General features: G+C 41.4%; 4 protein-coding genes across 11 annotated transcripts in view; 1 reads left to right on the forward strand and 3 right to left on the reverse strand.

Moving 5' to 3' along the window:
• Positions 1-8,172, forward strand: part of LOC121300813 (long-chain-fatty-acid--CoA ligase ACSBG2-like) — a 25,195-nt gene extending 17,023 nt beyond the window's left edge. For all 3 annotated transcript variants that reach the window (XM_041229700.1, XM_041229698.1, XM_041229699.1), the window contains exons 6-15: positions 861-981; positions 1,153-1,233; positions 1,398-1,547; positions 2,116-2,292; positions 4,436-4,617; positions 5,500-5,733; positions 6,144-6,361; positions 6,646-6,785; positions 7,233-7,479; positions 7,904-8,172. In XM_041229700.1, the coding sequence (XP_041085634.1) occupies positions 861-981; positions 1,153-1,233; positions 1,398-1,547; positions 2,116-2,292; positions 4,436-4,617; positions 5,500-5,733; positions 6,144-6,361; positions 6,646-6,785; positions 7,233-7,479; positions 7,904-8,022 (1,669 nt within the window). In that variant the 3' untranslated portion in view covers positions 8,023-8,172. The remainder of the gene's footprint in view (positions 1-860; positions 982-1,152; positions 1,234-1,397; positions 1,548-2,115; positions 2,293-4,435; positions 4,618-5,499; positions 5,734-6,143; positions 6,362-6,645; positions 6,786-7,232; positions 7,480-7,903) is intronic.
• An 8,607-nt stretch (positions 8,173-16,779) lies between these two features.
• Positions 16,780-37,572, reverse strand: LOC121300839 (protein ENL-like). The gene is made up of 12 exons (XM_041229762.1): positions 37,466-37,572; positions 31,875-32,055; positions 29,716-29,798; positions 26,180-26,323; positions 25,540-25,665; positions 23,887-24,522; positions 23,384-23,471; positions 19,513-19,624; positions 18,845-18,944; positions 18,313-18,381; positions 18,085-18,156; positions 16,780-17,294 (listed from the first exon to the last, which is right to left on the reverse strand). Exons 1-12 carry the CDS (start codon positions 37,475-37,477, stop codon positions 17,166-17,168), a joined length of 1,752 nt encoding a protein of 583 aa, XP_041085696.1. The 5' UTR covers positions 37,478-37,572; the 3' UTR covers positions 16,780-17,165.
• Positions 37,573-42,816: 5,244 nt separating this feature from the next.
• LOC121300866 (alkaline ceramidase 1-like) lies at positions 42,817-51,696 on the reverse strand. Of its 4 annotated transcripts, XM_041229811.1 has the most exons (8): positions 50,768-51,696; positions 50,204-50,237; positions 49,741-49,853; positions 48,297-48,411; positions 47,934-48,072; positions 46,814-46,951; positions 44,734-44,871; positions 42,821-44,089 (listed from the first exon to the last, which is right to left on the reverse strand). In XM_041229811.1, exons 3-8 carry the CDS (start codon positions 49,831-49,833, stop codon positions 43,912-43,914), a joined length of 801 nt encoding a protein of 266 aa, XP_041085745.1. In that variant the 5' UTR covers positions 49,834-49,853; positions 50,204-50,237; positions 50,768-51,696; the 3' UTR covers positions 42,821-43,911. The 4 variants fall into 4 exon arrangements, with proteins under 4 accessions (XP_041085746.1, XP_041085747.1, XP_041085745.1 ...); XM_041229812.1 differs by lacking the exons at positions 50,204-50,237; positions 50,768-51,696 and adding an exon at positions 49,177-49,347 and having other exon boundaries at positions 42,817-44,089; positions 49,741-49,827; XM_041229810.1 differs by lacking the exon at positions 50,768-51,696 and having other exon boundaries at positions 50,204-50,761.
• An 85-nt stretch (positions 51,697-51,781) lies between these two features.
• Positions 51,782-58,597, reverse strand: LOC121300867 (acidic leucine-rich nuclear phosphoprotein 32 family member B-like). Of its 3 annotated transcripts, none has more exons than XM_041229815.1 (7): positions 58,371-58,597; positions 56,423-56,572; positions 55,468-55,590; positions 54,408-54,591; positions 52,934-53,016; positions 52,649-52,699; positions 51,782-52,468 (listed from the first exon to the last, which is right to left on the reverse strand). In XM_041229815.1, the coding sequence occupies exons 1-7, from the start codon at positions 58,422-58,424 to the stop codon at positions 52,433-52,435; spliced, it is 681 nt and encodes a 226-aa protein (XP_041085749.1). In that variant the 5' UTR covers positions 58,425-58,597; the 3' UTR covers positions 51,782-52,432. The 3 variants fall into 3 exon arrangements, with proteins under 3 accessions (XP_041085749.1, XP_041085748.1, XP_041085750.1); XM_041229814.1 differs by having other exon boundaries at positions 52,934-53,031; XM_041229816.1 differs by having other exon boundaries at positions 52,930-53,031.
• Positions 58,598-61,945: the final 3,348 nt, after the last annotated feature.

Genomic DNA, 61,945 nt, shown 5'->3' on the forward strand with positions numbered 1-61,945 from the left:
GTAGCTGCTGGTGTCTGTCTGGCATGTAAATACTGTTGTTTTGGGTGGGGCGTGTTTGGATGTGCAACAAACAGGAATTGGGTGTAAACATAAACATACAGAAAGATGTTATGTGTTTGTACAAGTTGTTTTGTAGCATGTATCCTGATCACCTTATCCTTCCTGAAGGGGTCTGCTTGTTTATTTTGGTAAACATCAACAGTCCAAAGCACCTTTGACCGTTGTTCCACAGTCCAATTTCTGTGTTCTTGTGCATATTTGAGCCTTTTAGTCTTTTTCCCCTTTCTTAACACAAGTATTCTTATTGCAACGCATCCTTTAAGTCCTGATTTCAAGAGTGACCTTCGTACCGTTGATTTGATGGACAACGAAACCTGTGCCTTCTGCCAGTTCTGTTGTCAATTCAACACTTGTCTTTTTTATATTCCTTAAGGCTATTGTCTTCAAGTACTGCTCATCCTTAGGGGTCTAACTAAATCGCGATTTCATGGAAATCGTGAAATTGAGGGGTCAATGTGAAATTCACTTCTTTTAGGGGCCAATTCATACTGGACGGAGATTAAAAAAAAGAAACCTTGTTTAAATGAACTACTGCACAATGCAAGCTACATGTCTTCCTTCTGTAGATAGCTCTTTTTTATTTCTTTGCCGTCCTGTGTGCATTGCACTTAAGCAAAAAACAAACAAACAAAAAATGTCCATAAATAACATTTACAAAAAAAAAAATCTCCAAAGCAGTTAACGCTGTTGTTTTATTATTCATATGACAACAAAAAAATAATATATAGATGTGTCTGCCACAAAAAGAGTTGTATTACATGGTTAAAAACATCTTATCTCTTATTTTGAAAATTTTCCAGAGGATTTGCAGTTGGCATCTACACTACAAACTCTCCTGAAGCTTGTCAGTACGTGGCAGAAAACTGTAAAGCTAATGTCCTGGTCGTTGAAAATCATAAACAGCTGCAGAAGATTCTTCAGGTAATTATTTGTGCTGCTGTGATCAAGTTTGATCAAGTTCTAGTTAATAAGCATTCCTTTGTGGAAATTGTTTACAAAAATGTACTGCAAAACTGCTGTCAAAGAAACATCAGGTTGCTTTAATGGATATTTCTGTAAGTATAGTAATGTTCGTGTGCTAAATATCTGCAGGTTCAAGACAAACTCCCACATGTGAAAGCCATTATTCAGTACAAAGATGCACTAAAAGAGAAGAAACCAAACCTCTACACGGTAAGGGATTTCTTTTCTGCATTATGTTTATGGAAGTGACCTGTGTTCAGCCTCATATTGAAGTTGCTCAGTAAAGTTTGTATTTGCTTGCATGGATTACATTGAAATAAACCCTAGCATAATAGAAAATAAAGGGCTTTTTCTTTTCTTTCTTTTATAAACAGTGGGCAGAGTTTATGGAGATGGGAACGGATGTCCCAGACTCTCAGCTGGATGAGATCATTGCCTCCCAGAAGCCCAATCAATGCTGCACTCTAATCTATACCTCAGGGACCACTGGCCAGCCCAAAGGAGTGATGCTCAGCCACGACAATGTAAGTACAAACACTGTTCCCCTTGACTGGCGAACCTAGTTTTCTGTCGTCCACTCTGCTCATTAGTGGAATGAGCTACTAGTACGTCCCTGAAGACATTTTCACCAAGTACTGAGGTGGGATCTTTAAACACGCCACTACACTGTTCCCTAGTGCCAAAGTGCCACAGCGAAACCCAGCCCTTTATCTTACTTGTAAACAGGCTTACAATACTCTGATAGAACTGCATACATGCAACACAAAGACCATGTGTATTGATTGGCCACCTGTGAAACCGCAATATAAAGACCCTCCTGAGTCGGGTCTCTTAAGCAGCCCTTACAATGATATTTTATGGGACCACTTTCTTACGAGTATTAAATGTATCCCCTTCCGTCACTGGTTGTATAATTGTACCATGTTATATATCCTATCTATGCTTCTAGTCACTTCTAGTAACCCAGAGAGTTCTCAAACAGTTTTCTAAAAATAGAAATATGTGGTACCTAATAATATAGCGCATATAGGAATCCTTGCAGCTTAGTTTTCCTAGCTGGGTTTTAAAATCCTTGTGTCCTCTCTATTGCAGATAACCTGGACAGCGTTTGCTACAGGAAAGACGGTGAAGCTGACAGACGCCTGCGAGGCCCAGGAGGTGATAGTCAGCTACCTTCCACTCAGCCATGTGGCAGCTCAGATGATTGACATATGGCTGCCCATCAAACACGGAGGGATCGTCTACTTTGCACAGCCTGATGCACTGAAGGTGAGGAAAGTTGTACACTTGACAAAGGGGTGCTTTCCAGTCATAAAGCAGCACAGTCTATTACAGGGGTGGCCAACCCTGGTCCAGATCTTCTGGTTTTCATCCCACTAAGTTCTCGGTTAAGCCCTGGACACGTTGCCCGATGCGATCGATAGCATCATGGCTTTTCAGGGCACTGCATTATGCCCTGCGATGCGATTTTACAGGATCGGCCAATCGATCGCAATGTTTAAATATGTTTAATATTCAGCGATGTGATTCCTTTGCATCTGACAGTGTGTTATACCCACTCACAAGTCTCAAAGTTAGCAACCAATGAGTGCACCGTGTATATATATATATATACACACACACACACACACACACACAAGCTATTCCATTGGTTTGTATATAATGTCGTGCCGATATCTTTTGAAAACAAGCCCTGACAGCCCCATAATCTTTTTTAAAAAGTACTGTTTAACTATAGACAAAATATTTACAGATTACAGTACTTAAAAACGGATGCTATAACTATGATTAATTTATTAGCTTTTTAATTAAATTATACTGAATAACATTTTTTATTTACAATGATGGGAAAACATAATACCGTACATGCCTTTGGGCAACACAGTATGGTTCCCTTCATTGTAAATAAAAACGTGATTAGGTATAATTTAATTAAAACGCTATTAATAATAAATGAATCCTGATTGTAGCAGCAGTTAAGTATTCTGTAAATATTTTGCTATAGTTAAAATGTAGAATGATTATGGGGCTGTCAGGGCTTGTGTTCTAAATATATTGGCACAGACATTATGTACAAATCAATGGAATACTTTGTATGTGTACACATGTGTGTTACTAGAGAGAGAGAGAGAGAATATATGCATGTCTCCAGTCATATGTGGTTTTCACGATCCTGCTGCCTTCTAGCGAAAATTGTAGATAGTACTGTCATAGCCTTATGTTTGTCCCATTGTCACTGTACTTAGTGCATCCAGGGCAGGTCAAACATCGGGGGAAAAGAAAAACCACAAATTGTGCGTCCCTCTCTGCGATTTCAGTCTGGCAGTGTGTGATGCACTGTTGCATGCTCGCAAAGATTTTTTGACCTACTCCATTGAGATGTGATGGTCGCATCGAGCAGTGTGTTCCAGGCTGTACTTGAGCCAGTTATTTTCTTAGTTTTGTCAAGACTAACATTTTTTGTAGGTTTTGTAGCTATTGATTATTTAAAGTTACCTAGAAATCCTGCAGGATTGTGGATGTCCAGCACCAGGGTTGGCCAGCCCTAGTCTATTGCAACATTCAGTAACTTTAAGAGGATTGGTACAAATCGGTTTAAACTTAGTAATATTGAGTGTTATTGAATGTGAGGATAATAGTTAATTCAGCAAGTTTCCAACAACTTAATGTATGACTAAATATTAATAAGTGGCCCAAAGTTACAAAAAGATAGTAGTTCAAGCAGTATGTCATTGCTGTAATACATTGGCTTCTATGAATACAGCCCATGGTGTGTATCTTCCCCAGATTTCAATTGCTGGAGCCCCCCTGTGGCTACTTAGTAGTATAGGAAGAAGCTGTCCTGTTGTTTTACAAATCACCTGCCACAGCACTTTCAGTTGATGTGATTTAAAGTTATTAACCAAGTCATCCAATTAAAAAATACTTACCTGAGTAACTTAATTCGATTTATGGAAGATAAAGCAACCTTTAAGTGGATAGCTTGATGGAGATACTTTATTAAGCAGATGCTTTAAGCAGCAGTGAAACTTTATAGATACCAAGCTTTAGAGATTACAGTTTCGCCCTGGTCTCTTACAGTGATAAGCCTTCTGCGTGTTAAGAGGATTGATCAAGTGGTTCCCAAGCCACATTATCGCTGTAGGTAGATCTAAGTGCCTATTGTAAACAGATTGCACTAGTTTTACAACTGCTTGAGGTTGTTAGTCAGCTTATCTTTATTGTACTTGCATTTAACTTTGCTTGAGGAAATATATTATAGTTATTCTGTGCATATATATGTAATGTCAATGCTTATTTTTGAAATCTGCTGATATGATCCTAGGTCCATGATCAGATGAAATGAGGAAAATATTTATCGGTTGTAAACCCAAATTTGTTTACCCTGATGCACGTTGGCATGTTTCCACAGGGCTCCCTGGTGAACACCCTCAAAGAGGTGAGACCCACAGCATTTATGGGTGTCCCTCGCGTCTGGGAGAAAATGCAGGAGAAAATGAAATTGGTCGGTGCCAAGTCTTCTACCATCCAGAGGAAGGTGGCATCCTGGGCTAAAGACGTAGGGCTTCAGACAAACCTGAACAAAATGCGCAGGTACGTCAGTGAAGACAATGTGCAGTCTTCATTATTATTATTATTATCCATCTATACATCCATCCATTATCATTCCGCTTCTCCTGGTGAGGGTCGCGGCTATTATTATTATTATTATTATTATTATTATTATTATTATTATTTATTATTATTATTACCTTTATCCAAGGCGACTTACAGGTATTACAGGACAGTACAGGGTTACAATGCAGGCTTAATATTTAAATGCAGTGTAGTTTCCAGTAAGTGCAAATAATACTACTAAAATACAATATGAACTAGGATGCAACAAGTTTGGATTACAACAAGTTATGTCCACAGTGACTTATTAGTAGTGCAGTAATGCAAGGATAGTGCAGCTGAGGATCCAGTAACGTGGTGCTTATGTAAGGCAAATCCAGTGCATAGTAGGAGTAAAATGATAAATACAGTCCTTCTAAATATCTTACAGCTTTACCTTCCTATCTTAACTTGGCAAAACATTGATACTATATTCCATATTCCAACTTCCTTAATACTGTATTCCAAACCTTCTCACTTTGAGTAGAGTTTTCTAATGCCATGTCAGTCCACAGTAATCGATAAGCACTGATTGTTTAGATCCCCTGGTGTGTTGAGCCTTGTATATGTTCAACAGAGCAAGGGAAATGTATTCACAACATTATAAAGTGTTTTCTTTTGTGGCCAGGTATTGAATGTGCTTGCACTTGACTTGTAACTTGTTGCCTTTTGCCTCTCCGGGACCTCAGTGAAAATGAGAGCGTGATCTCTGTCATGATACTGACTGTGTAAATGTGTTCTCTGTCGCCGTACTGACTGTATAAATGTGTTCTGCGATACTGACTGTATAGTGCGTTAAGTGCTTATCTTTTTTTCCCTTAGGAATTCCTCGCTCCCATTCAATTACCGCCTGGCAAAGAAACTGGTGTTTAAGAAGGTGCACAAGGCTTTGGGTCTGGACCGCTGTACCAAGTGCTACACTGGTGCAGCTCCCATTACTAAAGATACCCTGGAGTTCTTCCTGAGTCTTGACATTCCCGTGTATGAGCTGTACGGCATGAGCGAGAGCACAGGGCCGCACGCGATTTCTGTTCCCAGCGCTCACAAGCTCACCAGGTAGGGTTTCATCATATCATGGCCTCAGGCCTCATTTCTGTAGCACCGGCACAAGCATGTTATGTTCCAGTCATAGTGAGCTAAGACACATTACCCAGGGTTAGTAAACTCGCACACCATGTCTAGTAACTACCATTACGGGAGTACCATTATCTCTAAACAACTCGCACTTCTGCCTAGGACTATGTTGTTACCTTTAGACATTCAGTACCATTGTCATCACTATTCCCCTCTCTGTGCAGCTCCGGTTTAGATTACAAGAAAAATACTACAGCCAGTTCCATGCTGGATTCTTGTACCAGTTGTGAAAGGTTCACTTATGCAAGATCCTTGCTAAGAACTGCTTCAGGGCTCCTCAAGTAACCTGAAATTCAACATTCCTGACCTGAGTTTCATTCCATCCTCTGCAGTTGTGGGAAGGAGATCTCTGGGTGCAAGACCAAGATTTTCAGCCCAGACTGCGAAGGGATTGGGGAGATCTGTTTCTGGGGACGACACGTCTTCATGGGGTACCTAAACATGAAGGACAAGACAGAGGAGTCTCTGGACAGCGAAGGCTGGCTTCACTCTGGAGACCTGGGGAGGCACGATGAGGAGGGCTTCCTCTTCATCACCGGCAGAATTAAAGGTAAAACAAAAGATTTCACGTGAGTCAGGCAAGCAGGGCTATCTATACATATTGTAATGCGTCGTCATGGTACACATGCAATTGCTTCACAGTAAACCTGGTGTTACAGATTGTTACTGCAGATCATCTCATACCTTGGATCACATACCTTATAGGTGCTGTAGTTGTCAGCTAACTGTGTTATATCAAGCTCATATATCTGAATACCCTGTAGCAGTTGTGAATAGTATTGTTTTCTTGTGGTGACAAACACTAATTCTTTCTTTTTTGGGGGGGATTGATAGAGCTTATTATCACAGCCGGTGGTGAGAATATCCCTCCTGTCCCTACCGAGGATGCTTTGAAGGAGGTGCTGCCTGTCATTAGCAATGCCATGCTTATCGGAGACAAGAAGAAGTTCCTGTCCATGCTTTTGACACTTAAGGTATTTAACCAAACAGTGATGGAGCTCTCAGCTTCTTCGGTGGCTCAGTTCATCACTGGTGGATATTCTTCATAATGAATACACAGCAGTGACTTGAAAATACCACACTTGTTTTCAATTGATCATTCATTTTTTGAATGTATCTTAATATTAATAACACCACCAGATTGTGTCCCCTAACATCCAGGAATCTTGTAAATGTGGCACTGCCATCTGGTGGCACTGATGTGTAAGCCGACTAAGAATGATAATAATAATAGACAGGTGTTCCAAAGTCGTCCATGTACTCCCCCCCCCTACCCCCGGACAAAAACCAACATGTATTTCTATTAAAGTAGGCCTCTCTGATGAAGAGGTATCTGTGTAAATAGGAGCCATACAGCCATGTGTTCAGAACAGTGGTGGACTGGGCATCGTGTAACCTGATCTGTGTTTCTTTCATCACAGTGCAATGTGAATCCCGATTCTGGAGAGCCAGAGGATGAGCTCACCCCGGAAGCCATTGAGTTCTGTAAGAAGCTGGGCAGCAACGCCGTCAGGGTCTCAGACATCATTGGAGGCAAAGACCGAGCCGTGCACAACGCAATCCAAGAGGGGATCGACCGGGTGAACGAGCAGGCCAGCTCCAATGCACAGAAGATCCAGAAGTGGACCATTCTGGAGAAGGACTTCTCCATTCCAGGAGGAGAGTTAGGTAAAGGTTGCAGTTACTGACAGAAAGAGCAGCCTGTCCAGTTACTCCTGAAGTTCAGGATGAATGTGTCAGGAACAAAGAGAGGAAGCACAATGGTTCTGAGTGGCTAACGGAAACATAACGTGAGCGAGGGAAGATAGAAGCAGAGTCCCAAGTTGATTTTGTCTTTACACACAGGAATGCATGAGCCAGCTTGATAAGAACAGTGGTAAAATTATGGTAAATGCTTTGTATTTGCATGGGGAAACTGCAAAAATTACTGAGTGTACATTTACTAAAGTCATATTCAAAATAGGTATTCAATAGGGAATGATGTGTGTTTGTACTTTAAAAATGACATTCAAATTAGTGTTACCAATTTTTTTAAATGTATTTATTTATTTGTTGTGAGTGAGCCAACCCTCTTAAATGTGTATCTTTTCAGGGCCCACAATGAAACTGAAACGATCGGATGTCATGAAGATTTACAAGGACCAAATCGACAACTTCTATAAGGATGTTATTACTCCAACCACCCCAGAGAACCCCCTCCCAACAAAATAAATACTGTACCAGCAGCTAGTCTCCAGGTTATAACAGACACCATCAGCAAACACATTGTCTCTGTACAGCTCTTTATATTGTAACCCTGAGCGGTTTGTTTATAATTGAGTCATTTTATGTTGTAAAAAAAAAAAAAAAAAAAAAAAAAAAAAAAAACATTATTGATGAATTACAAATATATAGATTTGGCTGTCCAATTTTTTTTATTTTTTTTTTTTTAAGAAAATATTTATTAAAATACCAAAATTGTTTATAATTTAAACACAAAAATGAATAGGGTGGAAGAAACATTGTATTGTTTTTAGCTAGTTATTTATTTATGTATCTGCTCACATTACATGTAAAAATCTGTTTATTTGGACCAGTATGTTGCATTGGAAGCAAAGCCTAAGGGTTAATGATACATTATTTGTAGCTAGCCAAAGTTCAACAAGACATTTTATCACCAAGATATACAGTGTAATATATGGAAGACTGCAAAACATATCATTCCCTTTTATTTATTGCATTGTATTGTTTTGGTTCTGTTATTTGTAAATGTATTTTGTATAAATGTGATGAATGAAAGCTGTATAATATCTAGCTCTTGTTTTAATCACCTCTTGCTTTGGAGTTGTGCAATATTGCTTGATCTTGTTTAAGCCAAATGTTTTGAAGTTTTAATATGGAGATGTCGTCAATATTATTGTCTTTTATGCCACAAGCTTTACTTTTTTTGTTCTCTTCAGTGGCCATGCGCTTTCTTAATAGTGATGCCTTTAAAAAGTCTTTCGCTAAATGAAACTAAGCGTCTTGCTGCAAAAAAAAAAACAAGCCATACTTTCATTTGGAAATCAGGTCATATGGACCACAAATGAAATATTTTAACATTTATTTATTTAAATGTTTACATTTTTTTTTTTTTTTTTTGTACACCTTGGTTTAAATGAATTCTAGTTGAATTTGTCAGAAACATCATGATGTGGAACAGCCCACTCCGGCTGCTATCATCACAGATAATGTTGTGGAAGTGAAAATCCACCTCTTAAGTTGCACCAAAATCACACAGTATAATGCAAGTGCTGTAATTTAGTATTAAGAGCACACTATAGGCAATGCTTAAACATCATACATTAACCCCAAGATCACTGCATGCCCCAACTAGTAACTTATCGTTATAAGTATACACAACTACTATAACCCACATCTCTATTTATAATACCCAAATCACAAAAGCTTGGTCCAGTAGATCTAGATGTACCCCAGGTGGATGCACAGTACTTTTGCAGTTGGTGCCACCTAGTAAAAAGCCTTACCTTGTTTTTATGAAGGAAATGGAACTTGTGAAGGAATTGCCTCTATTAGTGGTTCAGGCACATTAGAGATGAAGCTATTAGTTGGCATGGGATTTAATTTAATGTAAAAAAAAAAAAAAAAAAAATAATGGTATAGAAATCTTTGAAGATCTCATTGCTGTTGGGTGTGATGGTGAAACCCAATGTAAATTAGTGCTTCTGTGATAAGGGTGCAGTAAAACCAGAGCGCTGTTTTTCCACAAGCAAATTATTAAGCTTGCATTTCATTTGTTCTCCAGTTGTAACCGTTACTGGAGTGCCAACAAGGGATACAGAAACTTGCATTTGGAGCAGCTATACAGATGCATTAATTTCTAGGAACTGCATGAAGACTGGTTTAGTTGATAAACTAATCTGAGTAAACATTGCTTTTGGAAAAACTGAAGTTTTTACTGCAGGGCAGCTAAACGGGCAGGACTGAGTTTGAATAACAGTTTCTTGAGTGTTCAGTGTGTTAAAAGTGAAGCATGAAAGGTATACTGCAATGTGTATCTCTTAATAACATTGTTAATTTATTATTTAAGAACGGACGAGAACTCATTCTAAATGGCTTTCTTTATTTAGTTTTGTCACAGAGGTGTGATACTGTGTACCAAAAAGAGTTTCCTCCAACGATGAAAGCAGGGTTTGGGTTCTCCGCAGTCTGGCTGTAGTGTAGTAGTCCCAGCTCTTCCTGATTTTCACACATCTGAAGATATGAAGGCATCTTTCATCCCTCTTTTAAAATTGTGCATTTTACACCTGTCTTCCTAAGTTTGATGTGCAAGAATCTTCTGCGTCTGTTCAATTATCAATGCAGAAAAGCAACTGTGAAGCTTTGAATGTGTGTGATTATTACAAATAAAATGCTTGTATACGTATATATTTTGTCTTTCCTTATTTTAATTTAGGTGGGGTGAAAGAATGCATTGAGTATGAAGTGAAAACTACAGTATGATGAAAATGATCAAACTGAAACATACCATTTTGTAACATCCTTGGTCCCTGTATACTATTGCTATGGAATAAAACATACCAACCAGCAAGGTTAAAAAAAAAAAAAATGAAGTGTGTTGTTGAACGGAGTAAAACAACTGCTTTTCAAAACTGGATCCAAGCAAGTAACAAACTTCAATAAACTGGATTTTTTTTCTCCTTTTCGAAGAATGAGTAAATGATTTGTGTCCCAATGTCTGGCTTCCTGGTGGTGCAGTTGAAGAGCCATTACAAGTTACCTGTGATTCTTTTAGACAGCTGCCTTTGAGATGTACTTCCCTTGTATTGTGTAACAGCTGTGAAAAGGACCGTTTACAAATCTACAATATATCCAGTTATCTCCAATCAATTAAGATCAATATATCAAACACACATTGGTTACTGCTGCCACCTCTGTGCTGCAGGAATCCAAGCTATAGCTATTTGTGTTTTTTGACATTTTTGCAAACTCTGGGTCAATTATTACATCCATATACCAGGGAAACAAATATCAACTGAGCATCACTTCCTTGGTGTTTTACAATATTGCGTTTTAATTTCACCCGTGCCCAAGCCAGAACTCACTAAATTAATTACGTAAATATTGTATTTGACTGCGGCATTAATGAACACAATTAACATAAAAGGGAAATACTAACGGCCAAATTGACACCCATTTTAAAACCATCCAATTCCTCTTGTAAACAGGACCAGCATGTCCGTGCTTGGCGCTGGGGCAGCACTGAGTTCTAGCTGAACGATCTCAACACAGTCCCACTGCCAAACATGGCTGATAATGAAAAGCTCATGAGGCTGTCAGGAGTGAGAGCAGGCCTGTACTAGCGAAGTCAAGACCTTTAGGAACCCCATATCAAGAAACTCTCAGAGCAGAGAAATATCACAGGCAACCTTGAGGAACCTCCACACAGAAACACCCAGGGAGACCCACACTCACAGACATGCCTGAGGAAGAGAGCTTGGCAAAGAGCAATGCAGCTTCTTATTTTACAGTCTGTTCACCTGCCTCTTTAGGACGCCTGCAACCATTCCCAGTGCTTCTTATAATTACACAAATACTGCTGTTATATATTATTTATGACAAGTCTGTTTTAAGGCACTTTTTGTTTGTGAGCTTCTGTTACCGGCCGTAGCTATACCGGCATGAAACACTGGCTTGATCAATGTCTTTAAAAAAAGTAAAAAACTGCCGGTAACTCGTGATCTGCTACTTTCCAGCCACACACTTCTATTCCCCGCAGTCTCCTTGTTGCTCTGCGACACAAACTCCACCCCGGCTTATTTATCAATGGACCAAGTATTGTTTAAAATGAAACAATCCAACACAAACATTACAGTAATCAACAAGTTTATTGTTAAAAAAAATAAAAAAAATAATAATAATAATAATAATAATAATAATAATAATAATAATAATAATAATAATTTCCCCTCCCCCCCCCCCCCCCCCCCCCCCCCCCCCCCCCCCCCCCAAAAAAAAATCCCTTTGACATCAAATTTGTAATGGCCACCGGTGGCACTATGTGCTATGCAAAAATCCCATCAGGGGTCAAATGTTAATATACAACATAGGGAATAAATATCAGCCATAAGGTCACTGTTTGTTTAGTTTTTTTGGCACATCCCTAAAACATTGCTTCCTCGCTTAATACCCCAACACTAGGGATTAAAACTGTACTGTGGCTTGGACAACAGTGACACAGGCTTGCATTTCTTTCACCCCATTGAAATCACAATGAAACAGCAGACATTGGTCTCACTCAAAATACTGAAAGGAGTTTTTTATAAAAAGGTAAAAAATAAAAAAAAAAGAATCATATATATATATATATATATATATATATATAGATATTTATTTCATAAAATACATTAAAAACAGAAATTTATGTTTGTCATTAAAGGAAACAGAAGGTAAATAAAAGGTATGTGTATAATATATATATATATATATAATATATATTTATATTAACTATATATATATAAAATATAACATATATTGTATATTATATTATTGCACATGTTTACTATATTTTATGAAGTAACTGACTTTATGAAGTATGGAATTGTTTTTCTAGTGTGTGTTTTAGTGGTCTGGGATAAATCCTTCGAAACACTGAATTCATCATGATGCCGTGGTTTTGTAATTGTGTTTCACAGACCGGGGGGAGGGGGGGTGGGAGCAATAATGTGTATCAGCTTACTGAAGAAACTTTCCAATTACAAATTGAAACTTAATTTAATGCAAATATTGTACACAATTATCAAAATACAGCTTAGGTAATTAAAACAAGTACTGGATTCATTACCACCAATAAGTGCAGAGGTATTCAAAGGAACTGAATATGAACTATTGGCAGATTATGATACTGTAGGTCTGCACCCCTCTCTGAGGCAGGTCTGCTTTTAGAAGCAGTGTCAGCGCTTGGGTATCTTACATAATAAACTGCATCTCACCATTACCTGCGTGGTCTCTTTCATCGTAGCAATTCTGCTATAGCAGTAATGCAAGAATTTATATGCATCGACTACAGGGCCAGGGTTTGTATTCTCAGAATACAGTTTCCCATCCAGATTTCCATCAAGGAAAATGGATCTGCAGATAATGGATAGCAGCCGTAGAAAATGAACAACCATTTTAAAATCAACCCCTTAAGTGAGAAGTGTTTTTTCTGAAAGGAAAAAATAAAAGGATTTTTTAAAAAAAAAAGCAAGCACCGACTTAAACAATTAAATTGCTCTTACGAAATTTCGTGCGTATAGTCTGATCGGCATTGTTTGTTTTTTTTCTTTCACCTTCAGGAAAAAAAATAATAAATAAATAAATAAATAACAGGGGCACGTAATGTTAACAGAGACAACAGTAAAACAAAGACAGCACGAGTAAATGTGGATCAAGGATTTCTTATATTAAGACCACACCGAGGGAACACCCAGGCACTAACCGGACACATGGAGAAAAACAACGAGGGTCGTTAGTGTTTACTAATGCGAAGGGCGGTCACTTTCACAGCTGGTATTTTTAAATGTCAAAGACTTTAAAAAGATTTTTAAAATGTCCAGGTGCTGCATTTTAATATTCCTTTTGGCTCCCAGCACTCGGATCAATGCGAGAGTCTCCACTGGAAGCACAGCGGCCGGACCGTGCACACTGATATTTGCCATGCTTGCCCTAGTGTTAGTCCACATGGCTGAATTCTGGACCGTTCAGCACTTTGCAGGAGAAAAGAAGTCATTCAAAAACACCTGGGTCCAACAGACAGAAAAACAAACTGTCAAAGTGAATTCCATTTAGAAGCACGGTGAACACTGCAAACATGATTAACTGTTACCACAGTGCAGGCTTTGGAAATGAACCCCTAACACACAGCAAACAACCCCAAAGACAGGGATCTGCAGGCTTTGCTACAGGCTTTCTCCGCAGAGACTTATTGCAAAGGAATATGTATCCCATTTGAAAGCTGTTGCCGGGCTGTGAATATCGCACCTACTGGCCACCTCAAAACACGCTTTGTGTATCTCTGTGGTTCTGCATTCGGGCCTCCTACACCCCCAACACAACTGGTTCTTAAACCCGAAATTCAAAAGCATCTACAGGATGGGAATTTTGCTTTCAGGACATTTTTTATAATGTTAAACAACATGCTGAACACGGTTTAAAAATGCTGCTAGCATTAAAAAAAGGGGATGCAGATTAGCGGGCCTGCATAGGAGTCGAAATGCATGGAAAAAACAAGGAATGTGACAAGAAGTTAATTTCTTCAGTGTACACCCTTCAGCAGTTTCATTAAAGCTGAAACAACTTCCACAGTTAATATGCTGAACAATGTCCATTATTTGCAATGTGTTAGAAAACCAGGCCTGTTGGGTATATTCTCAAAGACAGCGGAGTGGAACCTCAGGTTATAGCTTATTCTGATTGGTGTTTCCAGGTGCAGTAGACCTACTCTAACCTCAACCCCTACAGCTTCTCATTTTATCCTCACAGTTTTCAGACTAGAGGGAGTCCACTGTTGTGAGAAGACTCAGGGAACTGGTTTACATCCGGGCCACCAGCACAGCAGCACAGACCAGCCTGACTGAGCAGGTGTGATTTGCTGTCCAATCCCATTTGTAAAGGCTGACTCATACTTGGATACGATCACAATGTGACCAGCAACAGTAAAAATCAACCCTGGCGACCAGTCCTCCTCAGATCGGCAAACAGCCGCACCACTGAAGAATGAACCAGTCTGCACAAAGAACACCAGGCTTCCTGGTGCACTCGTTAATTATCGGGGTTCTCTTACTAAATGAGGTTCATTCTCCTTGAGTTGAAACACAAGCCCAAGAAATGGAACCCCCCCCCCCCAAACCCCACCCCACCACAACTGGAAGGTACCCCAAAACAACACCACAGGGAGTTGGGACAACAAAATTAGAAACACCTGCCATATCACTGTCAATCGGCTGCTGCGTCGCAACTGATTCAACGCAGGGGATGCAAGGCATTTATTGTTCTGGAAGGAGAAACGATCATTTCTTTGTGAATGAGAACAATTCCTTCCTATTGTTGCATCAGGAATATGTGCAAGCTTGAATGCAGAAGCACCCACCAACTAAGAGCCAGCGATCACAGTCTGTCAGTTGTCTTGCCCATCCTGATACAATGAATTGCAGGTGAGTGCTTTTAGATATGAATATGTAATACAGAGCTACATGTCAAAGGTGCTTCTCATTTTTTTGTCCAGCTCCTTAATACAGGATTTATTTATTCAAAGGTGTCATTCTACTGAAAGGTGACAATGGAAGATATTTAGATTCGGAGCCAGGAGGAAGTAGAGCTCAAAGTCCCTTCGTTACCCTGTTTTATACCTTTTGATTGGCTAGCACCTGCGTCCTTCAGCCAATGGGAACCTGTTATTCAAGTCACGCCCCTTTGCTCAGTCACAATCTTCAGGGTTTTTCAGGGTACACGGAATCATCTTTCGCTTCAGATAAAAGCCATTTTGTTTTCTCTCAAATGACAAAACTATACAAGTCTCATAACAAAAAAATAAGCACGTTTAGTTCAGTTTCTGTTTGGTGTCGACTTTGCACTGAAGCAAAAGCTCAGCAGCCTGGAAAACAGTTTTTTTTGGTGGCCACTGAATTTCTTTATGGGCTAATATTGGCCTAGATTCAAGTTGCCATTTAGAGTCTGTTAATAAAAAGCTAACATCCTCACACAAGGCGCGGGCAGAAACACTGGAAACGGTGAGTATTGTAAACATCTTATAAAATCCCTCAAAATACTTTCCTTTACCATTTAGAATGCTGCTCAACCGTTTTTCAAACTCGGTAAATAGGATTTGAATTCAAACTACCAGCATTTCAACAGCAATGAACCCATCTGACCACATAGGGGTGCTGTTGCTCTACAAAAAGAAAAAAATCCTCAGCGTCTACTATACAAACACCTCTGGGAAGTCACCAGCAAACTTGAGCCCTTGAGTGGACTTATTGCTTTGCCAGAAGATGTGGAAGCATTAAGGTGTAGAAAGTGTATGCTTGCTTCTGTAAATATATTACAATCTCAATGGGCACTCTGCAAATAAAACAAATAAATAAATAACCTGCGGATAAAAACAATAAACCAGACTCCCACATTTAAAATAAGCTACTCAAGGTTGTGCTTCCTTAGTCGCATTTGATCCCTATGAAATAATGCATGATGCTCTGAGTGATTCCGAGCTGCTACAATACTTAAAAAATAAATAAGGGGAATATGATTAAACTAAAAATCGCAACAGCAGCATTCAATGCTGACCTCAGAAAATCTATTGAAAGGGGATTTACTCTTAAAACTTAGTCAAATCTGGTGTTACAGGGGGAGGTCAAAATGGAGTTCCTAGGGCACAGAAAATAAAGTCCTCTTTAAACAGCAACTTGGTGCAGGTATGAAATATCAAGAGCTTTTTAAACGATATATTGTGGCCTCGCTATATCTCCCTGAATGTAACTTCACTGGTTCTACATGGCATGTCTTACTGCCTGGTGTCTTAGTGTTCCAAGGGGACAGGTTAATGGTTACACTCAGGAGCAGACGTACTTGGAGGTCAGGCGTGACTCAGAGCTGTACCAACGACAGGAGCTTTAAAACGCCACCAGAACGCGACGACTGAAACAGAAAGAGACCAAGTGAATTAAAGCAACACAAATCGGAACACTTGCATCCATACCGAGATACACTTTAAAAGATACGTCAGGCAAAGATATGTAAATTTCCTGGGGGCTGGAGCCCGACCCTGAATGCAGCTAAAACCATTCTGTTTAATGATGACATCATGATGCCAAAAACAGTGTGACCCGAACCCAGAAGGGACTTGCAGCTTCTCTTCTCTCCTGGCAACCTACCGAATCTCACCCAAAACTAATGCAGATGAAGAAACACTGGATTTGAGGAAGAAAACTTCTAAAAGAATAGGTCTGCGTGTCTCTGGAACCGTGACTCAGTCCAGCCATTGTGCATTTTATAAAATCGAGAGCAAGCGTGACCACAAAAAACCAGCCACGCTGTCGGCTACACGTATACACACACACACAGATATATATATATATATATATATATATATATATATATATATATATATATATATATATATATATAATATACAGTCTCTGAGTGTCTGTTCACTGTGACTGTGGCATATCTCTCTCTCTCCGGGGGGGGGGCAGTGGATTGGGGTGCACAACGATCACTCCCTTCTTGAAACCCCCCCCCCCCCCCCCCCACAGCTTCCTGTGTCGTTTGTTTGATTTTTGTTGTCCCACCCCGTGTTCTTAGGAAAGACAAAGCCCCGCCCTCTCCCGGACTTCCTGTCACGTGGCTGTGGCTTCCAGGTAGCTCTGTAGTTTACGGACAGTCGATTCGTCCAATGAGAAGAGGTCAAAGTCAAAGGTGGTGTTGGTGACGTTGAAATGGCCTGTCTCCTCGATGAGGTTCACAATCTGCAGGGGGGCAGGGGAGGGAGAGGACATGTTTTATCTCCTGTGTTATCATTTGAGTGTTTGCAGTTACGCATCTTGTTTGAACTTTCAAATTTCCCGTTCAGATAAATGATTCTGATATACCGTAGACTTCATTAGACCCCACAACAATCACTTTGATTTTCTCATGTACAGAATTTTATTTGCTTGCTAGCAATGCCCTTCAAGACAAGACGTGAGACCTCAATAGGTGTCATGCTGAATCACCCCCACATTGGCAGCTGGAGGTACCTGCCACTCCATGGAAATCTCAAAAGGGGTCTGGACCCTGAATCTCTCAGATTTCCATCATGATACTGTGGTAACACTGAGCGATGACAGCGTGTCACCTGTTCTGAGAAGTGTTACTGAAACGATGCCAGCAATCTGAACAACCAGGCTCTTGCCAAGTCATTACAGGACCAGAAATACATCTCGCCTGAATCTGCAGCTCTTCATTTGATCCCTTCATGGAGGCAGGAAGAGGTGCGTTTAACGTGGAACTGCTGGCACCTGATCATCACAGCAACACTTCTGAACAAGGTGCTCCTAATAATCAGGAACGGGTGCACAGAACAGCTCACATATCGAGCAGCATGGCTAAGCTTAATAAAAAAATATGTTTAAATCACGGTTTTATGAGCTGTTATTTAGACACACACAGTACCCCCAATTGTTGGAGGACACTATAACCAGCACAGCAGTGCAGAAACACAGCCTGCGAGACACACACTGCAGACAGGCAGACAGACAGGCAGACGGACAGGTTTACCTGCTGCAGGACGTTCCGTTCTCGAAGCGCCATCAGCCGCCGATGCAGATCCACAAGCTCGTCTGTGTACGCCTGAGGAGACAAACAGGGGCTCTTTAAACAGGTAACCAACAAAAGCACAGGGAAAACCTGGACTGGAGTCTTAATTCCTCCAGGAATCAATATGCTTTAGTTCATTTAGAGCTCTCGGAAGGGGAAGACTTTTACGCAGCGCAGACTTGTATTCACCTTGTCGTATCCCTTCTTCAACATCTTCTCAGGTCTGCTGCAGGGTTCTGGACTTTTCCTCACAGAGACCTGGAGCAAAAGGAAAGTTACACGGATCACATCAAGATGCATTTTCAAGATCATGCCATTTCTCCACCTTTTCTCTAGTTCTATGAACGAGATGACATCTGTACACAGGACAAGACGGACTAGAATTTTGGCAAATACTGTACTGTGATTGGTTGATTTCTGATATGTTATTTATAGTAACTATTAGATGTAATTTATTCACCGTTTCCCTAGATAAACAGTAGTATACACACTCCGGTCTACCAAAAAGCGGTACTGGTTTGCATATGCTAAGATTCAATCTCCCATTTGTATTTCCCAATAGTCTTATTTCTCCCTGTCCAATGTTCCTGGATATAAGCAGTTTTACTGAAAAAGGGCTGGTAAAAACCACGATCATTTGTTTAGCAGATTATACAGTGAGCCTGAGCAGGCTGTGAGCGTGGTGCAGTTCCCCAGCTGCTCCACTAGAGGGGGTGCTCACCTTGTTGTTTGCAGAGCTGTGCTTGAGAGGGGGGTGCGGAGGATCTCGACTGGGGGGGTGGGACCCTTCGCTGCTGTCACTCTCGCTGCCCAGACTCAACCTGCCCAGGAAACAGAATGAAAGGTGAAGTAAAGCCAACTGAAAAGTTCAGTATTGTCTTTATTAGGGAGAACAGAGAATGCAGCCTCTTAACTGCAGCTATGGTCAAAGTTTTTGCATCACCTATAATTTTAGGATTGAAAGATAATTAAAAAAAAAACAAAAAAACAAAAAAAAACAATGTGAACATAATTTAGATCTTTTATTTAACATTCTGTAAATCATAGAAACTACACAATGATATCGTAAGAGTCTACCGGAAGCCATAATAGTAGCACAGTATTTCATGTTAGATTTCGAAATGTCACATTATTCAGCAGATTTTATTTGACTTTATGAAGCAAAATCTGTTTATTGTACAAGGTGATGCAAAGCTTTGGCCATAGCTGTGTATGAATTGCAATGTTATGAAGGGGTGATGCTGCTCCAGTGCAGACTGAGGGGGTGACCGGCCCCAGGCTGAGGGGGTGACCGGCCCCCGGGCTGAGGGGGTGACCGGCCCCGGCGCTGAGGGGGTGACCGGCCCCGGGCTGAGGGGGTGACCGGCCCAGGCACACACACACACTGACCTCGTGTCTCTGTTGGGCGGGTTGGTTTTCACAGGCGTCTCCCCCTCAGTGCTGCTGTCATCATCGTCTGACTCCTCTGACTGCAGGTCCTCCACCATGGAGCGCAGGGGGCCTGGGAGGAGAGAGCAGAGCTCAGAGCAATACCAGCAGGGACACACTGCAATTCAAACACAGCTGTGCAGGGACACATTGCAATTCAAACACAGCTGTGCAGGGACACACTGCAATTCAAACACAGCTGTGCAGTGACACACTGCAATTCAAACACAGCTGTGCAGTGACACACTGCAATTCAAACACAGCTGTGCAGTGACACACTGCAATTCAAACACAGCTGTGCAGTGACACACTGCAATTCAAACACAGCTGTGCAGGGACACACTGCAATTCAAACACAGCTGTGCAGGGACACACTGCAATTCAAACACAGCTATGCAGGGACACACTGCAATTCAAACACAGCTGTGGCTAAACATCTTGCATCACCCTACAGAATGAACTCATTTAACTTCATAAAGTCAAATGAAACCTGCAGAATAATGTACCGTTAACTTGAACTGCTTTGTATACTGCTTTGTCGTTTTCCATATAAATGAAAAATGTGACATTTACTGTACTACCATAATGGTTTCCAATATACTTTTGCAATATCATTTTGTAGTTTCTTTGATTACATGATGTCAAAATAAAAAATAAAAAAATTATATATTTTTTCTTTTTCTCAATCCTAAAATTCTAGGTGATGCAAAACTTTTGGCCACAGCTGTATACTGAACCTAATTTAAGACACAAGGCTCGGGCATCATTACTCCTGCTCAAGACTAATATAATAAAGCTGTAGTCAATGATAGTTAACTCACAGAATTGGACTGGATTTAAGTGGTAACATTCGGAACGGATAAATGATCAACTGAGTCTTTGAAATCCACGCAGTGATTCAGACACTGAAGGCTGATCAACACCAACACGGTCATTATAGGCTCCATGACTCAGTCTGGACTTCAAGAGCCAACACAGCAAAAAAAGACAGTCCTTGTGTGTTTTTCCAACCGTATTCAGAGCTTTTTCTACAGTGTCGTTCTTTGCACTGAAACTATAGAAACATAATCTTGGGTGGAAACTTTTTGGTGGTTTTGGAAAAAACACCTTTTCTGGAAAATCCACACATATAGATCATACATACATCAGCAGGGGTCCTCAGAGTTGGTCAAAAGCAGAGGACGTCCAGGAACTTCCCAGACGGGGATTCGTTTTCATAAGGTCGGTAAATTCAAAATGAAATGCAATGTTGCAGCCAGAGAAGGTGCTTATGTGCAGGACTTGTAAACAATGGACCAGGGCGTCAGATATAAAAAGGTTCCATTTATTCACCTCGGGGCTGCTGCAAAACCAAAGCCAGCTGGGCTAAAGAAGCTGAACTTCGCCAACGTGTGTGTGTGTGTGTGAGTGAGTGTGAGAGTGGGGGAATGAGTGAGTGAGTGGGGGCGTGAGTGAGTGAGTGTGAGAGTGGGGGCATGAATGAGTGAGTGAGTGAGTGAGAGTCACTGGACTCACGTACTCTCACCCCCGTGACTTACTCCACTCACTCACTCACTCAGTGAGTGGGTGTACTCACCTCACTGTGAGTGTGAGTGAGTGAGTGAGTGAGTGTGAGAGTGGGGGCATGAGTGAGTGAGTGAGTGAGTGTGAGAGTGGGGGAATGAGTGAGCGAGTGAGTGTGAGAGTGGGGGAATGAGTGACCGAGTGTGTGAGTGAGAGAGCCAGAACCAGGCTTGGGTACCGAAGAGTGAGTAAGCAAGTCAAAACCGCCGACAGCTGGGCAAGTAGCCGGAGCTTGTTTATTATTGAACATAGAAGATTAGTTCAGAGATTGTAGATCCCACCAGAGCTTTCTACACTGTGTTGTATGTGTTCCGTGCTCTACCATTGTCATTAGCGTCACTTGAGCTGTTCAGTGTGTTGATATGTAATAAATCCTGTTCACCTGCAGGGCATATCAACTTCAACCTCCACCTTGCCTGTCACTCAGCAGCAAATGTACGCACCCACACGGCAGATATCTGCTACTCTGTCATGAGTATTAATACCCTGCATCTTTCTAAACAAGGGATTTAGGGGAGCTCCCTAATAAAATATGAATCTCAAAACAAAAGTTGTGTGAATACAGTCATTGTTACAGCTGGGTATAACGGTATTTAAAACAGGATTAATTTAGCTGACTTTACACATATCCACCCTGACTCTGGTCCCACCGCAGTCAGATACACGACAGGTTGCTGTATTATGATTTACTGTAAAGGCTGGTGTTGCTTTAAGGCGAATACCCCGGCAATGCTGCATCAGTTCTAACACAACACTGACATGGTCAATTCGAACAAGAGTAAAAAGACACAGGGCCCTGAGTTTTACATTTCACAGAAGGTGCCAATGTCCTGTAAAAAACAAACATAAAAAAAAAATCAGAGCACCTATGAGATAATTATCTGGGATAAAAAGAAATGGACGGTCTGCATGAGACTAAATTTCACGGATGTCATTAAAAATTCCCAAATCCCCTATTTATGTGGTGACTTTGAGTCCCGTGAGAATCGGGCCACATTTTGCACTTAATATGTATTTAACCAGGAGGCCTTGTTGAGATTTACAAAGCAAATCACAAACAGGTAAACCAAGAGCAGCCGAAACACAGGCATGTCTCTGCTGAGCACATCTGTTCTGTTTAAACTCCTTGAATTATTAAGGGATCGAGCACACCTGGAATCAATGACAATTGTAATTGTGCAATTCGTAAATGCAATTACAGTACAACTGTAACTGTAGGTAAGCCTTAGCACATCACTGTAATTATACCATGCGCCTGATCGATCACAGTTCAATACCGCATTGATCTGTCATGTGATCATTACTCTTGCATTTACAACCACTCCTGGTGACCCCATTTACTTAATAAGTTCTCTAGTATGTTTCTGTATTTGTACCAGTGATTACTGCTGGGTTATTTAGAAGAAAGAGTAAAGTGTAGCTGTTTGTGACTTTTCAGTGTAATTGTAGTCACTGCAGCAGAGTTGTTCCTGTAATTGTAATTGTAATTGTAATTGATCACAATACCAGTGTAACTAATTGCAATTTCAGAAAACCATTCTGCTCTGACAGTGATCAGAATTCTAACTGACCCCGGGGCTGCCACTAAGTTTCAATTCCTTTTGAAGTTTATTCTAAGATCGCAGCGCAGAAAAACTCAAATGTTCTTTTTCCAAACTCTCTGTTAGGAACCATAAAGAACAGTCAAAAGTTTACGAGAAGTCAGACAGGAAGATGGTGTCATGCCTCCCTTCTAAAAGCCTGTTTTAGGTTCTATATTGACAATGTGGGAAACACAGACACAACACAAGCTACAAATCCGCTGCTGGATCTCAGATAAAAAGATAACACATACAGACTGGGCTTTTAATCTCAGTCTGATCAAAGGCCCGCGCTTTCAGGCCCCCCCAGTCTCTGCTTCACGTATTCAATAATCGTTGGTTCCTAGTAATTTCCCTTTACTCTGTGCTACAGCCTGGCTCCCTTCCTCTTAGCAGTGTGCTGGCCAGACGCCTAGTCTCGATTCACCCCCCCACCCACAGTGTTCAGTGGAAGGACTCTTCAGCTTTAATGTTCCACACTGAAACAGAACCTCATTGTCTGACTCACCCTGCACACCACTCGGCTGCGCTTCTACCAGGGAGCCGTCAAGGTTATTTCTTTATCATTTTTATTAATCCAGGAAGTCCCAATTAATTCTCTCTTACAAAGGGGAACCTATTAGGCGCAAGCCCATGGCAGCCACTGATAAAAGCGTTAGGCAGAGCGTTGGGGATTGGGAGTGTGGTACCTTGAGTGTGGTTCTGCGAGGGCTCGAAGTCGGAATCAGAGCTGGAATCGGAGCTGGAACTGGAATTTGACGGACTTGACGGCACAGACTGGATAGGGAAAAGGTAAAAAGGTCAAGCGCACTGACAGCAGTGGATTTAGCTGCATCTCACAATTCACTATACTCTCAAATGTAGGGGTGCATTTAGCAACTTCCTACTGCGATATGAGACAAGTCATCAATATATTGAAGACTATTCAAAAGCAAGAAGCAAAAAGGTGATATCAGTAATACAATACATGCATTGATTACTATGAACATGAATTATGGTCATAAAAAGCAAGACACACCACATCATTCATTTCACTCGTGATTTGAGCCGGATTCAGAGCCAGGCCTCCACGGTGTGCTTTTAGAAGGAGTTGAAGGCTTTTGTCAGATATGTCTGGTTATTTTTGCTTCCTGCTTTTGAACACTCAGGTGATTGCAGTGTGCCGCTCTGGAGGGAGCTCATCGCGCCTCACCTCCGATTTCGATGAGGCCTCGTCCTCTGAATTGGAGTCATCCGTCTCCGCTGGCTTCTTCACCTCCTTCACTTCGGTGGTCTCGTTCTTCACCTTCTCCGGGCGTCCTCCGCCGCTGCTGCTCTTCTCTTTGGGGGGCTTCTTCTCGGGGCAGCTGGGGGGGGGCAGGGCAACGGTGGAGGAGGAGACGCGGGGGGAGGTGCTGGTAACGCCCTTCAAACTCTCCGAGCTGCCCTTCTTCTGTTTCTTAGTGCTGGGCTTGGGGGACTCCACATTGGCCGGCCTCTTACTGAATGCCTTGGGCTCTGGCTGGCCGCCTCCCCCACCCCCTCCACCTCCGCTCCCCCCACCCTTTGGGGACATGCCCTCCATTTTGGACTCCTTCAAGGTCAGTTTGGGCTCCTTGAATGCTGCTTTGGGGGGCGCCTTGACCTCCTCTTTGTTTCCCTTGCTGTCCAGTTTCCGTGCCGACGGGGTCTCCTTGGCAGGCTTGCCTGCCTCGCGCTCCCCCTCCCCCTTGCTGGAGCCCTTGCTCTCAGAGTCCTTGCGTGGCCGCTCGCCCCGGGGCTCCTTGGTCACTTTGTGAGGCTTGGACGTCTTGCTGCTGCTGCTGCTGCTGCTGTCTTTAATGGACTCCTGAGAGAGGTAGGCATGGAGGGTTTAGAGTAGAAGCGTTAGTTGAAAATCTGCATGTCAAATAAAAATGTTAGTGTTTACACAGCAGTGTGTGTGCAGCGCTATCACATTCAGCATTTGTTCAGAGTGTGCTTCTAGTAAAGCGTTAGTAGGCAGAATGAAAGAGCAAGTCTTTAGCTAAGTTTTTAGCTTGTTTTTCTGCCTCCTAACCTTTCCAGGATGTCCGTTAAGGTGCTTTGACCAGGAGTTAAGGAGCTGGGATTCAGCTCTAGCTGTCTGCTAGACACATGTAATACAGGACACATCGGCCAAAGTGTCTGAACCATTTTATGCACGTAACATTGAAAATAGCTAATAAATAATTGGTTTGGACACAAATATATTTTTGACTGAAAATGTTTTCCATTGTTTTCTATAGGGGGAAAAAAATGGCACCTGGCTCATATGAGGTCATCATGCATTTGCGTCTTCCATCCGTCCCCATATAAAGACTAGAAGAGTTTTTTTATGAGGTCATCATGCATTTGCGTCTTCCATCCGTCCCCATATAAAGACTAGAAGAGTTGTTTTATTCATCCTCAGATGAGGTCTCCATGCATGAAAGGGTTAATATAACTAGATGTATGTATCATATATATATATAATATATATATATATCCAGAGCACTTATATACATCCAGAGCAGAACTGAGAGCACTTGTGAATGCAGATGAAAGCCACTTAACAGATAAATATATACATTCAAATACAGTGTCTGAGCAATGGAGAATCACTCCGAACGATTGCCTAGATGTAAAGGGACAGTCAAATGATAAGAAAATCTCATTTAAAACTGCAGGTGGACAACCGTTTTGGCGAGTGGCTTCATCACCCTAATTAAGTGTTCGATGTTACGGATGGATTCTTTTATTTTAACCTACTGTACCTTGCACACAACCCACGAGAGAGCTCTGTCTACAAAACTGGAGCTTTTTATTCTGTCTGTTCATTAAACCAACACACTGGCATTAAACTGACCTTTGACCCGTGGGAAGGTTTGGTCTTCTTGGGGTCAGAGAACGCAGAGAGGGGGATTGTGGGTAACATAGGGTAGTCTGGACTTGGCCTGGTGACGGCCTCCGCTCCCTCGGGCATCACCATGACCTGGGAACGAGAGGGGGAGCAGAACGAGTTAACCACCTGTCTGTCTGTCTGTGTCTCTGTGTCCACAGGTCCAGGAGTGAGCTCATCCGCATCAGGAAAGCACAGACAGCAACGTTGGCAAACATCACAGAAAAGCAGATGGCACAGTTCATTATTTATTTTCCTACATTAAGATACAACGTCCAAAAACTTTCTTATTTACCACTGCAGGGTGAATCACTATTTTACCATCTTCACTGTCTTACCCTGTGACCTCTTTTGCATTCACTCAAATCCAATGACAGAATGGCAAGGTGAATCACACTGTTCCAAACGACACCGCTTTGCTCAGCAGAGTTTAGTTGGAAAGTACTTCCCCGAATTCAGTTGCTAAATTTAGTATCAGACATACTTTCTTGCTCATGCTTTGTAGTTATATTCTTGGTTATTAACCCCCCCCTCCTCCTCCTCCCAGCCCTGGCTCCTCTCCCTTCCTCATCGCCCCTACTCCTCTCCCTCTCCCTGCCTCACTCACCCCCCCTGCCTTGACCAGCTTGTGTCGGAACTCCCTGGTGGGGTTGTTGAAGGTGAGCTTCTCACAGCGCAGGTGATTGACAGGAGGGTTTCCTTCCAGGTTCAGGAACAAGTCGTAGGTGAAACACACTCTCTTAGGCTCCTCCTGCAAGAGAAACACAACCTGGTTTCTTCTTTGTATTTATTTATTTTTTTGGTGCTGGGTAAACGTGCGTGGTTTTCAGTAGGTAGTGACATCCAGCATTCAACTTCAAACCATGTTTTTCTAGGGGAGGGTTAAAGCTTCAGGGCACCAGGAAGGAAATTCCAGAAATTCAGGGCAGAGAATTGAAATGCATTGTAATATTAGCAATTTCATTCTGATCTCTTTGACCGCATGCAATCATGTGCTGCCAGCTCTGCGCACCCTTTAGACTGTGATAAACTAACTTGAGATGCAGAATATCGGAAGGACTTTTTTTCAAACACTCAGCCTCCACTGGCCCCCAGATTATGATACTGTCAGTAACATGCACTAAAAAAGCATGTTTCATCAAAAATCGGACCTTTGTATGGCGTTTGCAATCACTCGGAGTGGTGCTTATTGGACTCAAACACAGGTACAGGTTTCGGAGCTGCTCTTCAGTTCGCTGTTTGCCATGGATATGTGTAACAAGGTATAGATCATACAGTGTCTTAACAGAAGTAGACGGCAGAGTGATCTAGTGATTAGCTATGCATTCGGATAGCTTCCTTTTGCTTGTTTTTTTTAGCAAATTGCTAAAAGCTGAATCTGAAAACAATAATTGTGTGAATAGTCATTGTTACAGCTGTGTAGAATGGTATTTAAAACAGGATTCATTTATCCGTCTTTTTATATATCCACCCTGACTCTGGTCCCACTGTAGTCAGACACGCGACAGATTACTGCACTACAACACGTGTCTGTGGCAGACAACTAGACAACTCATAGTAAAGCACCTCAACAGAGACTTCTAAAAAATATTTGAATTGGATGCGTAAAACACCATAAAGCCAATGTAAGTAACAAACAAAAAATACAAAAAGTGTGACGCTTCTTGCTTTTAAAGTTTTCCAAACTGCCATTATGTTACCAAAAATAACCATTGTACTTACCATACCCCTTCCCACACAGACTGCCAGGACGTGTAGTTCAGGTGAGCTCCAGACCCTCTCTAGAGCTATATTTAAATTAACATAACCAACACCAATCAGATAAAGATGCTGAAACAAGCAGAAACTGGGATGGTTCACTATAGCCCCGGGAAACGCTCCCCACATTCCACACAATGTGGAGAAGCACCGTACCCTGGGGGGTGTTCTACCTTTCATTATCACTGTTTTTTTTAGAACATGTTTTGGAATTAACTTTACAACACAGTACAGGGATGTCACAGACACACTGTATGTCTGCTCTAGCAGGTCCTGACACACAGGCACTCCCAATACATATTGAAGTGCAGAGATCCCAAGATATAGCCTTCATCATCATTTGAAGTTGAATTAAAAACAAAACGTGAAATACTAAATACAAAGGTGGTGCCCATCACACACTGCTTCATTCTAACGCCTTTTGCATCTGTCACCCCCAGCTATGTTGCTAATTTAACAAAGGAATCTGCCGGTATTTACTGAGTTGTAACTCAGCTACAAAACCAGTTGTGTTACAGTCTGGGAGGGGTGAGAAACTAACAGCTTGTAGTACACCCCCTCTTCCCTAATCTTCTCTAATGTGTAACCAGGGCAGGTGCTGCAGCCTTGAGTAAATATTTATTATCTTGTGGAAAATGGGGACAGTTGTTGCACTGTTACAGTGTTCCCATCATCCCAATGAGCAGTATTTTAAGACAAGGGAAAACTCACAACACAGTTTCAACAAAAAGAGGTCTAGGGAGAATAACTCAAAGAAAGACAACAGGAAAAATAACTGCACTCAACATAGCTGACCAGTCTTGGGCACAGCATATCATTACTACAGGACTGACTTCCACAGAACATTAAAACTATGCAATTAGTTGTTTGAAGTTGAGAAATGGCACTGGTGTAACCCGTCCTCCCACATTTTAACCCCAACCCAAATCCTTGTATGCAGTGAAGCACAGTAAACCACGCCCGAGACCACGTTGCAATCCAGGCCAGTCCAGATTTGCGCCTATTGACAGAAATATGAAGTCACATCAACGCCTTCATTCAGTATTAAGAACACTATGTGCCATCCTAAACAGATCAGCTGTGCTAAATTACATACAAGACCAGCGTGTTGGCTAGGGCTCACTTGAAACTACTTTTCTCAAATTTGTATTGCAATAAAAGAAAACCGGCACATTTTTACCAGCAGTTCTCAATAACCCTGAAACTTTATCTTTACATCAGCAATGCTAAAGCATTAGCTGATACAGCAGACACACACATTTTAGGCTGCACCAAAGCACAAAGCAATATTGATTATCCCCCAGTGGATTTATACTACAGCTTTTAGTAAGAAGTTCTTTTTCATCTTTCAAACGGAAGCGTCGTTGTCAGCTGCATTTCAACATGATCAAAGTGTGGGCTGAGAGGCTGTGAAGGGAAGTTGTGGTGACCGAATGGGTTCTCTCTGCTTCAGAGCTCAAACCCACTCACAGAACACTGTGAGAACAATGCTCCAGGCTCCACTACTACCAGGAGGTATATTACTATAATAAACAGGAGTTTGAACAATCATGGAATGCCAAGCGCCTGCACTGTATCCATCACGACAGGAGCCTGCTTCCCTGCTGGTGGGGATTCATATCCGCAGTACAAGTGGCTCGAGCATCCCCAGCACTCAGCTACCTGTAGTTCCTAATGCCACGCGCTGCATTATTTGTCAAGGCCATTACCATAGACTCGGTCTGAAGGCAAACGGAAGCTCTCTCTAGCGCTTGCGCAGATGTATAATTTGGAGTGAGTCAACGCTCAAAACGATGTGCACATATCTCGACTGGAATGGGAGTCGAAATATGCTATTGTTTATTCGGGACTGTTTGCTTGTATTTTGCATTCGTATGCTAATTCTTTGTTTTCCCTTCAGTGGTGCAAACATTGCACTGGAGCAAATGCTATTTTGGTTTTGAATGAATGACCCTGCTTTGCTTAGTGTTTAAATACTGAGAAACCCCACCTTGCAGTACTGGAGCCCTGCTTCAGTGCAATGGATTGAAATACAATTCTTATCATATTTTATTTATTTTTGGGTAGATTGCTGTACATGCAATTATTATGACAGCCCCACAATAGTAGAGCAGTACAAATATATATTTTCGATTTTATCTTATTTTTACAGAGGGCATGGTCAGTATTTATCGTAAATCTGCAGTCAATTAAAAACAGTGTGGCACTTCACATACATTAGCGTTACTACCGCTAATGAGAAATTATGGTAATGAAATAAATGTATAAAAAAAGGATAATGTTTATTAAAAAATATGTATATATACATAGTTAAAACATGATGTATACTTTATTTATATAAATATGAACTCAAAAGATCGTTACACAATGACAGGCTGCACTCACCTTATTTTTGAAGTAGACCTCTATGGGCATAATGAAGCCAGCGTAGCCCGACTCCTCCACCTTGTAGGGGGGCTCCTTACACACTGTGGGGGAACGGGGGTGGGGGCACAGGCATTAGTGTGAGCATTGCACAGCTGGACTAACTGCTTTAACATGCAGAGCAACTTCGAAACATTCTGAAATAAGACAGACAACTAAAGACATCAGATATTATTGATACACTGGTTTCTTTGAGACCATAAACACTTGTTTCTAATACAAACAAATGTGTTCGTTTAAATATTCAAACATTTTTCTCGGCACTAAAATAGGTACATTTTTGATCAAACTGAACAGAATGCTACAGACCTTCTAAAGTTTCAGAAGCTTAGTGCACGGGAAAGCAAAGCACAGCTAAAAAGTTTTCTCTCTCAACTAACCCTGCTCATGATTACTTAAAATGATATTCCCAAAGCAAACAATAAAGCAGAAACATCAAGTCAACAACAGCGACACTATCTGCCTTTCCAGTTCCAGAAAAAATATCTCGTTCCAGCAAGCCAGGCTCACTCTTAGACTAATCACAGCTTGATACAGCTGAAGCATTGACTGTCTGCCCATTTCCTTTTCCACATTTCCAGCAAAAAACAAACCTCTAATGCACAATTTTGCATTTGTAAGAAGACTTCAGAGCATTACCAACAACGATTGTGATTCTCAATAATATATGCAGAGTTTAATTTACTGGCCACATTGCCACATAGCGAATTATCGAATGGTGAAGCATTGAGGGTGCTCTTTACATATGCTTATATTCCTACTGAAATGTAAGTTCTCTGTTTCTAAGCAAATGTGCCATGATTTGCATTGTTTCAGTTCTAGAGAATGTTATCAATGGAGATTTACTGAATGGAACTTACCAATATTGAAAGCAGCCACCTGGTTTCTAATACAGTGGTTCTCTCCTAATGAATGAGCCTGACTGTTAGGCTGTGCCTAAAAGTAGCTGAACAAATCCATGATAAGCACTGAGTCAACCCAACCTTGCTCCTCTGGTAGCCTGCTCCCCTGCACAGTGCCCTGCCATGAGGGTGGGTAATCAGCTGCCCACTAACACGCCAGAGCTGGAGGCCAGTGTGGTTTCCAAGGAGTGCGAGCTCTTGACTCTGCCTCTTACCCCCTGTGATCCCCCTCTCTCTCTCTCTTACCACAGAGTAGCCTTTCTTTACAGCATGGCTAATTAGCACCTGTTTACCACCGTCAGCCCAGCCCCTCCAAGCAGCTGGGCCGGGGTCAAAGTTCAGAACCATCCAATAGGCTGGCTGCTGCGGAGGTTTCAAGGCTTCAAGCATCCCTAGCCAATCAGAGCGCTATGTGACCTTCACCAGAATGAGGACTTGTATTTCATTCTTTAGATGCGGAAAAAAAACCACACAGTTTCTTAAGAACTGAGTTCCCAGGTTGAACCCATTATGCAGTGGACTTGTTCCTCACGGCTCGTTAGAAAGACCCACTCGACGTTAAGACCTCTGACTTTAAACATGTCTGAATATCTCACTCCATTAGTACAGCTCTCAATGAAGACCATACCAGGGATGGGAAAAAGACTCCTATTGTATTGCAGTATTACCCATTCCAGTTTTTACTATGAGCTTGATTAGCCCCATTGTATAGGTAACAAGCGCAGGTACAATATGGCGATTCCCACAGTCATAATTGTTGTGCAATTGTGTTTGTTATTTAAGAACTACACTAGGTTCAAGAACTCTCATTTTGGAAAGCATGCTTCCAACAGTTTTGCACACCTGGATGTTGAAATTGTCCCCACCTGTCATTAACCAACCAGCTGCTTCCCCTATTGCCTGACATGCTTTCCTCAGGTAACATGCGTTGACCCAGGAAGTAAAACTGATTTCACCTGAGTATGGAAAGTGAGTGTTTCTTCAAAACAGACCATCTGAGACGCAGCTAACTGAAATGCACGACAGGTAAGACTGGTGCAATTACTCTGCTGTCTACAAGCAATTATTAAAGTGTGAGGTTGAAACTGTTGGACTGTTTGGGGTAACAGAAGCCTGGGATTCAATCAAAGAAAGAAATCCTGACAATTTGGAATGTGCAGGTCCTGGAACACACTGGACCTCCCCTGTAATCCCACTCCTCTCCTCTTTCCAACTCACCTCGCTTGGGTTTTGGGAAGCTCTCGTGAAGCCTGAAGACCACCCTCTCGACAAAGTGCTGGATGTCACACTGCTCGGGGCCGCGCACGAACACCATCCAGTCGTGGGTGAACCCCTCCGTGGTGGGCTTCTTGCGGAGCTGAGCACGATGTCCCAACTCCAGCTTCACCTGCACCGTGCACTGCCGGGACAAGAGGGGACAGGGGATCAGCCAAGGGGAACCAGACCCTGCAGGGCACAGGGCTTTTCATCACTACATTATCAGTGACAGCTTCCATGAGAAACCACGGCACGCTCGCACGAAGACTGAAACCATCTAGAGAAAAGGCTTCAACCAGAATCTATTTCTAGCGGGATCAGGAACAGCCCAGGTCTTTTGCATTGTGTGTTCAGCCAGCAGAAGATGAATCTCCTAAGCTGCTCCCCAAGATATAGCCTTCATTATAATTTCTGTTCCTGGTTTTTGGTTTTAAACCAATAAAACCAGCACAAAAAAAATAACAGTACGTTAGTAATTTACATTATAAACACAGGTAAAATACCACAAAGGCTTAGTCTGGTGATCTTCAAACCAGAGTTCGTTGGCAATTTTAAAATTACTCACACAGGAGCTGCTCAGCTGTATAAAATTGTGTGTGACATTTGTTTAAGATGTGTTTTTATTTTATTTTTTTTACCAATACTGTAAAAGAGTGACTTACAATTGTAATATTTTATTTAGTTACATAATGTGTAAAACATTTTATTTTTATATGTAGTTTGTTTCCTCATATTTGGTGTGAATTGTACATAATCGATAAAGCCTGAATTTTGCCAAGACTGAAAATTGGTTAAAAATAAACACAGAAACATTACAAAAAAAAAAAAAAACACAACACACAAACACCGAAAACCAGAACCCCTAATTACAATACAGGACAAGACAGAAATCTTACAAAGGCGAGCGTTAAAAAAATTGCAATAATCTGACTCAAGCCAAAGTTTGCTCGTGTGACGCTAATGTTCTCAGCTTTCTGTTTCAGCTTTTTTTTTATGTCTACAAGTTTCATGACAATTTGATGAATAGTTCTAAAAACACATCACAGAACACACAAACAGACAATCTGCATTCACAGGATGCTCTTACATCAAAAACACATTCAACTTTTTTTTTTTTTTTTAAACTCAGGCAACCTGTTCTTATGATCCTGCAGCAGCCTTACAAATCACAAGAACACATGAGTAATTTAAAAGATACAGCACAATCCAAAAGATATCGAATCCGAGAGGTACAAACGCACATCTCCACAATACTGTACATCTCCGAAGGGATATTAACCAAGAGTTGAACAAAACTAAATTGACACTGGTGCAGAAGTTAGCTACTGCTGGACACCACAGGGGTGGGAATAAGACTCTTGTAGCACTGCAGTTTCATCCATTCTAGGTTTTACTACAAGCTTTATTAGCCACAGTGAACAGGTAACAAGCTCAGGTGTGTCTTATTCAACTCATTGGAAGAGCTGGTATGGATCACACTACTATGCAATGCAGTCCTATTTCTATCCCTGTAGCACAAAATAAATGCAGGATTTGTAATACGCAAAAAAAGGATGTACAACACATACAGAAACTGCTCCCTGCCCACACATTCCAAATACAGAAGTCGTCTTAAAAGTCAAACAAAAACATTACTACAACTACAAGTGACATCAGGGCATATGAATAATATGAATAACATATAATAACTAATTATATATATATATATATTAAATAATATATATGAATAACATCCCATGCAGTTTGGGTTCTGGCTGATTAAACTGCGAAATTCCATCTCATAGTAAGAGAGTGACGAAAATAAAACTCCCGTTGCATAGCAGTCTGATCCCTTTCCGGTTTTACGATGAGTTTATTAAGGCACACCTGAGCTCTTTACTTGTACACTGTGGCTAATCAAGCTTGTAATAAAAGCTGGAATGCGTGAAACTGCTATGCAATAGGACTCTTATTTCCATCACTCAGAAACCCCACACACAATGGATTACTTTGGTATAAAATCACAAAAACAGATCTTGTGCTTGTAACTATGCTCTATGCTCTTTATGTGCGATCTGTCCACAGGATAGTGGCACTTTGATAAATCCTTCCTTGGATTTCTCAATGTATAATCTGTAACAGAGATGGCAATAAGACTCCTATAAGTTTCACCCACCCCAGGATTTATAAGCTTGATTAGCCCCAGTGTGTAGGTTACAAGCTCACAGGTGTCTTATCAAACTCTGAGGAAAACCAGGAACATCTCAAATTGCTATGCAACAGGAGCCTTATTTCCATACCTGTGTAATATACAGGCGGTAAACAAAAAATGATACAATACAGCTACCTACAGTCAGTCCAGGAACTCTCTACTAGCTTCTGAACTCTGCACAACTTCAGCCTGAAATACCACAGCTGTCTTTCAGATACATTCGCTGTGCCTTGTGGAGCGCTAGATGCCAACACACTGGGTTTTATTTCAATTATTCAGATTCTTAAAAGTCATTGAAGACTCTGCCCAGTAAAGTCTGTTAGCACAACTGTGCAGTATATTAATGAATTGATAAATTAGCCAAAACCTTCGAAATGCCACCACTTGATGTGACTAATCCTGGTTGGAGCAATTGACTATTTCATTAAAAATATCTATCCCTGGTGTCAAACACTTCTGGAAAGGGTTTACATCACCAGTGATTTTCAGTTTGATTTCTGCTACATCTTTGCTTGTCATTTCTTGTCCAGCTTAGATTGTGATCTGTGCATGTAAACGACACCACGATCTGCGTCAGGGATGCCTGAAACCACACACTGAGTGAGTGAACTCCGATAGCACTCACCACTCCAGCTAGATTGCGAGGTGCCCAGTTGTTCTGGACAGTAGTTCTCTAAAATGCCCATGCCCCTGTAGCTGTGGAGCACCAGGATTCTTTAATCAGTCAACGCCTTCAAATAAACCCCTGAAACAACCAGATCACAACTTAATGCGAAAGTCGTTTAACAGCAGGGTATAGAGAAGGCTATGTTAGACATCCTGGAGTTCAGAAAGACTAGCATTTATCCACCAGAGCAGGGCTTGAAAGTCACACTAGCCCTGCACCCAGTCCAGTTCTGACCTCTTCTTCAGCTATATTGATATGATCAGGAGATTGAACATGCAGGCCGTGATAAATCTGCTCTGAACTGATCACAGCTGAGCAATTCTGTACGGTTACAAACAGCAGTTCATGCAGCTAGAAGGAACAGTTTATTCAACATTGAACTTCTGGCCCCTGATCATTTCAATAATACACTTAGTTAAAGCTAGTACTGAAACCCAGGTCTAGGTGCAGGGCTAGTGTGAGTTTCAAGCCACTAGAAAACCTTGGATCACATGTTTTTCAATACAAGTGAATAAGAGCAGTCACCGACTGATGTTAATCAGGCTGCGTTGTATTTATAGACGCACTCCTTGGCAAACACAACTGCGACACTTTTCTACTTGACAAGTCAATAGAGTACACCCCCTCCCTGCCTTCAATGATTTACAAAGGTTTCGCAACGACAACAGCACAGCACTGTCTGCAAATTAATATCCAGAAACAGGGTTTCTTCCACAGCTCAAAAGACAAGCAATCCAGAACAAATACTGTATCACTTGGCAGCATTTGCCAGCTAGAATAAAATAATCTGCATCTCCTGAAAGGTGTACATTTCCTACATGGTAATAACAGAAAAAAAGGAGTTAACTGCATGGTGTTTCAAAACGTCTCAATGAGCAGTCTACAGCATAACATGGCATTGGTAACTCTAAATGTCTTTGTGCATGTAAAACTTGTCATGCAGTGCTTCATTCAAGTTCACCTTTTCTTTCTGATAAGTTCTCTATACATCCACAACTCCTCAACAATGTCGGTCCAACTGAAATGTAGCGGCAGGCTGATTACGCAGAGGAGAGAGAGTAATTTGCATCTGACGAGTAAGACATGAAAACCATAAAACCCGCCCTCAGCTCTGAGACAGATTCAGATGTCTTGTGAGGCCAGAGTTTCACGGTTTGGTCCTCGCTCGGCTCGACAAACAGCCAGTGGAGAGCCACCCATACCGCAAGGACCCTAGGCCTTCACGACTCAGCTGTGTCAGTGGAAAGGGGTATTAGAGTCCTCTGGTGCATTCAGCTGTCTCCCAGTTTCAGTAGACAACAGGACAGCACAGAGTGTGCTGAGTAGAGATCTAACTGGGAAGAGCAAAATCTAAAAATAGCTGGGAGGACACTTAAAGGTGCGGACCAACGTGGAGAGGGATGATCTACAGTGTTGCACCTTTACAGATGTCACACTACTACACTAGTACGTTGTCAAGACCTAAAGTCTGACACATGAACTTGGGGTAACGATGCCCCCAAAGTTTTGTCACAATTGGCAGTTCTTAGTAAAATGTAAGCATGCCGGAGACAGTCATGCAACTCACTCTTATTGGCCAGTCACAAAAGCAGAAACAAGATGAGCCAAAACGCACTTATTCAAACTGCATATGTGATATATCATGTATTAAAGTTAGTAACCTTACAGAACGGCTTACACATGCAATGCAGGCGATGCTGGAATTAGTTTTAGCTCGATATGCACGGAGTAATGGCAGATCAAATGTAGTGACGTTACTCTTAATTGGGCCTGTAGTTTTCCAAGCACCCCGTCGAGTTGCTGTAAAAGGCTGCACTGGAGCGGGGAGATCTCTGCTGCTCTGAGCGGGGGGAGGGATCTGATCGCTTCCATGGTCTTGGAACGCACCGTGAGAGTGTGGCCTTCGCTTTGACGCGAAATTCCAGACACAGGCAACCCCCTTCTGCGCCGGGGCGGCACAGGCAGCAGTGGCAAATCTCCAAACCGTATCACACTTGTCACAGTACAAAACTGTGGAGTTAAGGGGGCTGATTTACAAAATAATACTATCAGCGGACGGACATAGGTGTAGTATTCAAACCGGCATGAAGTCAGTTAAGTGTAAGAAATGCAAAGGCATGGAAAGTAAATTGGCCAAAACTCGCACTTGCTCGTTGGGAGGGGGGAGGGGGTTGAGTTTAAACTTTGGCTACTTTCCACAACGGGTTTAGTTTTTTTCTGAACTTAACGGACAAGTACAGCAAGGCTGAGGGTCACATGGTGCCCGAAACAACAACACACATACTAGCGGCTACAGTCCAGACAACCCCTACAATCACTGCCACGGACAGTAGTATCTGATTGCAATAAACACTGCAACAACATTCCCTGATTTCCAACACAAGTCAGATCCCAACCGACCCGCGCTGGCAGCAAATACATCCCCCTGTTCTCCAGTAAGCGCTACTCGCTAACCCACAGCAAAGTGGACTGACCCGCCAGTCACCTGTGTGTGGGTATTCCCTCATGACAAAACTGAATCAATGAATTCCACTGCCTGATTGTGTCCGGTTTTGATTTCCAAGGCCTCACCACAGCACCTTATTGTGTGTGTGTGTGTGTGTGTGTGCCGGAATTAATTTACTCTGTTTGGAAAACGCTTTCCTAAGCAGTGGCTGGCTAGTATAAACCAAGCGACAGAAGCGGCTGCGTTACCTGATTGTCCATGGTCTGTGTTTGTGTTGTTTTATTTACGGCAGGTTTAGTGAGGTTGATCGCAGCTCCTCATTGTGTGTCAATTTCACCCAGAAACCGGAAGTCATTCTCCCCCTCCTCCAAGAGTCTCGGCAGCGGCCCAAAACAGAACGCTCCGTCAACCAATGGGATCTGTTAGGGGGCGGGGCAGCAGAGCGGAGCGCCGTGCGAATGGACGAGAAGGCTGGGCTTCTTGTTGGTAATTGACAGGGGAGAGTACCAATGGTTATCCTGGAGCTGTCAGGCCACCCGCCAGTGAGGGAGCGACGGAGGTTGGGACTGTGTTGCCATGGTGCTTAAAGATGCGGCACGGGCTCCTTTTCAAAATGTAGAGGATCACATTTTATCACGTTCGTGATTGTGTAAATTATTTCTAAAACATGTTTTTTTTGTGTTGATAGTACATATTACAGGGCATATAGTGCAATGCTAAATAAAACATATTATATTGTCTTGAATTTGATATATACAAAAAACGTGGGTTATATATATATATATATATATATATATATATATATATATATATATATATATATATATCTTATATATATATATATATGTGGGGTGCAAAAAACATATATAGTTTATCACAAAAATCATGTGAGTACACTATATATATATATATATATATATATATATATATATACACTGAGTGTATAAAACACTAGGAGCACCTTCCAAATATTAAGTTGCACCCCCTTTTGCCCTCAGAACAGCCTCAATTCGTTGGGCCATGCACTCTACAAGGCGTCGAAAGCGTTCCACAGGGATGCTGGCCCATGTTGACTCCAGTGCTTCCCACAGTTGTGTCTGGATGGTAGTGGATCTCTACTCCGAATAGCTCATCTCATTCCACAGATGCTCAATTGGATTGAGATCTGGTGACTGGGCAGGCCACTGCAGTAAGCTGAATTCACTGTCATGTTCGTGGAACCATTCCTGGACAATCCTAACCTTGTGGCATGGGGCATTATCCTGCTGAAAAAATCCATTAGCAGATGGATACACTGCTGCTATGAAGGGATGCACCTGCTTGGCAATGATGTTCAGATATCCTGTGGCATTGAAACGTTGCTCCACTTTTATCAAGTGGCCCAATGTGTGCCATGAAAACACATCCCACACCATCACACCATCAGCCCCAGTCTGCAATGTTGACACGCGGCATGATGGATGCATGTATATGTGGGTTTTCTCCATACCCTAGTCATCCCATCAGCGTGAAACAGCAGGAACCAGGATTCATCAGACCAGGCAATGTTTTTCCAGTCCTCCAGTGTTTTTGTTCCTTAGCCCACTGCAACCACAGTTTCTTGTGTTTTGCTGAAAGAAGTGGAACTCTGTTAGGTAGTTCGGCTGCCATATCCCATTCGTGTCAAGGTACGATGAGTTGTGCATTTTTTTATGGGTCTTTCGGCACCAATGTTGTACTGGACTGTCAGTTGACTAACTGGAGCCCGTCTGTTGCTCTTTCACCTTTTGTTGCCTTATAACCTGGAATTAAATTGCTTTTTTTTATTATTTATCTACACATTCTACCCTACAACTTCCAAGTGAAAAAAATATTCTAGAAATTTGTAGAAAATTAATTAAAAATAAAAACTGAAATAACTTGGTTGGATAAGTGTCCACCCCCCCTTGTAACAGTAATCCTAAATTAGCTCAGGTGTAACCAATCGTCTTCAAAATCACACACCAAGTTAAGTGGACTCCACCTGTGTTAAACTGTAGTGATTCACATGATTTCAGGATAAATTCAGCAGTTCCTGTAGGTTCCCTCTGCTGGGTTGTGCATTTCAAAGCAAAGACTCAACCATGAGCACCAAGGCGCTTTCAAAAGAACTCCGGAACAAAGTTATTGAAAGGCACAGATCAGGGGATGGGTATAAAAAAATATCAGAGGCCTTGAATATCCCTTGGAGCACAGTCAAGACCATTATTAAGAAGTGGAAGGTGTATGGCACCACCAAGACCCTGCCTAGATCAGGCTGTCCCTCCAAACTGGATGACCAAACAAGAAGGAGACTGATCAAAGAGGCTACCAAGAGGCCAATGGCAACATTGTAAGGAGCTACAGGCTTTTATGGCCAAGACTGGTCAAACAATACTGACAACAATATCCCAAGCACTCCACAAATCTGGCCATTATGGTAGGGTGGCAAGAAGAAAGCCATTACTCAAGAAAGCCTGCCTTGAATCCCGTTTGTAGTATGTAAAAAAAACCTCAGGAGATTCTGTAGCCATGTGGCAAAAAGTTTTGTGGTCTGATGAAACTAAAATGGAACTTTTTGGCCTAAATGCAAAGCATTATGTTTGGCGCAAACCCAACACAGCGCATAACCCAAAGAACACCATTCCTACTGTGAAGCATGGTGGTGGCAGCATCATGTTATGGGGATGTTTCTCATCGGCAGGGACTGGGGCACTTGTCAGGATAGAAGGGAAAATGAATGGAGCAAAGTACAGAGAAGCCCTTGAGGAAAACCTGCTGCCCTCTGCAAGAAAGCTGAAACTGGGACAGAAGTTGACCTTTCAGCATGACAACGACCCAAAGCTACACTGGAGTGGCTAAGGAACAAAAAGGTAAATGTCCTTGAGTGGCCCAGTCAGAGCCCCGACCTAAATCCAATTGAAAATTTGCAGCATGACCTTAAGATTGCTGTCCATCAACACTCCCCAAGGAACTTGACAGAGCTTGAACAGTTTTATAAAGCAGAATAGTCAAATATTGTCAAATCTAGGTGTGCAAAGTTGGTAGAGACCTATCCCAACAGACTCACAGCTGTAATTGCTGCCAAAGGTGCTTCCACCAAGTATTAACTCAGGGGGGTGGAGTCTTATCCAATTATGATCTTTCAGTTCAAAAAGTTGAAAACGGGAAATTGACTCATTTTATTCTGAGCAGTAGTTCTGTCTGATTATGATTTGACAGTAGGTGCTTGGTTGTCTTTTTTCAGATTTCAGGATGTTTTAACGATCATTGCTGGGTGGAGTCAGATAATGGCTGTCGATGTTGATAAGGGCTGACCTAGATTAACAATGTTATCCTAATTTTAAAAACTAGGGAAAAAACACAAATGAAAATTAATTTTAAAAGGCTGATTTGATCTTTTTTGATTGTTTTAAACCTTTTGAATAAAATGGTTTACATATTCAGAATATGACTAGAATTCTGATTGGCTCTTCAATCAAGTAATTTACAATAAAAATATTGTAGTTTTAAATGTAGTTATAAATAGTTTTTGATATCAACTACTCCTGCCAAAGGAACGTTGTGATAGATTAATTGATCGTGGATTGTTCCTGGCATGGAAAGACATTTATTTTAATTGATTGTAATTCATTCAATTGTTTGTTTGATCAGAATTTTTTTTTTTTTTTTTTTTTTTTTGTAAGTGTTAACTACAGGACACAAGGAGATGGTTTAAAAAAAGGCAAAAAACTCAAGGATTATAAACTAGCAAAGGAGACCCAAATTACCCTTGATCCATACTTCTGTTAGTGCTGCTGTATGAATTGAATTTTAAAAAGTCAGCCATGTTGCTTCCACCATCACTGGGACCCTTGGTGACGTTTTTTCATCCAAACTGTACTGTCCTGTTATTGCATCTCAATGAAAGTGAATAGCAGAGAGACCCCATGCATCACATAATAGTAAATACAGCTAATTCAAATGATTGCAGAGAGTGTCAGAACTTGAAAACTGCAAAAAAACCAAAAAACAAACCATGTGACCATATTCATTTGCTACAATTAGAAACGCTCCTATATTGCAGCGCTGGCTCCGCTGCGGCACTGATCTCGCTTCTCATAAAGCTGGGCTGCTTTCTCAAAGGCAAAGCAAAGGTTCTTATGTTCAACAAAGACAGGATGAGATGCCGAGCCAGAAAGCTCCTCACGAGGCTCGCTGAAGCCACAGCGCTGCATTGTTCTGTAACCAGCGTGGGGCGGAACTGCTTGAACTGGCAGAGAATGAAGACTGTTTAGTCACTGTCACTACAGGGGCTAAATTGAGTAAGATAAAAAAAAAAAAAAAAAAAAAAAAAAAAAAAAAAAAAAAAACAGTGTTTTTGGCCACTAAAAAAAAACGTATTGAAAAACTACACTGTTTCTACACCTTCAAGTAGCTCTGATGAAATTGAGCTGGAATTGAGGGGAAAAAAAAGAAGAAATCAAGTTTACATGAAGCTACAGTGACACCTAGTGGCCACTCAGGTGTAGTAGCTTGAGAAATGCTTAGGTCCAGTTGTCATATTATACAGGATTTATAGTTGCAGACAACATTTGAAACTTGAGTGTAATTCTATTATGTACAACTGCTCTTGTACGCTTGTGTCTCGTTCTTCTCCTGAAGTGGACAGAATGTGTGGACCCCATCCATGGTTGGCTGACCCCAGACAAGCTCTCACCTGTGACCTCGGGGTCTTTCAGTGACCTTTCACCCCTGCTATGTTTTTTGTGTCAATGGTCCGCTGAGTGTTTGCAGAGTTTGTTGTCTGCCACACTCAGAAAGACTGAGGGAGACAGCAAACAGGGTGAGGCTCATTCAGTTCCAGAACAATACATGTCAGGCTGCATTGCTGCAGAGAAATATATAGAAATTGGTATGGCAACATGATGAGACTTTCTTACACTAAAAAACAACACTGACTTCTAATGTGGTTGTATCTTTTCCATAAAGCGTACTTGTTGTGCAATTATTTCCGTTCCATAGGTCTACAGCTTTGAAACACATGGTATAGTAAGCATGGATTTTTACTGATACCACACTAAGGTAAAGGGAATTCCCCCTTCAACGCATACTTTCCTGTCATTAACCAATCAACTGCTTCCCCTTTGATTGATGTACTTTGTAGCCAATAATATGCTTCCAGCCAGCAGACACTGCTGAATTGAAATGACCTGGTATGAGGAGTTATAACCTAACATACTTAAGTCATGGAAACTGAATACTTTCCATAGCTTAGTGCAGTACCAGATATCATATTTCAAAATGAAATATAGCATGCTGTAACATGTGTTTCTCTCAAAACTTCACATTGAGACCTACATTTCAGCTGCAGTCTCTTTAAACTATAAAATCATGAGGGGACTTGCCCTTAAATTAGCGATCTGTGTTCGTCTTACAAAGCCCTGTGTTAAGTGCTTTATGTTGGGATAAAATACACACCCTTATCAGGTTCTGAACCAGTACAACACAGCTTTGTATTAAAAATGTTTTGTTTTTTTTTTCAGATGTTGAAACAATTTATCATATTGGCATTAGTGCTTTCTTCCAGCTTGAACATGTCATTAATAACATCCTATTGCTGTAAGTGGTGATAGAAGCATGTGTTTAAAGGCAAAGTTAAAAATGTATATGCAAACAAAGTGGACCGTGAACAAGGTCCTGGGAACTGAGCTATCAGCCGTATTATCGCTCTGCTCCCTGCTGTAGGAACTCAACAAACCACCGAGGCAGAGGCAAGCATGTGGGTTGCTTGGTTTATCTGCAAATACAAGATCCTTCCTGGGTTTGATGTTGAATTAATGCCCAATTCATGTCATTTTCTGAGTATCACCCTCCCTAGTGTTTTCAGAGCAATAATACAGAGACCTCATTTAAGCGTTATTGAGTCGGATTCCTTATTTCTGGTCTGTGCCGTGAATGTTTATTTACAGCAGAACCTCGCTGCATGCAAGGCTTTGTGAATATTGTAACTGTGCAGTGGTAATGTTTTCATATTAGGGTTTCACACCAGCACTCCATTACAATACTGTGGGGTACCCGACAGCATGCAGCTGAACCAGGACCACTGTAATACTCAATGTTTCTGTAGCTAAAGCTAAAACTGTTGTTCCTACCCTTTGAGAAAATACAACATTTTGATTTTTAAAACAATAGGACTACATAACACAGGTTTCCAGGGTTTAGCAGTGGTAAAAGTGTCCTGAGGATCACCGTTATTGTGATATTTTCCCACCAATAAACATAGAACATTGTTCTTAAATAATACAAATGATGAAACGATATCTAATAATAATCATAATAATAATTAGTGGCAGTGAAATGTAGCACACACACAAATGCAGACACATTGCTGTGCCAGTACAAAGTGAGAGCCTGATAGTGGCAGGTATTTCAATCTCTCAGATTTTTATCTGTACAAATCAGCTTTTATTTTTCTAATAAAAATCAGTGTGTTAAAATATTTACAAATTGATTGTGGCGAAGTATTGACTATTTCCAAATCCACAGGTGCAACCCCCCCCTACAATAAAAGCTTTTTTATGACAGCTATAAGTCAAGTCGCAAAAAACTAACAGAAGTAAAGTTGTGTGCCGCTCCCTTTAGGTGAGGTTGGTTTTGCCCGTCTCTTGTTTCAGACAGGACGTGTGTGTGTGTGGCCCCCATCCAGCAGGGAAGATCAGCACTGTTTCCGCTGTGTGGACCCCTCCCTCACAGACAGGTACGGCATTCCCAGGTTCCAGCGGTTCTCTGGCCAGTAACACAGCTCAGGCTTGGCTTCTGGGATCTCTGACTGGGCATCGAAGTAAGCAAAGAGGGCACTGCCGTGAGCAGAGGCCACCGAGATGAGGATGTGCCTGCCGAGAGAAGTAGAGACTGGGCTGGTTAGGCAGGGATAGGCGGAGGGCTGAAGGACTGCAAACACATTGAAGATTATTTTCTTCTTTCAGTGATAAATGTAGGAATACTAAAAAATCTTGGTGCATTCCATGAAAAGTACTTCTACTAAATGTTGAAAGGAGTTCACATACATGTAACTTGTACATACAAGTACAAGGATGGAAATAAGACTTCTATTGCATAGCAGTTTCACCCATTCCAGGTTTTACTGGGAGCTTGATTAGCCACAGTGTACAGGTAACAGGCTCAGGTGTGTCTTATTAAACTCATAGTAAAACCAGGTTAGAAATAACATCCCACTGTAATTAGCTATACTGTTTAATTATTCTTATTTAAACTAGATATTTTAAAAAGATTAAAAAAGATAGTATAGGATTCTGTGCGAAATTCAAGCTGGTTTTAGAATGCCAGATCAGAACGGCCCGTTAGTGCACTCATGGCAAGGTCGTTGTGTATGGGGTGGCCGTTGCATGTGCGCGGGATGGTTGCTGCATGTGGGGTGGTCAGTGTGCGCGCGGGGTGGTTGTTGGATGTGGGGCACCTATCAGCTTGTGTTGTAGGCGTTATTCTATATAGTTTCAGTGCCGTCAGTCTCTCTCACCAGAAGCTGTGCAGGTAGCAGAAGTGGATTCTCTTCCAGAAGCTACACAGCAGCCGGTCGCTCACCCAGCAGGAGATGGCTAAAGCCCACCAGGCCACAGTGACCAGGGCGAGCCTGTGGATCCGCGGGTCACTGCAGCTGGGCACAGAGAGAGCAGAAAGGGGAAAACAAGAGAAAGAAAAAAGATCTTACAAACTTGTCCAACTTGAAGATGTTTCAATAGCTCATCAGCCTCTTGCATGATGTGTGGTGAAAAATCATTGTCCTGACATTTCTTTATTGAAATATTCCAGTAAAAGTCAATTTTTGTGTAATACAGTGGCTCTCAAAAGTATTCACCCCTTGGACTTTTCCCACATTTTGTGTTACAACATGGAATCAAAATGGATTTAATTTTTTTTTTTGCCACCGATCAACACAAAAAAGTCCATAGTCAAAGTGAAACATAAAATCTACAAATTGTTCTAAATTAATTACAAATATAAAACAGAAAATAATTGATTGCATAAGTATTCACCCCCTTTGCTATGACACACCTAAAGAAGTTCTGGTGCAACCAGTTGTCTTTAGAAGTCACATAATTAGTTGAATGGAGCCCACTTGTGTGCAATTAAGGTCTTTCACATAATTTCAAGTTAAACACACCTGTCTCTGGGAGGTCCCACAGTTGGTTAGTACATTTCCTAACAAAAACTACATCATGAAGACGAAGGAACATTCAAAGCAAATCCAGAATAAGGTTCTTCAAAAGCACCAATCAGGGGTAGGATATAAGAACATTTCCAAGGCATTGAATATCCCCTGGAGCACAGTAAAGTCCATTAAGAAATGAATCTGTCTAGAACAGGCCACTCAAAAACCGAGTATCCGGGCGAGAAGGGCACCAGTCAGGGAGGCCACCAAGAGGCCTATGACAACTCTAAAGGAGTTACAGTCTTCTACAGCTGAGCTGGGAGACACTGTGCATACGGCAACAATAGACCGGGTGCTTCACAAAACTGGCCTTTATGGGAGAGTGGCAAAAAGAAAGCCATTGTTGAAAAAAAAAACTTGCATCAAATCTCAGCTAGAGTTTGCCAAAAGGCATGTGGGAGACTCCGAGACCAAGAGGAAGAAGATTCTACGGTCTGATGAGACCAAAATAGAGCTTTTTGGCCTCAAAGCTAAGCGCTGTTTGGCGCAAGCCTAACACCGCACCTCATCCTGAGAACACCATCCCTACCGTGAAGCATGGTGGTGGCAGCATCACGCTATTGGGATGCTTCTCTGCTTCAGGGCCTGGAAAGCTTGTGAAGATAGAGGTCAAAATGGATGCAGCAAAGTACAGAGAAATCTTGGAGGAAAACCTGCTGAAGTCTGCAAGAGACCTCAGACTTGGGAGAAGATTCATCTTCCAGCAGGACAATGACCCCAAACATGCAGCCAAAGCCACACTGTAGTGGCTTAAAAATAAAAAGGTCAATGTCCTGGAGTGGCCCAGTCAAAGCCCGGACCTCAATCCAATTGAGAATGTGGAAAGGGTTGAAAATTGCTGTTCACCAAAGGTCCCCATCCAACTTGATGGAGCTTGAGCAATTTTGCAAAGAATGGGCGAAAGTTGGTGCAAAGCTGGTAGAGACTTATCCAAATAGACTCATGGCTGTAATTGCTACCAGTGGTGCCTCTACCAAATATTGACTCAAGGTGGTGAATACTTATGCAATCAATTATTTTGTATTTGTAATTAATTTAGAACAATTTGTAGATTTTATTTTTCACTTTGACATTATGGACTTTGTGTTGATCAGTGGCAAAAACTCCTAATTAAATCCATTTTGATTCCCTGTTGTAACACAATAAAATGTGGAAAAGTCCAAGGGGGGTGAATACTTTTGAGAGCCACTGCAGATTATGATTAAGTACAAAGTTTAATTAGTAATACATTAATATACATTGATGCAAAGAATTTGGATGACTGATTTCAGAACGGAGAAAAACAATAAAAGGTTTCTTTTAGTTTAGTATAGTATTTCCCCATCAAAAAAAAAAGTGCAAATTTCATTGGGTGATTAGATGCTGCTCCGAACAGGAAGTGACATACCTCCTGAGCTCAAGCTGCAGGATGTAGAGAATGTGCAGAGAAACGCAGTGGAGTGCGTAAGCGTTGATGGTGGGCTTGGCAAAGGAGGACAGGGTGCTGACGGTGGCTGCCAAGAACACCAGGCATGCAAACTGACTCCTGCAATACAGAGAGAACACTGGCCGATTCACACGGTGCTTCCCAGCCAATAGAAAATCAGAGAAAACCATGGGCAGAGCTCCTAATACAGCGCAAGGCTGCTGCTACAATATTTATGAAACACTTATTTATGCAGGCAATAAAGCATTAGCACAAGTGGTTTTTAAGATCTAGATGTAGCATTAAAATGACTTCTTTACAATGTTTGGAACTTCTTTTGTTGTAAAAATATGAATGTCATACAGATGTAAGGACAGACAGACATGCCCATATCTCTCTTAGTAAATAGTAATAGCAAGTTTCATCCCAGCTTAACAAGTGGCTTGCAAAATATGGAAAAAGTGTGACATAACATCTCTATTGTCAGGGATAATAAGGCGAGTCAATATCTCTGCATTCAAGGGAAGATTCTGGCAATGGAGCTGTTTCTGTGTGTGTGTATAAATGTCCAGTGTGAAGCCACCCTACGTTGAAATGGTGTGCCTCAGACAGCAGGGTTTGTCACCTGGACGCTGATGTTACTCCATACTGAAACGTGATGCCGGTCTCATTTTGGTTTTGGGTCGGTGCCTGCTGCATTTTTCACAAGACTGCACTGTGGTGACAGAAAGCAGCTTGGAGTGCGGACTGACGTGTATCAGTGCAGGGCCAGCCCAAGAGCTCACAGGTCAGGATTCTGCATTACTGAAACGGATCCTCTCACAGCGACCACATGTGCTCAAGCAACACTGTGAATGTCTTCATCAGAACTACAAAACAGACACTAAATGCGCATTGCTCGGAATTATCATCTGTAACCACCACCTGGATTTTATAGGGTACCTTTCATGACAGCACAAAAACCCAGTTACTCAAATATTACAATTATCACTGGGCAGGTATGAATTCCCCCAACGCACCCAAGTATGAAAAACCCCAAATGTCTTTACTAGGAATACGTTATTTTAAGTATTTAAGGCAGCGTTTGTGTTGTGGGTCTTACCTGCTCCTAATGAACGCTGGGAAGAGTCGCCGTGGAAACCACAGCGTGTAGCCAATGGCTAGGACCCAAAGGATGGAGAGCTCGTCCAGCAGCTGACCCATGTAGCTGAGAGTCATGTGATAGTATGCGGAGAACACACCTGCAAAGGAAGGACGAAGCACTAGTTGAAACACTCCAGTAATATGAACAAGAATATGCTGCACAGAACAAGATACTCAGGCATTCTTTCTGGACACCTAAAGCCTTCCAATGCGCTAGCAACACTGCACTGCAACAGGTGAGGCACTCCCAAGATTAGAACTAATCGAGGGGTGTGAAGCCAGTCAAGTTGCAGTCCAGAGGGACCCTCTGCTCCTGGCTTACCTACGGCCATCATCATGAGCCAGACGAGGTGCACTGCCCTGGTCCTCTCCCGGGCGTAGGGGTGCAGCAGGTACATCATGATCGGAGAGAAGATGAAGAAGCTCACATTGCTGACCTGCAGAGGAGAAACAGTGCAGAAACACTCAAAACAACGGGCTGAATTCTGCCGAATCTTCAATTTGACTGCTTTTTAAAGCTGCAATCAGACAATGGGCTTGACACAAAACTAAGTACTGTTTTAAGGAATGTTAAGGACTGTTAAAGCTAGTAAGAGGTGAGAAATCAGGAATCGAATCTGTTAATAAAGCTAGAGAGGTGAGAAACTGATGCGCAGGAATTGAAACCGTTAATAAAGCTATAGAGGGGAGAAGCTGATGCACAAAAATTTAGCATGTAGCGCGATGACAGGATAAATAAACTTCCCCTGGAGTTAAAATTGAAAATTAAAAACTGCAAAACTAAAAAACGGATAATGGATCTTGTATCTTGGATTTTGGTTATTGTCCAATTTAAATGAACTATTCTTTAAAAATGAATTATAAATACTAAGCCTAGTCATTAATCACAAAGATCCTGTGCCTGCATGTTGTGAATGTTTAAAACAACTCATTGCCTCGATGTTAAACAGACGCTGGACTCAAGAGCCGGAAAGCTTTGTGTTCAGTGTGTACCTTTCTAATGGTCCCTACCTGCCTGTGTTAATGCAAACGCTGCAGCACTCTGCACAGTCAGGGCAACAACTGACTGGCTGTGCCACCAAACAGAAAGGTCTTTCTTCTGATGTTTGCAAACAGGTCATCTGTTGTTTAGTTCTTAATCAGGGAATGTGTGCACCAAGGCAACTGACAGAATAAACAGGACAAAGGCTCCTGCCACCCACCTGTCCTGAATCTGTGACAGAAAACAAACCAGGCTCTAGTGAAAGCCACATTTCACATGGATTGAACTGAAAGGGATTTGAAATCAGAGCTGTTCATTTCCACACAGCAAGTGTGTCTGTCTGCCCCTGTTAAGGTTGACTCTCAAGCGCAGTTCTGGCCGTTCTTGACCCCTATAGAGTTCAAACAAACTGTTCACAAAAATTCTAAAAAGGAAATAGAACCATTGTGGCTGAAGGGTATATTTTATACTGTGTGGGAAATTACATTATTAAACAAAACACTTGCATTTAACAGGTCATACAGCTGATTTCTACTCCTCTTAACTTTTGCAAATAAAGACTTACATGGAGGTAAGCTGCAATACAGTATTAAAGTTATAACTTTATATTACAAGCCATTGCTTAAGTTATTTATTTACAACATTACAATATGTTGCACAAGTCATTGGTGAACTAAAACCACTCCACTAATTAGCACCATGTATGCGGAGTCATTTCTAATGGATATTGAAAAGGTTTGAATACCGTTTTGCTGTTCTTATAAAGGCTCGATTGCTCACTTACCGTGTTGTAGAACTCTGCCACAGTGTCGTAGTGCTGGTAATTATCCTCACACCAGTCCACCTCAGAGCTCTGATAGGCAAAGACCCCAGCCATCTCGCCACCACTGCCCAGGACTGAAGAGAAAACGAGTCCTTCTTTAAAACACACGCTGACCCACAGGGGGATCACGGGCCACATACAAAGAACAACGCAGGGAGATTCTGACGTCGAGGTCGCCAAAAAGCGTTAGTTTCATCATCTAGACTGATCATAGATTTGATTTGTTTTATTAATTGTGATTCAAGGCACTGCTGGACCTCAATACGAAGTAGGTTTGTGCTAATGTACAGATGCACAGACACAGAAAAGTTGAACAGTAATAATGTGAATGCGGTGATTGTAATATGTTACACAGGGTTTTGATTAATAACATTTTAGGTTAAAAAGTAAAATTTTACAGCTTACAGAAAATAAAGCAACTTACATAGAAGAACCGGGTCTTGCAGTTACCATGCACACTGTCAGAAAGCACACAATGAAAAATAAATTAACGTACAGACCGGTTACACTGAAACTAGAAACTCATCTCCATGTGACATCAAGCAAACAAACTATGCGCCCGGAAGAAACTGTCACTCCTCCGGTTTTTTTTTTAAATCCACACAATTATTTCTATTTTTATACCAGTATGCACGTTGTTCTGTTTATGCATACCTGTAGAGAACAGAAATGCAGACACGCTTGACAAACCCAATGCAGGCATTCCATGTATTATACCGAGAGCTGATTTCTTGTGTTTTAACCCTATTTATATACTCTAAGAATTACATTTTAAAAGCTTGGCCAATTTGAAAGCCATGTACTTGTTTTAAAAAAAAAAAAAAAAAAAAAAAACAATTAACACATTTTTCATTTGTGTTTGAGACAGACAAATGGTTTACAGTTGAATTCTTAAAAGGAGAGTAGAAAAGTCTGGTTCAAACACCAAAAACCCTAATTATACAAGCTCAATTGGACAATTAATATCCTCTCCGTGAGGATGTTTTACCTGTCGTTTAAAAGTACATCATTCCACCCCGCTTCATTTCCAGAACGTTTTATCCAGTCACTCCATTTCATCGAATGGAGCAGCAATGCATAAGATATCCCAGAAAAAAGTTGGGAAGATTACAAGCGATTAAACACACACTTCCACTTGCAGGCAGTTTAGATAAGCATTTTTGCAGCGTGTATTTTAAGATGGTGGTCACTTTAATCTGAAGTTGTTCTACAAAATAACACCTGTCTTCGCACTGGGCGTGGTCAGCTCTCCTCCCCACAGGTAGTCCAACTCGTTATCAGTTACAAGCAAACTCATTATTGAAATCCAAATGCTTGCGCTTGCCAGTCACAGAACACACCTAGTTATTTATCAGGGGTAAATAAGTTTCCCTTACCAAACAAAACCAGCCCAACAAAAGCGATTAATAGTTTCAAAACTAGAAACCTACTTTAAACTATGTAACTCAGGAATCCAAACATATCCGATTTAAAAAAAAAAAAATCCAGACTTCATGACAGCTGAGGAATTCCCTGATGTCTGCATTTTCTACAACCAAATAAAAACTGGAGATTAAAGTTTAAATAAATACCACGTTCAAAAAACGATTCTCTGGACCTAATAATTTTAATGAAGACTTAAACCAAGGGTTAAAGATGTACAGCTACAGCCTAAGCTTTACATCACTCCATAAAATTAACTGATTTTGCTTCCTAAAGTCAAATGAAAACCACTGAATGACAGCAACATATTGAATTACAGTTTCCCATATGGTTAAAAAGGGAAATTTGAGTGCAACATTTCAGAATCTGAACTATTACGGCTTCCAGCAGATGCTTGCAATATAACTAGTTTCTTTGATTACATGTTAAACTTAATGTGCATTTGTATATTTTAATAACTCCTAGATGATGCTAGCCGTCTGGTTATAGCTGTACAAACAGCACCTCAGAGACTAGTCACTGCACCCCACACCCTCTCCCTCCCAGATGGCTTGATCAAGTAAGACTTCATTCCAATCCGTTTAAAACAGCAAACTAAAAAAGGTGCAGCCATTTTAATATGTTTTACAAACCTTTACAAGTCAGTTAAAAACAATGCATTCCTCTTTACAAAACTGAGGGGGGGCAGCAAAATTACAGCACTGAACTCAAACTGCCACAAATGAAAATTGCTTTCAAAAGTATGTACACACATTTACAAAACCAGTTTAGAACAAGTTTGGAAAATAGACTGAAACCAAGAAAAAAAAATGCAGCTTTTTGTTCAATGCACAACATATGCAACTTTAAAACAGAAAAGTATGCACAGGTCGCTAAAACCTGGCTCAGTTTGAATGGATTGATTTTTCAGAGATGCCTGCTAAAAGCGCACTATCCCCTCCCCTCCTATTAATTTAATGTGACCAGGGTTTTGAATGACTAATGCTGAACCAGCACCCATCAGGGTATTACAACAGAGGATTAGCCAGTTCCTGGTCAGCCCTCACAATCCCACCCCAGAAGCGTTGCCTGAGAACCAGTCACCCTTGCCCCCACCTCCCAGTTACAGTCAGCCTTGTAGATAGTTGGTTAAAAACGGTCCAGGAGGTCAGTGCCTGTACAACTCTTCAGCTTTCTTCTAGAGAAGCTTATTCATCATCCTCATCATCATCCTCCTCCTCGCCATCATCTTCTACATCCCTCTTCCTCTTCTGTCCAGGAGCAGCATCTATAATGAAGACATTAGGGTTTGTTGCAGGACTTGGAAATTAGTTTAAAAAAAAAAAAAACGGCCAGGATGAAAATACAGAAAAACAAACTTAACTAATGAAATATGTAACAAAGCTTGGATACAGCGAACAGAATAATCACATTTCCACAATATAATTAAAGAAAAAACCACACTAACCATCCACTTCCTCATCCTCGCTATCGTCATCATCATCATCGTCGTCGTCTCCTGAAGGAAAGCAGAGTCAGCATCAGGAGATCAGACTGCACAATGCAGACAAACATGGGCTGCTTTACACCCATGCAACACCAGGCAACTTGTTTTGGGGGGGGGGGGGGGGGGGGGGGGGGGGGGGAGAAAGACGGACAGTGACATTCAAGCAGTAGCAAAAAATAGCCTCATAAGCCAGCTGGAGTGAATTAGCTCACGCATATGAAAAGATACCCTGCCCCCTGTGCTTACCTCTTCCTCAGCCCCCTCGTCATCATCCTCATCATCATCATCATCATCTAGCCCCTCGTCCACAACTCCATCCTCATCCTCCTCTCCGTCATCCTCATCTACAACACAGGTAACTCAGATCAATGGAAACTACATCACCTTGATGAAATGCATGCCGATAGTAACTGCAGAAAACTATAATGTGCCTGGGTCTTGTGGAGCTATTGGAATTTTTGTATGGTACAGATGACCATTAACATATTTAGCACAGACTGCTGCTATGAATCTGGTTAAGACAAAGTGTTCCACCTAGTGAATATGCACTGCTTTATCCCCTACAGAAGGATAAATATGATCACACCACACAGTTCATAGTTAGGTTTTTATCTGACCAACCAATGTTCAAGACCCAGGTATGACACTGAAGCCACAAGATTGCAGTAGTAGAAGCATAATCTGTGGCAGACTAGGAAGAGGAGGAAAGAAATAGTGAAGGGGACTACATCTCCCAGAACGTCCCGGGGCAGAGCCAGGATGAGATACCCAAAACACATCACACCCGGTAAACTGCTTAGCCATCCAATTTTAGTTAGACCAGGAAGAAAACAGCTTAGTGTGGGAGCTAGGTTTGGTTTTCACTTTTTTATAGGTTAGGTTTTCACACATTATTTATAATATATATATATATATATATATATATATATATATATATATATATATATATATATATATATATATATATATATATATATATATATATATATATATATATTGCGTGGGAAGCCAATCTATTGTTACAATTCAATGTGTATGCTTTAAATAAAAAAAACAAACGAAATTGTCATTTTTACGTACCTCCCATGCACATTCAATGTGGTCTGCTTACATTTAAATAAAAAAAAACTAAACTGAAATTTCACAAATCATAACTGCATTTGCACCACGCAACCAAGGGTTCCAGGACAGAACGAGAACAGCAACTTCCTGAAATTCTTGCCTGAATTGTTAGAAAGATTATCCAACCAGTTGAGCTACCAAGTCAAAGCAACTCTGGCACTTTCACTTCATGCCCCTTATTACAAACATAACCCTAACCTAAAAAAAAAAAAAAAAAAAAAAATACTCCACACCAAACCACCCCCAATAACCCTGGAATGACTGGACTCCAGGGTCAGTGCTGCCTTCTCCAGTTGGAACAGAGCCATGGAGCCAAGGAATGGAAAACACTTTGCTGTAACGAATACAGAGCAGACAAAAGGAGCCAGGATAGCCGATCTGTGGGATTCAACCAAACAAACTCCATGTATTTGTGCTCTAGCATGTACACCAGGGACCCCCCGGATTTGGCCACAGACACTTGTGTTTCTCAAAGGCATGATCATTTCTTGCACTCAAATATAGGATTCAAAGCAGAGACTATAGGATAATAGCGTCTTAAATCCCTGCGCTAGAGAAATCGGATTGCCAGTACAGGCACAAAACCCCAGTATCTCACCTTCGTCGTCCAGGTCATCGTCCAGCCCCTCTGGGTCGGAGTCCGGAGCCTCCTGGTCGTCTGCGTCGAAGCCGTCCAGGTAGGTGAGCTGAGGGAGCAGCTCCAGCACGCTGTCCCGGTAATCCATCAGCATCGTCACCTCACAGTTAAACAGGTCAACGCTGTTCAGGTTGGGCAGCTTCTTCTACAGAAGAATGGAGGGGGTCAGTTTCATACACACCTCCCTCCCAAGAGTTGCACTATACCACATGCATTTGCAATGGTCCTGTAGGCAGGACTGTCTCCAGTAATATCGTTAACAGGTGGACCTAAGCTGGGCACAGGCCAAAAACAAAAAACCCTCTACACTTCCAGAAATATTGCAATGACTTGTGAATTGTATGCAACTCTGTTTTGCTGTGTTCACCTAAATATACAGAATGTTGCTTTGAAGTCTTATTGTGGCGAGTTTTCTACAGCTTGCCAGGGACATTCGGGGAAACCAATCACACATTTACTATAATCATGAGCACCCATTCTTTCAATGCTAGCTGCCTTGCGCAAGTACAACTCACTCAGGGCTCCGTGGCATATCAAAAAATAAAACAAAAGCCCACCTACACTGATGGGATAGCCCACAATAAACGCTGGAAGCGACCACTGGGTAGTCTGCTTGTCTTACCCTACCCGTTTTAAATACCAGTGAACATTAAGCAATCTATTTACAAACACACAATCACTGTGCACTTTGTGCAAAACAAGTGAATTTGAGTTCAGCTGGGAACCGCTTGTATTAATGTACAGTTCTTTGTTTTTTGTCAACACTTCATTTACTGCAGCAACAAGTAGTATTTGTATGTAGTTTGTGCCGAGCCAAGAACCGGGGAATAGCCAAAGCACATTAAGAAAACGCATTTCATTAAGACCTCAACTCTGAAGGTCAAGCACGGTTCTGTAATCGGTTTCAGCTGTTTTTGGAGAACAGCCCATCACTACTGGTTGTTCTACAAACATGAAGCTATGGGCAAAACAAACAGCATCAGGCAGACGAGGCACTAATGCAGAATGGGCATGGATTTACCAGTGGGTCGAGGGTGCTGAGGTCCTTGATTTTGTTGCCACTCAGGTTGAGATGCGTCAGGCTGGGACACTTCTCAGCCAGAGCCTCCAGGCCCCCGGATATCCTGTTATCACTCAGCTCCAGCTGTGATGCACACAAAGTCAATAATAACCACTTTAGTGTGAACACTTTAAAATGCACCTTGATTAGCCAAAAATGTGTTAAACATGATTCAACACTACATACAATTAGACAGATTTATAGCAAGCATGAGTTTAGATAGGAATACCCATAAGCAGTTACAGAAACAAGTAAAACAGCACCTACTAGTGTTCCAGGGGAGAAGTACAAATTAATCCTGTAACTGTTGCTTCAGATGCAATAAGCACACCCCAAAAGTGGCAGCTCCACTCAAATTACTCATGTTTAAAAAACGGTCACATGAAAACTTAAACCAAGGATTGTTTCGGGAGACAAGGGCAAGCAGCTTGCAAGTCCAATTTGCAGAAACACTGAGCGAGACTTATACAACAGACTGCAGACAGACGGGACTGCGTGAACCACAAAACAGCACTGAAATAACAATGGGAGTGCCCAAGACAGACTGACTCAAGCAGAATACTACCCACCCCACCCCCCCCACCCCCCCCTTTGAAAGAAAAGTTAGCAATCAGATACACCATGAATGTAGTCCCATTTACATGTAATGGTCACTTAAAGCTTTCTATAGGGCACAACATTAGGCCTTACTTGTACGCAATTACAACTAAGGCTGTAAACGGTACAGGTTTACAAGCAGCTGAAAAGCCAGCCAGCTACCTCGTCTGGGCCCAGTCAGGGAGGCATATGCCTGGAATGTACAGCCCTGTCCACCCCCACATTCTACTGGGGATACTACACCACACCAAGCATCAGGCTGGGGATACTACACCAGGCAGGAACCCTTCCAAGGAGGCTGAAGCAGGCACGCACTCACCTTTCTCAGCTTGTTTAGTTTGGGCAGATTGGATACAGACAGCAGGTTCACGTTGATCATGCTGAGGAACTCCAGGTTTTCAAAGTCAGTAGTGAGGCCGGTGATCTTCCCATCGTCCGAGCGGCAGTTATCCAACACCAGCTCCTTCACCTGGGGGTGGGTAGGGAAGAGGGGGTCCAATGTTAGATACTGGCAACCTAAAGCACAAACTCAGGTTTCTGAAAAATAGGTTTGTTTTCTAAATTATTGGCAAAATGAAGTCAGTTACTGGGCCAGAACAAAGGCCTAAATTGTTTGCAAGCTTTTTTTTTTTTTTTTTTTTAGTTTTATTTACTGCAGTGTGAGAAGTTTGCATTAAAGTAAACTTTCTCCAACCTGCAAGAACTTTGCAGACAAAAATACATGCTTTGAGAAAAAAAGTTTCTCCACAAATTAACAGCAAATCGCCTAATGTTTACACAGTTCTGGGAGTGGTGACACTAAACCGGCTGGCTTCCCTTTGTTGGTTACGTGTCTACCCGTCAGGATTCCATGTGGTGAGTATATGGTTACACAGTAATTCATATTTGAAGGTAAAACTTAGCATGTTTTGAATAGTCATTTTTAAGACCCAATCCCCTTCCCAAACTGCTTCTTGCTGGGGCCCGCCAAAATAAACCACTTATTTCAGCGACAGAAATCGCCCTTCAACTTCGCAACTAATTTAATACAAACTTTCCAAAAACAGTAAAAATGTCTGCCGCTCATGATTTACAAGACACATACGAAAAAAGTATGCACATTTAATAAAATGCGTCCTCCTACTAATTAAGTTAAATAAGGCAGCAATTCCTGTGGCGACAGCGGCCGCGTATGCACTCAATCACCACACACGGGAGGGAGGCAGCAGTTTCTGCCCCACACGCCATTGCGCACACAATTTCAATCTCTGCCCATTTCATTAAAATGACGCCGTAGCCTCAAACACACAAAATGCGGTGCTGGTCACTTAAGCAAGGGAAACATTACCGGAGATCGAATCATGATGCTTGTATGGCAATGTAAATAAAACTACAGCACGTTTCCACACAGTTTTAAACTCCATTACTTACCAATTGCTCTTAAACGGAATTCTCAAACAAAACGCTATAAAAACAAGTTTAAATTCTCTTAACCGAAATCGCTCTCAAACGTACAGTTTTATTTTCTCTTTGAATTCTGTTTACTACGGACTACAGTACCTGCTCTTATCTGTAATGTGGTACTTTGTAATTGATATTCTGTAACTCGCCCGGGATAAGGGTATCTGCTGAGAAATAATCCGCGATTATAAACGCCACGCTCCCTCACGGAGCTCCTTACTCGCCAGTACGTTGTTTACCGCTTTAGCCAACTCTCCATTTCAAATGCATCTGAGTTTATTTCACAGAAATTAACAAAAAGCGTGTTTAAAATATAACAAGAGTCCGTTTTCAAAAGAGACAGCGTGCACCGCGCCTATTGCTTGTAATGGCGATTTATAACATATGCACAATGCAGGTAAAGCTCATGCAAACCTAGCTACACCATTACCTTAAGCTTGGGGCATTCCCACATGGCCACGTTTTAAACGATATCCGAATATACGTTAAATAAACGCGTTAACCAAATAAAAACATCCGAGGACGTACAGTACAATTTAGCAGACTCTGACAGCATGTTAGACCGCTGCATTAAAGAAAGTCGAAGCGAATGAATGAGTTGTTTTTGACACCATGTGCTACGCAAGCTGCATCGTAAAAAAATAAATAACCCGTAAGATTTGTTCAAATATACATTTGATGCGTTTTCCAAACTCCCACCGCTCAAGCACTCTGATGAACTTATACCCCGCCGTGTGAATAACTTCTGCTAAACCACAAAAACAAACGAAATAAAAAACACGGCGTCGGCCCTCAAAACTCGATCTTAACTTCACTGCCACACTCACCTCTGAGGGCTTCCTGTTTCTCAGCTCCAAGTTGATTCTCTTTTTCATTTCCATTTTCTTAAAGTTTTCTTTCGGCTCCGCAGTGCCACAAATGGGGAAAAGGAGACGTTTTTCTTTAAAAAAAGAAAAACCAATAAAAATGGCCAGTTAAAAGCACCCAAAACACATCTGCCTACTCTCTTTAGAAAGAACTCCCGCTTTCAGGCGCCAACCATTACAAATAGTTCTTGCGAGCTCAACCCTGCCCCCACGGGGTTATATGGAGCGTTGCAACCAATCAGATTTAAAGGGTCACTAACGCATTTTTAATTCTGGGCAGGTCTAGACACTATTAAGGGGCAAGCAAGTCTGCCAAAGTCCTCGATTTAGGGTTAAAATGGAAAACAGTGGCTTTGACTAACCCACAAACCAGTTTTAATTTTAGTCTTTGCATATGGACATGTATTACCACCTATTACTGCTGCAAGCAGTCAGTCCTGGGACAAGCAGGGTTACAAAGTAAGCTTGTCTCGATACAGCAAGATATACACGTCTGTTGAACGTAAACGAACTGAAGCTAAACAATTAACGATCTGACATCTGTTTGAACCGTTTGGCTTACTACTGAAGCCCATATAACCAAGACCATTTGAACAGGTCGCGTTTTATAAAACTAAAGCAACCACAGATAAAAAAAAAAAAAGAACTACTTTTCCGTTTACAGTAAGTTGGAACCTACAAAACAAACAAAAAATAAATAAATAAACGGGTCAAACCGTTTAAAATAATGACTTTGTGTGTTTATATATATATATATATATATATATATATATATATATATATATATATATATATATATATATATATATATACACACACACACACGCTTTTCTCTGCTCAAAACAAACAAAAGATAGAGTGGTAGTTAGTACCGGTGATTAATTTTACTCCCTGAGTAATGTGTAGAAATCAGAGACCACACCTTGTCATAAAGGCACATTCAATATCCTCTTCAGTCACTGCGAGTATTTTTTTAAAAATTTTAACCATGTTAACTTTCCCATCTATGTATCGGTTTCATAATGCGTAATGCTGTTTTTTTTTCCCAAAAAATGTTCACACAAACGGTTTTAAAATTTCTAAAATAAATAAATGAAAAACTCGCTACCAAAGGGTGATATAGGTACAGATTGACAGTCTCTGAGATGCAAAGTTGCAAGCATTGCTTTGGACCCATGCGCTATATGGGTTAATGAGGCTTTACTACTTGACCCAGAAAGCAAACAAAAAACTAAATGTTTCTTTGTTCAGAAATCTCCGCGGGCATTTAAATACCGCTCCCACCCCAAACCCGACTGCCGCGCCACACAGACGGGCCTGCAAATGCATCTGGGAGGGGGGCAATGTGTTTGTTCGAACAACCCCATGGAAATGTTTGCAGTCTTCTCTTCCATGTTAGTTTTAACCCTTAAACTCTACGCTTACTTTTAATTAACAAACCAGCAACAACAACAAAGATACTACTACAAATAATAACTATTACATTCATTACTGTCACGAAGCTGTTTTTTGTTTTTCAGAATGAGAATTAGTAAAACTCTACTGGCAACTAAAAATCAAAAAAGGAAAAAAAAAAAAAAAAAAAAACCCAACTGGTCTTACTTGTTTATAGCAGCATTTGCCAGGACCCCACTGGAAAACTACATTCCAAGGTTAAATAAATAATTTTGAAATTCGAAATTAGTTCTTGTCAATATATCTGTCCTCAATTATTTCTATGAAACAATATAGCAGCCGCAGCAAACTCTGCTGCGTGTTTACATGCTGGGTTAAAAGTGGAACTGTGACAGAACTGAGTGAGGCTTGTCTGTGCAGTTTGTGTGCTGCTCAGCCGGACTGCTTGTGGATTGCCACGTTATATATATAGTAGCGATCTCGGTTCCCGCAGGCAGGCACATCACACACAGTAAGGCAATCCCCACAGGCGAAGGGCGAGCGCAAACCCGCTACCTCTCGCACTGAAGCATAGCGCCGATACAGCTGTACAAAAGAGCCGGCTCCTTTGCAAGAATCGTACATCAGGTTTATGTCTTTCTATGTGATTAAGTCACCTACCAGTCCTGCTCTTTCCTTCCGCAAGTGGATGGTACAGCGAAGATAACGGATATCCCCAAGTACCCCGTATGCGTTGTTTTATGGTAGTACCAGTATAGCTATATGCCTTCCCCCATATATATATATATATATATATATATATATATATCTGTTCACGTTATACACATTTATAGTGAACTTTACAAAAAAAAAAAAAAAAAACATTTACCGGGATCACATGCAACAAAATAAGATTGCATCATGATTTCCAATATATAAAAAGGTCGGTCTGGTGTAAAATGCACATTGACAAACAGATGGACCAACTGTGGTCATTTAATGAATAGAGTATATCATTGTTTATTTTAGCAGAGAACATGCATGGGTATCGTGAATAGTGCACCAGCAGCATAGAGAACAGAATGTAACACAAAGGGCGCTACTTGAAACCAAACTAAACAAATACTCTTAATCAAAGAATCCTACAAAGTAGCATAGCTGGTATCAGCTATGCACAAAAAGCGCCCTCTAGTGGATTCAATAGCGTAATCCGCAGATCAAAACATGTGCTCGTTTTAAAATCTATTGTTAATTACTAGTGAACAAACTTTTTCGTTCATCTATTGTTCCCCTCCCTAATTTTAATACAGTATTTAAGTCCCCGGTATGCTTATGCTACTGGTTCAAAAACATACGACTTTTCTTTGTCTACAATCTTCAAGAAACTGTTTATTATAAAGACACAGCTTGTTGATACACAGAAGAGAAAGTACTCTAAGTTATGGAGCAAGTTCCATTAAATTAACTTGGGGCGCTTATAGCGATACAGAACACTGTGAATCTGTTATAAACATGTCTGTTGCCTACTGTTTTAATATTTAAATATCCACCAAGAACAGTAAAAACATGTCAAATGTAACCAGCACATTTCTTATTAAAAGAACACAATATTCTGTATAAATTTAAAGTGACCTCCCTGTAGCCAGCTCCACCCCCCCCCCCCCCCCCCTCAGAAGAGCATTTGAAACATCCAACACAAGCCTACTTCATAGAAAGAATGCAAAGTGGGGTTTTGAGTAGTGGATACGGACATGACTGAAGTGTGAGACCCAGGACTGGGTCTTCTGCAAGCTCTTTGGCTGCAGGGCTAGAGACAAGAGTTCTTAAAACTTGACTGGATTAGGTGGCTTTTTCTGGTTTCCATTTGAAGTTTTCTTGCTGAATTTATTTTTCCTGCCTTGCAACGCAACAGGCAACACCAGCAATTTACATTTACAGCGTCATTAGACTCTACAGAAACGTGAACCACAAACTGCAGCACCAAGCAGAGAGATCTCAAGAGCATTGGAGAATCTAGCTCAAAACACTGCAGAAATGAAAGAAGGAAATGCATGCTCCAATTATACAGTAAAATACATACTGTATAGTTATTTTTTTTATTTTAACTCATTATTTTCACTTGAACTGTTCTAAAATAAAAATAAAAATAAAATATGGCTTAC

The sequence above is a fragment of the Polyodon spathula genome, chromosome 26, assembly GCF_017654505.1.
Source record: "Polyodon spathula isolate WHYD16114869_AA chromosome 26, ASM1765450v1, whole genome shotgun sequence".
Taxonomy (NCBI): domain Eukaryota; kingdom Metazoa; phylum Chordata; class Actinopteri; order Acipenseriformes; family Polyodontidae; genus Polyodon; species Polyodon spathula.

What these genes read in the sequence shown, in the direction of transcription:
- LOC121300866 (XM_041229811.1), bottom strand. Translation starts at nt 49,833, where the DNA reads ATGGCTGGGGTCTTTGCCTATCAGAGCTCTGAGGTGGACTGGTGTGAG. An exon ending in TGGCAGAGTTCTACAACACG is followed by an intron (nt 48,412 to 49,740) that starts GTAAGTGAGCAA and finishes TCTCCTCTGCAG; the next exon opens with GTCAGCAATGTGAGCTTCTT. An exon ending in TGCTACCTGCACAGCTTCTG is followed by an intron (nt 44,090 to 44,733) that starts GTGAGAGAGACT and finishes TTCTCTCGGCAG; the next exon opens with GCACATCCTCATCTCGGTGG.
- LOC121300839 (XM_041229762.1), bottom strand. An exon ending in AGCTGGTCAAGGCAGGGGGG is followed by an intron (nt 25,666 to 26,179) that starts GTGAGTGAGGCA and finishes TCTCGTTCCCAG; the next exon opens with GTCATGGTGATGCCCGAGGG. An exon ending in ACAGCTCTGCAAACAACAAG is followed by an intron (nt 18,382 to 18,844) that starts GTGAGCACCCCC and finishes CTTTTGCTCCAG; the next exon opens with GTCTCTGTGAGGAAAAGTCC.
- LOC121300867 (XM_041229816.1), bottom strand. Translation starts at nt 58,424, where the DNA reads ATGGAAATGAAAAAGAGAATCAACTTGGAGCTGAGAAACAGGAAGCCC. An exon ending in TCAGCACCCTCGACCCACTG is followed by an intron (nt 54,592 to 55,467) that starts GTAAATCCATGC and finishes ATTCTTCTGTAG; the next exon opens with AAGAAGCTGCCCAACCTGAA. An exon ending in GGGGGCTGAGGAAGAGGTAA is followed by an intron (nt 52,700 to 52,929) that starts GCACAGGGGGCA and finishes GCTTTCCTTCAG; the next exon opens with GAGACGACGACGATGATGAT.